Source organism: Lepidothrix coronata, unplaced genomic scaffold, assembly GCF_001604755.1.
Source record: "Lepidothrix coronata isolate B3197 unplaced genomic scaffold, Lepidothrix_coronata-1.0 Scaffold218, whole genome shotgun sequence".
NCBI lineage: Eukaryota > Metazoa > Chordata > Aves > Passeriformes > Pipridae > Lepidothrix > Lepidothrix coronata.
In genome coordinates, this window is record NW_016690398.1 from 385,125 (window position 1) to 455,843 (window position 70,719).

The window sequence follows — 70,719 nt, forward strand, 5'->3', positions numbered from 1 at the left end:
CAGGAAGTAGTCAAGAGAAGTTCCTCACTAATAGGTCTGAAGTAATTTTGGATATCTTTCAGGGAAAGAGATTGAGATTTTTCAGACAGGCTTTTCTCAAATTCAGCTCTTTTCTCCACTCCTCTATATTTTTATATGTTCCCAAACAAATCTGTAAAATTCCTTTGCACTGGAGCTAATTTTAGTTTGTAATGTAACAGTAAACACTTCCAAGACTAACAATTAGGACAGACAGTTGTGCTTTGGGAGAGAAGCCTGCACACGTTTTCCTGGTGAATAAGGGCAGCACAAAAGCTAGAAGTCAATAACTCCAATTAAATTAAAACCACAATTTGGGGATAATCCTGTAACTGACTGGAAAAACAGCTTCTGAGTCTGGCAGGCCTTGATAACATCACTATCAGAGATAGCAGTCCCCTGAAGACAAAAATGAATGTGGATATGGCTGTTAAAGTCCAGAGTTCATTTTAAGCTCATTTAAATTTCTTTATCTGCATTTCTTCAGATTTTATACGTAAATTCCAGAATGTTTGTTTTCTCTCCTCAAGTTAATTCTGCAGAGTAACAGCTTCCAAACTCCATTTAAAAGTTTCCACTTCACATCCTTAAATCACAAAGATATCCCAGATATAAACATCAATGGGAAGTACATTAGTTCATCACTCACTATCTTACAGTGCAACTGTAGATAGATAATGGAAACTATTATGAAGAGGAGATTTCTGGAAGGCCAGTTTTACAGCTGTGGGATATCAGACCCTGGCTTTTGTTCAGGTGCTGGAAAACCAAAGGCTGTGAAAAAAAAAAATGGATAAGTCTGACAAGACTGGAAAAATCAGGGGATGGAACAATTCAAAATTCACTGACTTATTTGCTCCTGCCTCTGCCATGGCCTCCAGTCTGGACAGCACAGTGCGAAATGCACCAGGAAAATGTAATCACTGGAGATTATTCTATGTATGAGAAGAAAAACAATGTCTGTAGTCAGCGTTCCCAAGCTCAACAATTTCCTCTAACTCATAAAATACGGAATGCAACTGCTGCCTTTTGAAACTGTAAAAGGGGGAAGCCCATTTCCCTCACAGCGAGGACACAGAATTCCCCAGCCCTCAACTGCACGGAAAAACCGCCAGGCTCCTGTGTTCTTACACCTCCATGGTGTTCCCCCAGGAGCTGGATTTTTTCCTGCCATTCCCACCTCACTGCAGCACAACCCCCCGGCTTTGATGTGCTGTTGTTCGTGCTACAAAACTCATCCCCCTCCGAGAGGCAGCCTGAATTGTTGTTTTTTGTTTGCATTTCACCCGGTGCTTCAGAGGGATCTGCAGCATCAACAAAACACACAAAAGCAAAATACCCACAGAATCCCTGTTTTAATGCAAATAAAGCGTGCTGTTAGATCAGTATCCAAAGGCTCAAATATCCAAATAATCCTTGGAGTATCCAGATTATCATTAGCACTCAATCATTATTATTGTTCTTTTTTGTTCCTCGGGAGCACAGGGGTTTCCAGTTGCAAATTTCTCATAAGGTGGATCATCTGCCCGTTGTTTTGGGATCCTACTTTCAGTGTTTACTCTTGTTTTTATAGCAGCTGTCACATTAAGAACAACAGAGCATGTAATGGCATGAGGAGGGTTTTTTTCTGGGGATTGCAGCAAAAGGCTGATCAAATTTCAGTGTTTCTTAAAAGTTTCTCTGCCTTGACAGGCAAGTAATGGCTCCAGCACAAGATACATTGAGGTTCAGCTGTGGTGACTGTATGGCAGCGACATAAAGCAATGTATGGCAATTCCAAGTGCATCCTATGTGTCACACATAAGTGAATTCGTAGATCTGTGGCAAATACAGCTCCATTACTTCCTAGTCCTGCTAAAACATCTGTGCATTTTAGTGCATCTGCTCACCTGCATTAATTATTTACAAAGGATAATGTGTTGGAGCCACTATAATGACAAGATTGTTTAAGTCAGGAAGCACCAGGAACAAGACACCCAAAGTCACAGTGTAGCCTCCTTAGTCATCTCCACCAGTATCCACATTTCTCACCTCAGCATGGTATGTTATTTAAATTATTCTATGGAGCCACACAGAATTATTTCTGGTGTTTCATCCCCACTCCTACTATGAATGCTGAGAGATTTAGAAAAATTTATCCTTTATATGCATTCATGAAGTAGAAATCAATCATCACCTCCTGTTCCACACTCGAAATTTAGGGCACCACAACACAAATGTCAAAGCTCTGTTAATTTTGAGTGCCTAGTTTGGGATACCTTGTTTGATTTTTTTCCCCCAGCACTTTCTATATCAAAACACAACCCTCCTTGACCTCACCTCAAATTTAGACATCAACAAACAGAGTTCAACTGATTACTCAAACTGGGCACTCAGACATAGGCCAGCTATAAAAATCCTGACTTCCCCTCATGTCACAAACTGTGACCTCAGGCAGGGATAAATTCATTTTTTCCCAGGAGCATTCACCTCTTCAAGCCCAACCTTTTTATTCCTTCAGTTCCTGATCACTAATAAATGGCACTGAGAATTAAAACAATCTTTGTATGCATTAGTAAGCTTCAGCCACTGGACAGAAAGGTCATTCTTGGCTAAACATCTGCAGCTGGAATGCACTTTGTAGCTGGTGAGGTAAAAACACATGCCTTGCCAGAACATTCCTTAGCTTCTGGCAACCAAGGGAATGGGCTGTGATGTGTGTGGGACAACCTTCACTGTACCTTTCCATCACTTTGGATCCCTGATCCACTGATTGGTAGGATTAAAATATATATGTATAAGTAAATAAAAGACCTGCTGCCTGATCCATCCAACTGCTGTGCTCCTGCATCCTTCTGGAAAACCTCAAACCTGTTCAATGGTCACTTTTGTTAGAAACTGGTATCCCTAGTTACAAAATAATTGTGGCATCAAGTTTAGTAAAACTGACAGTGAAAAACAGGAAAGAAAGTGCGAAAGAATTACACTATGAGGAGGAAAACGGGCAAAGGAGTTAAAAAAAGAAACCCCAAACGTAGTTCTGTGATGTCCAAATTACGGAGGACTGGCTTCCCACATCTTGTGTTGACAGTGAGAACCCGTGTCCCTGAAAAATGGGGTGTTTCCACCATCTCTCCCCTGATCAGCTTCTCAGTTACCCAGGTGAATCTGAGTCCATGTAGCCTTTCCTTCTGTGAGGGATCTCACAGGGTTGTACTTTATATATTGCTCCTCTCATTTCTCAACACTTAGAGGAACTTCATTTTTGCTCAACATTTCTACGGCCCAGTCGGATCTGACTGAAGTTGACCAATGCCTTGGCCAACGGCTCATCCTCTCATCACAGACTGAGGGTTTGATTGCACAAGCCTCATTTGCTCGGGAAATGAAGCTAAAGGTGATAAATAGGTGTGTATAAATTCCTGCCTTGAATTCCCTTTGCAGCCTCAAAGCAGGCTCCGAAAGCACTTATCCCCCATCTTTTCTGATTATATCAGTAACATACCCAGAGATTAGTCAAAGCAACATTCCTCTCCTAGCAACTAATTTAAGGCTTTTGAATATATTGGAGTCTCTTTTAGGTCCAAACCTTTCTATTTTGGGAGTTCCAATTCAAATTTGCCTAATAGCTTTGCATAATTGTCATTTGCTCCCAATAAATTCCTCATTTTAGCTTTAATTGGTTTGCTCATGAAGAATCACAATTTACACAAGGTGAAGAGGAGATATATCACTAGCTAATAATGGGTATAAGTAATATTTGATTAAATAGAGTGAGATACTAATTTGCTTTTTTTCCTCAGCATTTTTTAATGATGTTGTCAAATTCTAAAAGCAGATAAAGTATATTTACACCATAATGAATTTAATGCATTTGGAATAGGTATTAAAAACTACATGAGTTCAGTGTCCTCTTAAATTTACATTTTAACATTTTTTAACATTTTTTAACATTTTTAAATGTTAGCCAATTGTTCTCCAGTGCAAACTAATCAAAACTAAAGTCATAGGCTGATTTTATGGAAGGTGATGTAAGCAACAAGTGCAAACACAAGAAATTAAATCATTGAAGAGCTGCAATACTGAAGTATAAATCACCTTCAATGATTTCAAAGTCTCAGTCTCAAAATAAAGAATTGTCTCATTTTACTCAGCTGAGCTCAGCCTGAGGTGCCTGGTAGAGGAAAAAGCCCAGGGTAGCTCTGAAGGAGTCTGGGAGAGAGAAGGGACCTGGAGTTTGGGGGATGCTAAGAAACCTTCTGGGAACACTTTGTGAAAGAAACACTCATGGTTTGGAACAAAAGATTTTAAATGTAACTTTGAGTATCTTAGGAAGCTTTGTAAAGGCAAGGAAAAAAATTATGATTTTTTTTTTTTCCAACTATCACTATTTCAAAGCCATTACAGTTCCTTCCTGGGTGTCTAATGCAACATTTTGAAAACATTGGTCCTCAGATGGAGAGAAAGGCATTCTGATAAATTAAAATATAACAAACAGATATTTGAAATACACTTAGTTAAACCATACCACCTTGTGGTACTGACTGCTATTAATTACTGGTGTATGTAGAATATTTGTAGAATATTTGAATAAGAATTTTTTTAAGCTTCTTTGATGTAGTTTTTACTTTAAGGCCAGAATAATGCCTACGAAAAACATAGATTAATTAGTTAGATATTTTTAGAAAAAATAACTTTAGAGTATATCTTTGATTTTTTTTTTTTTTTTAATTAACTAACTCAAGCTAGTTTAGCTTGAGTCTTGGTTGGGTTTTGTTTTTCCTGTAATAAAATAGACTGGGAGAGAGAACTGTGTTTAGCCTAATTCTGAAGTTATGCCAATGTCTCACCTTTTTACACACCCCAGTGGGATTTGGGAGCACTGTTACCACAGACACACTCTGTGCCTTAATTAAGTGGCCTGGGCTGGGCTCTGGGAGAGGGAAAGGCCAAGAGCAGTGAAGGCCATGACACAGCACCCAAAACAAACTGAGGCAAACGACCTATGAAAAAATAAGTTATTATGGTGAGTAGGTTTAGGCTGACTGTTGGGGGAAACATTCTTCCCCATGAGAGTGATGAGGCCCTGGTACAGGTTGCCCAGAGCAGCTGTGGCTGCCCCATCCCTGGAAGTGTCCAAGGCCAGGTTGGACGGGGCTTGGAGCAACCTGGGCTAGTGGAAGGTGTCCCTGCCCATGGCAGGGGGTGGGAATGAGATGAGTTTTAACATCCCTTCCAACGCAGGCCATTCTGTGATTTTATGAAGGCTGTGCCTCAGGTGCTTGGCTATAAGAACAGGCTCTTTGGGGCTTTGCCTTCCCCTCACCTCTCAGCCCCAGACAGTGCTGGCTGTGCCACACAGACCATGAGCTGTGTGTCACCTCTGCTGTCACACAACTGCTGTCACACCCCCCCGTGTCACACATACCCCATGTCACACCCCTCGTGTCATACACACCCCTATTCATCCCCCTCCCCTCACACAGGGGGATGAGGCCCCCCCTTACTTGTTCTGGAGGATGAGGAGACGAAGATGTGAGGATGTGGGGGTATGGGGATGTGGGGGTGAGGGGATGTGGGGATGTGAGGTGTGGGGAAGTGAGGATGATGTGAGGATGTGGGGATATGGGGATGTGGGGGTGAGGGGATGTGGGGATGATGTGGGGATGATGTGAGGATGATGTGGGGGTGAGAGGATGTGGGGATGCGAGGATGATGTGAGGATGTGGGGATTTGGACATGTAGGGATGTGGAGATCTGGGGATATGAGGACGTGGAGATCTGGGGATGTGAGGTGTGAGGATGTGAGATGTGGGGATGTGAGGATGTAGGGAGGTGAGGACGTGGGGATGCGGGGATATGAGGACGCGTGGATGCAGGGGCGGGCGGGGAAGCATCGCCCCGCTCCGGACGGACGCTGCGGGCACCCAATGCGCTCCGGCGCCGCCGCCCCGGAGGGAGGGCAGAGCCCCGCGCTCGGACCCAATGAGGCCGCGCCCGGAGCGGGACTTCCTTCGGGGATCCCGCGGCAGGAGCCGCGGCGGGGCGGGGGACACGTAAGTGCGGGGCCAGGGAGGTGCCTTTGTTCCCGCATCCCGCGGTTCCAGCGCCGCCCCCGCCCGGGCCGCGGGGACCGGGGCAGGGACACGGGGCATCCCCAGCATGAGCCCCGCCGGCCCCGCTCCTGCCCGCGCCCGGGAACTCGCCCGGGGCACCGCGGCGGTGCCCAGGGGCTGAGGCTGCTCGGCCGGCCCCGCCTCCCTCCCTCCGTCCCTCCTTCCTCCCCTTCCTCCTCCTCCTCCTCCCGGGGCCTCCGATGCCGCCGCCTCCCGCCCGCTGCTGAGCCGTGACGGGCGGGGGCCCCGGGACCCCGCCGGGGACATGGGCAACGGGATGTGCTCCCGGAAACAGAAGCGGATTTTCCAGAGCCTGCTGCTCCTGACCGTGGTGTTCGGGTTCCTCTACGGGGCGATGCTCTACTACGAGCTGCAGGGCCAGCTCAGGAAGGCTGAGGCCACGGCGCTCAAGTACCAGCAGCATCAGGAGTCCCTCTCGGCTCAGCTACAAGGTACTTGCTCGGCAGGAGCCTCTGCTGCCCTTCCCCGGGGCTTGCAGAGCACCCTCCTCCTCCTCCTTCTCCGGGAGGTCTGGGCTCCAGCTGTCCAACCTCTCCCAAAGTTTTGCTCCCAATGTGTTTCTTCCCCTTCTCTTCCTCCGCCCTGTGGGGTTGTGATATCTCACCGTGGGTGGGATCCTAACCCTGCTGAGGTTTTGCCGTGGATTCCTAGACAACTCTCATTCCCCCTCACTCCCACACATTTTATAGTGACTCTTATTCCCAAAGGACTGCACATCCCTTTGCAATTCTTAGCATGAATGGAAGAAGCAGGTGGACTGCTTGCTGGCCGTCTAGCAGTGCAGACCATGTCCAGTGTGGGACTTTTGAGTGCTTCTGTGTTGTCATTGAAATGTTAATTTTATGCTGAACATTCAGCTGCAGTTCCTGGGCAGCATAAACTTAAATAAATTCAGGAGGGAGGAGAGGAGTGTTCTAATAAAGCATTTTTGAAAGGGTAATTTAAAAGTGAAGTTCAAATAAGTTATTTGGATAAGGCTAATCTATTACTTGTGGTATAACTTCGAATTTCTTGGCTTAAAGCTGCCACATAAATACAAGTCCTTGTGTATCTTGTTTTAAGGATGCACCAAATATGTGTGTCCTGTACTTGAAGGAAAAAGATGCCTGTGTCTGACATCAGTGTGTCCAGAAATCAGAAGCAAAGCAGCAAATATATACATGGAACATCAGTGGTCTGGGAAGTGCAAGACCTCAGCACCTCTCGAGTTGTCAAGTGCAAGGTTATTGGGTCAGCACAAAGCCCAGAGCCAACTTTCAAAAGAGTTTCATTTCTCAAGAAGGGTATAAAACAAGGATCAGAGGGATCTGCTGTAGCAGCTGTAACAGCACATAACTCCAGGGTGATCCTCAGCCATCCTTTCCCTGTGGAAGCACACATAAAAGCATGCCTGGAAGCACACAGTTTGTATGCAGAGAGCACAGAGCAGGGCTTATGCTCTTAGACTCTTACAGGGATTTGTTACTCCAGTATGTTTAGTCACGATCTGAGACCATCATTACTTAGTATTTCAATTTCAGGCCGTTTTCCAAGTAATACCATGGAAATATCTGCCAGAAACCTTCATTTTAGTCGCAAAAAAGGTGTAAATGTTTGGCTGGGAGATGGGTATGTGGCAGATGGCTAAAGGGCTACTTTTGCTAGGCTGTATATTTGCCAACAGAATTTGCAGAGGACACAGGAACATCTTGTTCTCGAGCTAAAATTTGACAGGTTGGCTTTTTCTGTTGCTTTGGCTTTACCAAAAGTTTGTTATGTGCAACAAACTTTATCCTGACACAGAGGAGAGATTCTCTGTATCTGATATATTAGGTCTGGACTGTTAAGTTTTAACTTTCCGTGTTTGAAACATTATTTTCAGTAGCCACCACCTACCCAAGTATGTTCATGGAAGCAGCAGGCAATTGGTAGTTGACAAATGTGGTGACAGAGCTGTGCCTTATGTAATTCTCTTGCTTGTTTCAATGTATCAATGGGAAATGTAAAATATTGACCAGAATCTGATAACATTAATAGATTTCACAATCAGTGCAATAAATTCACATGGTTCTGGGATCCAGGCCAGTCTATCAAGCCTAATAAGCAGGAGATTTTATCTATGCCAAGTATGGTAGCAGTAAACCTTGTTTAAAAAAAGTAATTACTAGCAATTAAGTCACAGAATGGAGGGAAAAATATAATGTAACAATAAAATAGTTCTTTAAATTTTCCTGTGTTATGAAGGTAGCTGTTATACCTGAGAGAGGGTGAGGCTGAGAGCCCAGAGAAAAACTAAATGCAGCAGCAACCATTGTACTGCCTAATGTCCCACTAAAGTAAAGGGAAGGTATCTGCCTGTGGACTTCAGAGGATTTGGGAAATAAACTTTTCTTCCCTTTCTTAGTGACTCTTTCTGAAGTGGCCTACCCTGTATAATCACCTGGGTTTCTGCAGTAGGAGTTGGTTAGTGAGGAGAACATGGGGAATTCAGAGCCTGTGCCTGAGCCCAGCTCACCCAGAGAGACACAAGCACGGTGTGAACTGGTGGTGTCCGACACCAATCCCGTTTCTGAACCTCTCCTGTTTAACTCTTTCATGTGGAACAACAGGAAGGAATTTTCTTTAAACCGAGAGTTCGAAGCAGCGTAAAATGTTGACAGAAAATCCTGTTTACAGGTGCAGTACGTGACTGCACTTTGAACTTTTGAATTTAAATGACCCGGACTTTAAATTAACAGCGTTCCGGTTGCCAAATAGAAAAGACCTCTAAGAATATCTGAGCTACATCTGTTCTTCGAGTTTATTATTTTATGGGAACAATAAAATAAAGTAGCGCATTAATAATGATACAACTTTTATTTTCCATGCAGCATAATCTATAGATTCTGGACTAGAGGTGATTTTGGGGCCTGAAGTGTGATGGAAACACTTGGAAATCTTTTAAACAGGAACCAGTTAAAGGGCAAAGTCACTGACGTAGCACTGCCAAGAGGGCAGGAGGTTGCTGTACCAACAGGGGTTGATTTCTTGGTGTTCACTGCCCTTCTGGGTGATTAAATCAGACTTTAAACTCATTACAAGCCGAGAAGAGAAACATATCTTGGACTTCCACATCCTGAAGAACTAATTCATCAGGAAGCTTTTATTGTTTTAAATATAAACTAACAAAATAAACTTCTTAAAGTGTGTTTTTGAGGCTTCTGGCATGCTGGCTGTGCTCCTGGAAGTCTGACTGCATTGAAATGCTTGGGTGACAGTGAAATATCACCTGTTATCTGAGGGTTTGTAGGGTTTTGTTGTGACTGCTGGTGCCTGCAAAGGCAGTTGCTTTCCTGGTTGTTCACAGAGGAGCACTGTCAGGGCTTGTGGGTGAAACTTGAGTCTGTGAAATGCCTGAGGATCACGGGCAGCTCCTGAGTTTATGTGCACGGTGGGAGTTTGGGATGTGAGTGCCTTTGGTCTGCCCACAATCTCAATCAGGATCCTCAGCTGTAGCTCAGAGTGCAGCTCCCTTTACTTCCTCTTGTCACCTCTACTGTTTTTCCTGGGTTTTTAGGGTTTTTTCATCCATGTAGGTAATAAGAACCTTCTTTTTGGTACTTGCCAGTTCTTCATGCCCGAATGAGCTGTGCTTTCTGTTTTTGCTGGAAAAGCCAGTTGACTTAGATGTTTATCTTTTTCATTGCCTTGTTTTGCTCAAACACAGCACGTGAAACAGGCTCAATACATGGGAAAACAGCTCTCATCTACCAAGGCAGAATGTACAGGTCACTGAGAAATGGTGCAGGAAGAGGTCTCAAAATCTTTTAACACATGAAGAGAGCTGCACATGGCTGCTGTTGTGGGGAGTTCTGCCTTCTCTGGTGTGCACAGCCTCAGCTACTCAGCTGAGAAGTGTTTGTGCCCCTTGGAATAAGAGCAGGGTGTGATGGGAAGGATGGCAGACTTGGGGAACACAATAAGAATAACTGGTGTGGAGAAGCTGGGGTTTTAAACTCACCCCCATTAGAAGCTCATGTTGTAGAAGGTTTTGTAGAAGAGTATCAAACTTTGGCATTTCTGCTGGGCATGGAGAAAGTAGGGCTGCTTTTGCAACCCTCAGATGGAGTACCAGGGCAAAATTTAGAGATGGGGCAAAATTTAGAGATGTCACAAAATTTTTTGACTGCTAAGAAAATCTAAAGTCATTGTGATCTGTAAGGTCTTTCATAGAGAAGCTGATCTTCCCACTAAGATGATTATTTTTAAATCTCATTCTCTGAGCATTATATGTTTGAAATGTGAAGATAATCTTGCTTAGTATTTCTTCAATTGATAAAACCAAAACTTGATGCTCTTTGCCTCCTACCAAGATGTGTCAAACTAAGTCTTGAGCTATTGGCTTTATAGAAACAGGCTTCAGCTGCTAGAACAGAAACACACAGATGGCTGTGGGTGAACCTCATTGTATCTGTGACTGCTGCAAGATTGAATGTATCTACAAATGTCTTTTTAGCCCTTGCAGCTTCTGTCTTCTCATCCTCCTGGTGTTAAGTACTGTTTTAATCTGTTTAATCTGTTTTAATCCCTAATCCTTATAACAACCTACATTTAGTGCTTTGTACTATCTTAATTTTCCTGCTCTTTCTCTGAGAGTCTGAATGTATCTGACAGCTTTGAGCAGTCCCTGTGCAGCCTCAGACTGGGCTGTAATTCTGGGAGCCAGCCGAGCAGGGACTCTGAACTTGAGAATATTCAAGGTGTGGATTTCCTCAAAGCTTTCTTATCCAGTGCTAGAAAGCACTAGCTGAAAAGATAATATAGATTCCTCTGTGCCCGTTGTGCCATTTGTCCCAAACCAGGACCCCTGTTGGAGGTGACCTGCCAGAAGCTGATCAGATCCAGAGCAGCTCTGTGTATGTAGACTTGCATAATGTATCCCAGTGCTAGATCATAGTTCTGTGTCACTTTAGTGGTTAATATTTATTATGTCTGCATGCAAACTACAGAGATGCCAAAGCTGCTCTCAGTGAAGCACAGAGAGATGGGGATGTACTTCACTCTCACACCCTTCTTTGATAATACACTATTTAAACTTGTACCTTAAGCTGGCAGAGCTAGGAAGAACTAACTTTTGATGGCTTATTTTTCACATGCATCATACAAGCAGAGCTACATCTCCACAGCTCCTGTGTGGTTGGTTGTTCTCCACAATAACAGCCTGAATTCCTGTCATTCCTGGGAGTTTCAGGTTGCATGTAATGCTACAGTGCTTATTTTATTGTGTTTTGCTGCTATCTGAGATCTGGGAGATCCATGGCAGCACTGTAATAGCAGAGGTTGGTTCTGTGTCTGCTGTTGGCACACAAATGTACTTCAACACCAGGTGCAGGGCTGCATGAAGTGGCAGATACATCATCCCAAATTCTGCTACCTGGCTTCCTGAAATGGGACATTTTGTTTTGTAACCTCCTCTAAGAATCTGCCTTCTCTACTTCCATTCACGTTTTCAATGGGTATTTAATGTTCTAAATACTTAAAACACATGAAACATTTGAAACTGTGTGAAATTTTAGTATTGAAGAGCTGTATGCTGTCATGTATATTCATACATGCATCTGTACATGTAAAATGTATCTTTAGAAAGATATGTCTGTTTGGAAGCTCAACCTGAAGATTTTGGGTTATTTAGAATTACCAAGATTGCTTCATAACCTGAATACAGAAAAGGTGCTTGAGTTCTGTTCCATTCAGTTAACTCTGGGAAGTTTGTTTCCAGGTCCATAGTGAGTAAGATTCCCAGCAGCAGAATTCCATGACTGGACAGATAAATTGAGCAAGTGCCCATGTTTGTATTTGTTTTTCATTACTGCAATCTGTGCCTGGGTGGCTTTAAATCACTTTCCTGGTGGACATGATACTTCCAGGATAAATTTCTCTCAGCACCAGAGTGTTCCATCTGCACCCAGGTTGGAACCTGGGCTGAAGATCACAGAGCACAGTCAGAGGGAATACTGAGCAGTGTGAGGTAACAGGGTGGGTTTGTTCCCTGGGTTTTGATGTTCCCTCTCCCCAGTTTAACACTGAGCCTGGTAGCCACCAGCCTGATGCAAGACAGAGCCTATATCCCAAAACTCTTTGTTACTGATCATGATTTAAGCCCCTTAAAGCCTGTTAGTGGTGGATCTGTGTGGATTTATGGACACTTCAGAGCTGGGAGAGGAGGAGAGAGGCAGGATGGGTGGATGCTTTGGTGAGTTTGCATTCTGGCTTCTTTGTCAGTCATCTCCTATCACATATTCCTGGCTGATTGAATTCCTAAGTCTTAAAGACAGCGTTCCAAGCACGTTGTCTCATTGGCCTGGTTGTTTTCCTGGCAGAATTCAGGCTTGTCAGCCTTTGTGTCTGGGTGGGGCGAATTATTAGTAAGGTTTCCACCCTCTCTGAGAGTTGAGTACCCATTATAGCATCTCTGATGTAGTGGTGAGGGTATTGCCAGCAATTTGTGGCTAATAGAGTTCACTTTGCTCATTTTGGAATAGGAACCTTGCTTAGAAAAAGTAATTTAATCTGTCCTGCTGAAAGTCAGGTGCTGCTTTGAGGTTGGATAGTAATGAAAGTGAAATAATTCAGATTACTGAAAAAATGGGCTATACAGAACAAGTAATTAGAGCAGAATCTTTTGTTGAATGATTTTTTTTTCCTGGGATTTTTAGGGCACAGGAGCATGAATTGCTAGTCATGTTGGAGCCTGAGGTGAGCAGTTGAGGAATTCAACCTGTTTGGATGGTATTCCTTGTTTAAAGAAGGGTCTTCTGAGCTGGATGCAGTTCTGATCTTTTTCTGGTGATGTAGCTTAACCCAAACTTCTTGAGATTTGCTAATAGGTATCATAATTAAGAAATAAAAGAAACTGCAATTTCTCCACCTCCTCCTCTACATTTCCTCTCTCCCCCCAAGGTATCTGAAATTAGCCCACTATCTTATTTTCCTGAGGTGACTCAGATCCCAGAGTTCGGCAGTCATTTCCAGGGTTTAATTACAGAGATGATGAGAGAAGTATGGCCTTTGTGAGCTCCCAGAGGGCAGAGTAGGGAGCTTGCTTCTATCCACACCACCATGCTCAGCAAAGCCATTTCCAGTCAAAATTATGAATCTTTATCTCAAACTCTTTGATTCTGGGTGCAGTTTGTGCATATATAGATTGGTTTTTTTTCTTCAAGGTCTATTTTTGACTGTGTAGATAGAATCACCAGACCTGCATAAAATTGAAAAAAGGGTCTAAAACAATTTTTGAGAGAAAGAACAGCCCCTTATTTCCTGGAGCTGAGGGTTGAGCAGACCCAACAAACAGAGATGATGTGAGAAGAAAACTCTTGTCTCTGCAGCTCTGCTGAATCTTTGTGTGTTCTTCTGCTAATGAAAGTCCAAAACCACTACACAGGTTTTGTTTGAACTATTTGCATTTATCACCACTTGAAAAAAATAGCATGGATAGGTGTGTAGGAAACAGCATGTGCAGGGTGGGATGCTGATCCCTCCTGTGGTACCAAAGGTTGGAAGAAATCTTTTGTGGAGTGCACAGGAAATCTTTTCTAGAAAACATGATCTCCTTCCTAATGAAAATCGGGTCTGAAGCCTATCTGTGAGGGATTAAATATTTAATCTCATTTAATACCCCTTCTCAAATTTATTTATAGCAGCAGCTATTACAGTTTACTGTTCGAACATGATAAATCCTTCCCTCTATCCCAACATATCTTAAATCTGTTGTTTCCTAGAGGTGTTATTGACTTCTAAGAATGAGGCAGGCTGGAGGAAAAGAATTCTATGAAATGGAGATTTTACTCCAGTTCAGAAATTAATTTTCATGTCATCCTTATAATTGCATGTCACCCTTATAAATGAATAGAGGCCACAACAATTTCTTAGAAATACAAGTGTGTGTTTCTGGGGTGAACTGAATTGATGTGCCAGATTCCCTCAGCATTCCCTCGTTTCCAGAACTGCAGTCAAAGCAAAACTCGACCTAGTTGCTGGAACCTGTAGTTAGAACAGAACTTCTGACTGCTGGAGTACTGACTAAGTTAGAGAATTTTAACTGACAGCTCATTTTCGGCGCAGGATCTCTGAAAGCTGATGTTTCACTTCGTCCTTGTGCAACTGAGATCAGTGGTTGGTCTGTGGCAAACACTGCAAATCCCCTGGATATCAAGATCCAGATATTAAATGCAAACTTTTCTCCTAAAATTATTAGTACTCTGAGCAAACACAGATGACTAGGGAATTAAGTCAAAGCAGTGGTTATTTTTAAGCACAACTTCCAATGCATGGGTTAGTTTTCCAGGAGGAATTTGCAGTGACTGGCTGTAATTAGGCAAAACCATTACTTGATCATGTGAGTAAATTGAAAAGTGTAGGAGTTTGTTTTAAAGTGAAGGTAATTCTCATACTCCATCCAGTGCCAGTTGTGGTTTGCAGTGAGCACAATGAGAACATTCCATCTGCCTGGATGCAAAAGTGTTCCATAATTAAACCTCACACACAATCAGTTTTGCATTGTCTTGGCTTCTATTTCTGTCCTTTTTGTATAAATTCAAACCAGAAAGCTTCAAGGGCATAAATTATTAAATAGCTTCAATGTTTTGTTCAATGTATTGTAATTATTTGGACTTGGAGCAACCTGGTCTAGGGGAAGGAGTCCCTGCCCATGGCAGGGCATTGGAGCTGGATGGGCTTTAAGGTCCCTTCCAACCCAAACCATTCTGGGATTCTGTGATAAAGATGTGGGTTTTTGTAATGTTGTTTTCTTGCACTATAGTTTTCCTAGTCTTTATTGTGGGAATACTTCCACTATTCCTTAGATGTGTGCAGTGTCACTGGAATAACCATTTATTGCTGAACTCTCAGTTGAGAGTCTCTGGAATGGATGTAGCACATCCTGTGACCAGTATGGCTTGTACTGTGCTGGGGAATCCTGATGCTTGACCAGGAGCTGCCCAGAGCCTGATAATCTATGTCTGATAAGATTATCAGTAGTGAAATAGGGGATCTCTTTGTTTGAAGCCAGATTCACTGACTTAATCAAATACTTAGGAAGCTTAGGAAGCAGGTCTTGCTGTATTAATAACATCTTCTCCCAGCATGAGACATTAGTGTCAGAGGAGTAATGAAATACCTTCTGAGATCAGAATTTCAATTACTGTCATTGGACTGGGGAATTTATCCTACATCCCATATTGAAGGGATTGTTCCTTGGCTCATGGAAGTGCTTCACTCTCAGCAGAAAAGCTGGATTCACATTTTAAATGGTTCTATTTGCAGTTACAAGAATTGGGAATTAACTATTTTTACAGCAAATCTATGTCCTACAGGCCTTTGTAGTGTTACTAGAAAAGTGCCAAGGTGATTTTACCCCACACTGCTGGTTCAGTTCAACTCTGCCACAGTCTGAGAGAAAATAACACTGGCTGTTGCCAAGACTACTGAAATCTGCTGGTTTTAAATGAAAGGTATTACTGTAAGCTTAGAGAAAGATTGCAGAATTGTGTAAGAAACAATCTCATTGAAAATTTCTTAAATCATATGTATTTAAATCCCAGTGTAATCTGAATTTCCAGTATATAAGACAGTGGGAGCTGGGGTATTTTAGACTCCAAGATCATGCTTCTGGCAGACCAAACAACCAAAGTAAGACAGTCACAAAATTGCTGATAATGGAAACAAGGAAATATTTTCTCTTAAATATACATAAATATATGCTTGGTAATAGTTTTACTGCTTAGAGGTGCAGAGCAATGATAAGAGAAATAACCAGGAGTGTTAAATAATCTTGCTTTCATCACCTCCCTCAACTCCTGTGTCGCAATTAACGTTCAGCACTGGTCAAAGTGGTGTAATCTGAGAACCTACAGGTCATCCCACACCCCCCCTTCTCCTTCACTTCCTTTTCTGTATAAGGAAAGCCTTAAATCAAGGACTTGATTTAATTGGGATCAATTCAAGGACTGTTCAGTGTTTCCTTGTTGAAGGTGAAAGGTGTTTTATCAAGCTGTGATGTTACAGTTCACATTCTGGGCTCTGTGGGTTTATGTGGTTCTTTGTTCATTTGTACAGGTTACATTCTGTAGGTAATTTCAAGAATTAAACTGATACCTGCAGTTATTCCAGCTTTGGAATTGTGCATAGTAGCCATTAGATGACAACAGTTTCCCCCTTTTTTATCACTCTATTAATATAACGTAGAAATAACCTTCAGTAATTTGTGTAAAGATCAGTACAAAATTAAAAGCTTACCCTTGGAAAAGTTATTTGTGCAGTTTCCCCCCCAGCTGGAAAACCTCATATAAAAAACCTGCTTTTCAATGTATTTATTTCTTTCAGCTTCTTGCTCAGCCATCTTCTATCCAGGCTGGCAGTGAAGAAGGGGAACACCCTGCTGTAGTAACAAGCCCTTTGTAGTTTGGACTCTTAAAGTTCCTAACTGGTGGAAATAATTTATGTTTATGGGAGATAAACTACGTACTTACGAAATCTGACTTGCAACCTACCCCACAAAAGAGCAAGAGAGAAAACATGGAAGCTGTGCCTTCCTAATAATGATTCTTAATCAAAATCTTAATTACATTGCACATTATGGACTTTTATTGGAGAGAAATCTGCTGAACCAGCCAGTCAAAGAAGCAGAAGGTCAGAGGTGTTGGAGGAAGGAGGAAGTTGGTTTTAGCCCTTTTTTTGAGACTTCTCCAGCATTGTCCCAGTATTTCAAAGGTTAGCACACAGAAGGGTGAGGATGCATTACCTGGGAGGGCTGGAGAGACTTGGCAAGTTCAGGGTGAAGGCAGGAAAGGCAGAGCTCAGCAGAGATTCAGCTGGATGTGAGAGGTCCCTAAACCCCAAACTACTGCTTTCTCCTTCTCCTTTCCTCTTGCCTTGTTCTGGGTTTGTTGTGCAGGGTTTCCCAACACACTTGTTAAAGCCCCAGGAGGAGCTGTGGAAGGTGCACTTGCAGACAGAGAAGTGGGATGGAAAATGTTACCTCCGAATCCATTTGTGGTTTAGCCTGTTTGCCAAAAAGCCTGTTTCCACCTCTGGTTGCATGGGAGGAGAAACCCATTATGGCTTTTCATTGCTCTCCTGAGCTGCTGTGCTACAACCACTGTTCCTTTTGCACTATAATTCAGCATTTACTACCTCCAGGACCTAAATAAAACCATTACTGTACTGCTGCCTTTTTTTCCCTCTTTCTCCAGGCCTGCTTGCTGGTGACTTTGTGAATATTCATTACATGCTTGTTTTCTTGCCGAGGATGTTGATACATTGGTTCATCTTGACTGATGCCCTTGACTTTAGAAGATAAATAGCAAAGTGGAGATAGGTGGCAGGGATTGATTAGCAATCCAGCTCCTGAGCCAACACGTAAACACTCCTAGATAAGCCTGCAGAATGCACCTTGGTGGAATTAAGAACAGGTTTTAGGGTGCAAGAGGAGCCTTCTGAAGCTGCCAAGATACAAATCTTTACTTGATGCCTCCTGCAGAAGGCTTATGTTCACCAGTGGTTTATTCTCATAAAATGAGTTTCCTAGTTTTGATAGAAAAATATCACTTCTTGTATTAATACAAATTAATAACTATTTGAAATAGTGCAAGTTGTACTTACAGCAGTGAAAGATGCTTGCATTAAACTGAGCCTAAACAGATATAATTGTACATTTTCAGGAGTTTTAATTGATATCTTTGGTGCAAACTTGGCTATTTCAGATAATGATCCTTCAGCCTAGTGAGTGCTGAGGAAAGGGTAAATAGGGACTGATGTGCCCCATCCTCTGTGAGACATATTCCAAACTCCCTGTCCAAAGCACAGGCAGAATGAAATTCTGCTGTACTGGCAGTGAAATGGGGGGACTTAGTGCCAGGAGATATCGATGTCCTGAATACACACAGATACAAGGAACAAACAAGCTCATCAACATAAAACCCATCTTGGGATGTACACAAAGGACCTGTGGGCAGCTTGGACAGTCTTTAAGAGTCATAAATTGCTGGTAGGCAGTGCCAAAGGGATACTGTATGCCCAGATTTTGGAAGAATTTAGGAATTAGGTTCCCCATGCCTCAGCCTTAGCAGCCTGTGCAGTGCTGCCCCTCCCTCAGCCCTCTGCCCTTGTGCATCCCTTCCCTCCTTGTGACAGTTCCTTTGCTGCCAGGAATTACTCTGGCAGTGAAGTTGTCCTGCCTTATTTCCTTGTCTCTCTGCAAACAAGGCAGGAGAGGATGGAAGCATGGAAAAATATCCCTGCATACCCAAGAAGGGAAGAGGATTTGGCAGCTTTCGTGTAGCTCCACCACAGCTGACTGTCTCCACAGACAAAACACTTACCTGGTTATCACAGCCATGTTTGTGCACTCAGAGAACCCAGAATTCAGGTTCAATAAAACAATGCAAAAAGGAAAAAAAATACTGTCCCAGATGACACAAACAGCCCTTTATCCTATGACCTCATTCCACTTGTATTTTCCTGGTGTGTTCTGTGCCAATGCTCCCTGGGGTGTGTTGGGGGTGGGTGGTGGGGTTTGTACATGTTACTTTTTCAATTAATTGCGTACAAAATTTCTCTTTTCAGTTGTATATGAGCACAGGTCAAGATTAGAAAAGTCATTACAAAAGGAAAGGCTGGAACATAAGAAAGCAAAAGAAGGTAAAAACGTGCTTTTGTTCAACTTGATTATTTGCAGAAAGTAACTTCAAATGCTCTTTGTTCAGTTTTAAATGAGTCGAGTAACACATTAGCAGGACCCCCTTGGCAGAGCTGGGCTGGTCTTTTTAGTGGTTCTTTCTTATTTATTTATTTTTTTTTATCAGATATTTTTAAAAGCAATCATCTTTTTAGTACTGTTTACAGATCCCTGCAACATGACACAATATACACAGGGGATATATTTATATCCATGTACATAACCCTAACATGTATGTGGAGTGTGGGCATGTGGAAATCCTGTTCTGGCATGCCAAACATTCAAAACTTGTACCAAAAACATGGGATCTCTTCCTGCCTTCCATCATTGGGAAATTAGACTCTGAATCGGTACTTTTTCGCGTGCTTAAGGATAAACACACGCTCACATATATATTCCTGATTAAAACTGAGTTCCAGGGAAGTGTGTGAGGGGGAAATGTTGGCACAAATTGTATTTCTTACACTCTGCCCTCTATGGAAGTTCAGCTGGATTCAGTCCTCTGAGTTTTCTCACTCTTTTGTTGTTTTAAATTCACCACAGTTTTCAGAGTAAAGCCTCTGTTCCTCCTAAAACTGAGGGCTTGGGTGCTGAATTAAAACTGCTACTTTAGCACAGATGAAAAGGAGTAAGAAACGATTCTCACCGTGAGGTTCTCGGTGGGTTTCTGGTGCCATCTAGTGTAGAACGGTCCTGCTGCTACCCGAGGGTGAGGCAGCGTTTTCAAACCCTAAAAAGAGGATCGAGGAACCAAGGAGAGAACGTTTTCTCATCTCCAAGAATACACAATTTATAAATGTCATTTTCCTTTTGAATGATGCTCATGGGCCCATCCAGAGTCTTGAGCTTCTACCCCTCTATGTCACACCAAGATGTGAAACTTTTAAATGAAAACATTTTGTGAAACTGTGATACCCTTTAACAAAAATAAATTCAGCATTTTGTTAAATTCTTCTTTTTTTAAGACCTTTTTAAGAAAATTGTATCTGCACAGGTATTCAGCTCTTAACAGAATTTATGCATGCAACAGTCAAGTTATTTAAGCACAGATTCTTATCTTCCTGTTCTTTTTTTCATCAGTACTCTCCCTTTTTATGTTGCAGATTTTCTTGTTTATAAACTAGAAGCACAGGAAACACTAAATAAAGGAAGGGTAAGTCATCTTTCCTAGTACAAGTTTTTAATAGCTGAGAAAGGAAATGCTCTGCAATTATAACTGTTCAAAGAAAGAGGTCCTGGAAAATACTAATTGAAAGAGCTCTCACTTATCTCAGTCTACTCTGCATGCATAAGTGCTCTCCAACTCCTAATTATTGGAGGTGTAGTAGGAGATACTAATATCTCTCCAGAAAATTAATTTAGAAAATATCCTCCTATTTATATGATGGTAGTTTAAACATAATGTTCTTATATTTAAGGGGAAAGGGGAACGAGAAGGTGTTAGAAATCTTTTTGTAGCTTAGTCCACAGGGAAAAGCACAGTGACAGCTTTCTAACACGTGGTCTTTGAACTGGAAAGCATAAAAACATCAAGAAACTTTGTTTTATACACCAAGTGCCAGAAGGAAAACTGTATCTGGCAGAGGACCCAGAGACCTGTAGGGAACTCTTTATAAAGCGAGTAAATTAGGATTTTATGGCTATTTCATGTTGAAACTGGGGAGCAGTTTGTGAGCTGAGTAATGTGACTTAAAATGTGTTGTTGCTGCAGTAAGTGCAGAGTGTATGTGCCTGCTCTGCTCCAGAGCAAGGGGGAGGGTGAATTTGTTTCCTGGGGAGTTACATCCCTTATCTTGTGACTCCTAAATAACTGACTGAATGGAATTTAGAGGAATGTCAGTGTGGTTCTGTTTGACACCGGTGTTTGTGTTTTACAGCAAGACTCCAACAGCAGATACAGTGCTCTGAGTGTCCAACACCAGATGCTGAAGGTGGGTAACTGGGGCAGGAGGACACCAGTGTCCTGTCAAACTGGTTATGCTGGGGGGATACAGCCCTGCTGGGTTCTGGTTCATTCCAGAATGTCAGGACATGGATGGTGCCTTCCTCACTCAACAGTACCCTTAAAAGATGATTTACTGCAGTTTTTCCCAGTCAGACTTTCCAGGGGGGGTAATTTAATCTTATCAAATGCAATTATTGTAGGGAATGCTGACTTATCAGCCCTCACATAGTTTGGCATGTGAGGATTTTCTTAGACACATTGAGCAGCTCCCAGAGAGACAGTGCAATGTGGGCTGAGGTGACAGAGCCCTGGAACAGGACACTGCTCATCACAGAGATCATTCTGTGTTTGAGAGGAGCTTCAATGTGCATGCTTTGAATAATAACCTCCCTGTGATGAATGCTTCCCATTCATCTGTGCTTATTAAACAAATTGCCAAAGACAATATTAGCCAGATATGCAGATACAGAACTGCTCCACTGTCCCAACTTGGTATTTGCAGAGTCAACATGAAGAACTGAAGAAGCAGCACGCTGACCTTGAGGAAGATCACAGAAAACAAGGAGAAGAGTTTAGCAGGACATTCAGTGTTCACAAGGAGAGATACTTGCAGCTGCAGCAGGAGAAAGAGCAGGAGATCTCCAAGCTGAAGGGTAAATCTCACCTGCGTCTGGCTGTCCCATTAAATTGTGTGTTTGCCATTGTGTTTTGTGTGGGGTGAGAGAGGCGTTTTCTCTGTTCTCTCTCACAGGTCATTCAAGCATCTTCTGCCTCCTGCTAAGTTACATTTTACTGATGATTGTCTGTGGCCTCTCTCTGAAATCTATTCATGTGTGCTTTGTGTTTGTATCTGGGTTAGAGAAATAGTAAGAAACTCAGCACTTAAAAACCTGTCAAGTGTCAGAGGCTGTTTAGCCAGACTTTCATTTTTAGTGCTAAGACTTGTATAAACCTGGAAGAATAGTTTTACCTCTTTATTGTTTTTTGTAATTGAAATGGAATCTAAGAATATTTGCCAATTCTATCAGAAATTTAATTGTGCCTCTTCATGAAGTGACTTTATATACATTTTAGACCTCATTTTCCCCTCTGTGTATCAGCTCCTCTGAAACACCTGCATACCTGGATGATGAAGTCATGTTTTACTCTTGGCATCTAGTTTCCTGTTAAATAGATTCCTGGCAGTTTTCAGGCTTCTTCAATCCTCATTACACAATTCCATGGAACAAAAGGATGGGGCTGTCCCCACCAGGGCCCTCAGCCATGCTCTGCCATGTGTCACTGATTCAGGAGTTAGTTTTGGAGCTGTCTGCAGCTTTGTCTGCAGAGGCTTTTGCAGGATTTTGTGTTTATTAGCTCTGCCTTGACAGCACAGTCACACAGTGAGCTGGGCTGAGCTGGGTTGCAGCCTAACAGCCTGGAGTGTGCGAACAACAACCTGCCTATATCTGCTCACGATATTCCACATCAGTATCATGTAAAAAGTGGGAATACAAGCCCCTCTCCCTGGTCCCAGAAGCTTTTTAAGCATTCTGGCCCATCTTGTCATCCCTTCCAAAGGAGTAGCCTGGTCCTACCACAGAAAATTCTCACTCACCAGATGCCATGTGGGGAGAGAGAGGAGGGTTTCTTCCTCTCTGCCTTTCAAAGATTCAGGTTTCCATATGGAATTTTGCCATCTGCAGCGCCCGGCGGGAACAGTGGTGCAGAGTTCCAGATGCAGCCTGAGTGCACTGATATAAAATTTAATCCAATGTTACAATTTTCTGCTTGAAAATGTAAAGCTTTTCATAGGGCTGGGGAGAGATGTAACAAAACCAAACCATACAATTATTCTGTTTAATTTTTACTGTAACAATTGTGTGGGATTTTGTGTAGATTGTGTTACACTCTCAATTTTGGTGCTTAGCCTGGTATTATAAATCTGAGCAGGTTTAAATTCTGTAGTAATATTCTGTGTGTCATTTCTTTTCAACAGAATCCCTGTATAACTTACGAGAGGAGAACAGACAGTTGAGAAAAGCTCACCAAGACATTCACACCCAGCTGCAGGATGTCAAGGTAGGCTTTGCTCCGAGGAGAACTTTCAACAGTAGGAAAAAAATTTCCCAAGTTTTCAGAAGCCAGAATTAGGCTGTGCTGAAAACTTGTAGTTTCTGTTGTGTGGCCAAAAGGAGAGGAATATGGCTGAACTGGATTTCTTGTCTTTGGCCACCTGCACTTAAGGTAAATTGCTCATTTAAAAAAAAACAAACCAGGGGAAAAAAAAAACAAAAAACCTGAAAAACAAACAAATGAAAAAACCCACAACAATGAAGTGTTTAGTATAGAAATTACAATTGGGAATTTGATTTTGCAAGTTAAGAACTGAGTTTTGGCAAAACTCAATGCCTGATGTTTTCCAGCTCTATTCCTTTAAAACATTCATCCTCATCTCCCTCAACTTTTAATTTTATTCTAGCTACACAAATCCTGGCCTCCAAATTCCCTTCCCTGGTGTGCTCGCTTCCTCTGTCTGTTTAATATGCATTCCATGTTAAATAAATAAGTGCTGTCATTCCAGCTCAGGATTTTCCTTTCAAAATAAATTGAATTCTCTTCCTAGTTCAAAACCCCTCAGCCTCCCTAATTTACCTTTATGAACTTTATGTGAAACATGTAATGTTCTTCTTTTTGTGTAGCAACAGCATAAGAACTTGCTGTCCCAGCACAACCAGCTTGTGGTGACACTGGAAGACCACAAGAGTGCACTAGCTGCTGCTCAGGTCAGAAGGAAAGCAGCTTCTCCTGGCTCTCAGCTTCCTCAGACTCTCTTTTTCCTGGTTCACTGCAGTGTGGTGCATGTGGCCTTTGGCATGCTGGGATTTCACTGGCACTGTGCTGCACTCAGAGGGAAGTGCATGAGTTCAAGGGTGGCTCTTAAGAAGCTGCAACAATTCACAGGGCTGTCAGAAAACAAAAAAAGATCTATTACTACAGGCCCAAGAGTGCATGTGTTACTTATAACCAGAGTATCTCTGCTTCCATGGCAGCTGTCAATAACTTCCTTCCTCTGCCTTCTCTGATAAAACTCCTGTTAGTTGAACATCCCACTCTCTGATGTTCACATTTATCACTTAAAAAGACCTGGCTGCTGGTATAAAATCTCTTTTTGTGTGTGACTGGAATGTCTACAAGGTTTCCATAGAATCCCAGAATGGTTTGGGTTGGAAGGGACCTTAAAGATCATCTCGTTCCACCCCCTGCCATGGGCAGGGACACCTTCCACTAGCCCAGGTTGCTCCAAGCCCCATCCAACCTGGCCTTGGACACTTCCAGGGGTGGGGCAGCCACAGCTTCTCTGGGCAATGGGCATCAGTGCAGCAGCAAAGTCTATATGGAGGAATAAATATATATTTACATTCTAAACTCTGGGTGGAACAGAAATTAATTCAGAAAAAAAAGCAGCAGCATTATGTTTCTTTACTGTCATTTTCAAGGGAACTATCCATGAAGCACAAACTGTTGCAGGCTCAGTCAGCTGTGCCAGTACAAGCTGTGTGGACCACAGGGAATCTGAAAGCAGGAGTAATGCTGGAGCAGAGGAAGACTGTTGGTCAATGATCAGAGGGAAAGGCAGTTAGGCAGTGTGAATTTACTTTTATTCCTGATTGATTTTCTTCATTTAAGCATTTTCCTGGTCCACAAAATCATTATCAGCATTAAAAGCATTGGATCTTCTTTTTTTTTTTTTTCCAGCTCTCCTTGTTGTGCATGTCAATACCTGTAGGTATTCAAAAAATAGGGAAAGATCAGAAAATTCCCTCTTCGATAAGTATCTGAGGAATCTTAATCTCCAGTACTAAAACATGCTGACAGCTAATTTTAAGTTCTTCTCCCACTGGCCACGTTTGCTACTTGGTACATGTTTGCTAACAACTGAAGTTCCACAGGGGCAGAGGCAGGGGCTGATTTAAGGTTCACCAAATCCAAAGGGAAGCTCCATATACTTCTCCTGGCTTTGATTCAGCCCTTTAATTATAAAACCTGTGTCACACAAAGCCTTTCTGTCTGCAGTCAGGATGTGGCATTTGTCCTGTGGAGAACCTTTCCTTCAAGGGAAGGGTCTTGCCCACGCTTTCAGAACAGAGGGTGTTTTGCACCATTGCAAACCAGCTGCAGAAAGTTCCCAAGGGATTATTTCACAGCTCCAGAAGTGATTCCTCCATTCCTACGTGTGTTCTAGACATTGAATACCAGCAGTCAACACTGCACTAAAGAATTTGTGACCTGAATCTTTAAAGCATTGTAGTCTTTGTGCTTTTCCACAGCCAGACTGATTAATTATTTATTTTAATAAACCCTGTTTTCTACCTTTTAAGCTGTGGCCTTGAATCAGAATGTTCAGTTTAGTGACTCAGCAGTTGAACAAAGTGCTTGAATTCAGATCTGGATGTGCACTGTTTAAATATAATAGAAACCTGGAATGGTGTGGGTTGGAAGGGATCTTAACACTCATCTCATTCCATCCCCCTGCCATAGGACACCTTCCACTATCCCAGGTTGCTCCAAGCCCCGTCCAACCTGTCCTTGGGCACTTCCAGGATGGGACAACCACAGCTTTTCTGGGCAGCCTGTGCCAGGGCCTCCCCACCCTCACAGGGAACAATTAACTCTTAATATCTAATCTAACCCCTCCCTCCTTCAGCTTAAGGCCATTCACCTTTGTCCTGTCCCTCCATGCCCTTGTGAAAGGTCCCTCTCCAGCCTTCCTGTAATCCCCCTTTAGGCACTGGAAGGGGCTCTCAGGTCTCTCTGGAGCCTTCTCCTCTCCAGGTGAACATTCCCAGCTCTCCCAGCCTGTCTCCAGAGCAGAGGAGCTCCAGCCCTTGGAGCATCTCCGTGGCTTCCTCTGGACTCATTCCAACACATCCCAGCATGTTCATCTCTCTGCATGGTCAGCAAGTGGGGAAAAAAGAATCAAAGACCTGTGTTTTAGTATTACATTCAGTAAATATTTATTTTTCCTCTAAAATTTCTGTTTGACCTCTTCAGCAGTTAATCAGGAAGCAGGAGTATCCCTCTGGAATGACAAGAATGACTGTGCACTCTGCTTTGCTTTTAGGCCTGTCTGTTTTAACAGAGGCTTTTTGGAGATGCTTTGAGGTGTGTCTGCCTTCAGAGCTGGGCTGTGCTGCCCCATGTCAGCCTGTAGCACTTGTGGGTGTTGTTTTGTGTGAGTGTTGTGCTCCAAGGCTTCCTGCCTGTGCTGCTCCAGCAGTGCTGTGATACCACAGAGCACACACAGTGACACCCAGGGGGAACCACACAGTTTTTAACCTGAATTTGATAAAGGATTATTAAATGAACCTCTAGTTTCAAACTGGTAGCAAACACCCCCCCACACCTCCACAGGAGCAGCAGAGAAACCCTCTGGTGGGGCACCACCTTTTGTATGTGCTGGGCAGCTTTTATACATCCTACCCATCCCAAAAAAATCTACTTACATTGATAACCTTTCTTGTACATCTGCTGCAGAGCCAGGGACTGGTGCCCCAACCCATCTGGATTTTCTTTAAAGCCTTTTGAAAGTATCCTGATCTTGCACAAAGTTAAACAGCAAATCGAATTACAACATTTTACCGTTGCATTTCAGGAAGACTTTAGAAATTTAAATTTTCTTTCCTTCTTCTCTTTTTTTTCCCTTGCTTTTCACCGGTGGTGTGCTATGACTTTCTTTGCCTCACTTCTGTATGTTGGCTGTTGTCTCATGGAACACCTGTCTAAGTGTGGCAGATTTGGCATTTTCATGACATGTATATACTTTAAAACCACTGCTTCTGGAAGAGCTGCACTTCTTTCTACCAGCAAAGGAGAAGTGGTGCTCTCCATTTCCTTTGCTTTAGGCTGCCAGGAAAACTGCATCATCCCCTTCTGACACTTCTGCTTGGCATGAATAAACCAGATCTTCCTCTTTGTCCCACAGAGGTGTTTCTAATACACTTTGTATGCATGTGCACTTTGGCTGAAAAGACCCTGATAAATCAGTGTTATCTAATATGTGGAGATAAAACCTGTGTCAAAATTCCTGTCCCTTCTCTTCCCTGGAATATCAAGTCTTTCCACCACGTGTCCTGCCAGCAGGTTTACACTGAGGCAACTACTTTTTACTGAGAAATTAGTTTGGACACACTATAATTAACGTGTTGACTTTAGTCCCAGGTGGAGGAATACAAACAGCTGAAGGACACCCTCAAAAAAATACCGAGTTTCCGACAGCCTGAGAAGCTGGAAGGAGGAAATGAGCAGCCTGAGGTGCGAGGACTGTCCCCCCACAGCGACCCCCCGGAGCACCAGGGACCTGTGACCCAGGAGCACCAGGAGGTAGGAAGTGCTGACTGGCTTCATACACCACAGAAATGGTTCTTATTCAGCAAAACCTGTGCTGAAAGTCTGTTAGAAGTGTGGTTTTATTTCTCAGATCTTGAGTAAAGCAGTGAGGAACAGTTTGATCTTATAGATAAAAATATATTCATGGTGACCTTTTCTCATGTGACTGTAAGGCAGTTTTAAGTGTATTTGTGTCAGCTGTTTTAAGGAGTTGTTAAAAATCTTAACCTCCTGAATAGGTGGTCTCTAAAATTTTAGATACCTCATGTGTTACAGAAAAGCTTGAACAAGTTCTGAAGAAATTGTGTTTTATATAGTTCCAGTGGCACATTAAGGTCAGGGTCTTTAAAACTGGCACACTGTCCAGTGTTCAAGAAGAAAACATGAAGTCTGGGTGTTACAAAATCAGTTGTGTTTTTGTTTTACAAGAACTCTCAGCTGGCAGAACCCACAGGAAATAAAAATCATGGAATCATTCAGGTTGGAAAAGAACTTTAAGATCATTGAGTCCAACCATTAACCCAACGCTGCCAAGGCCACCACTAAAATGTGTCTGTAAAATACAAAATTGTAAGAGTTTTTGTTCCACTTCAGATAAAATGAGGCTTAACCTGCTCAGTGATGTAACTGTACAACACCTTGTGTAGCTGTGCAGAGCCACAAATCACTAGTGACACTGTTTGGCAGGAGGAGTAGCTTGTTCCAAACCTTGGCCCTCCTGACAGCAGGTTCAGTGCTCCAGGCTGGGATAAAGGATCTATGTCTGTCCTTGGCTCTCTCAAAACTAAAAAAACCCCATAATATCTTGTACACACATAATCCTGTGTGTGTTTTGCAGAATGAGAAGCCAAAAGAGAGAGGAGAAATAAATACCCAGGAACAAGCAGACAGGGCTGAGCCCTTCCATCTCCAGGGAAGGGCTAATGAGGGCCAGCATCCCAAAGAGCTGAATATTCAGGAGCAACAAGAGGCTGGAGAAGATGTCGAGCAACGTGCTGATCAAGTTGAAGAAGAACGCAAAAAGGAACTTCAGGAGGAAGAAATGGAGCAGGCAGGCCAGCCTGAGCACTTAGGGGAGGAACAGGATCAAATCCCAGAAGAGCATGAATGGAAAAAGCAGGAGCAGAAAGAAGAAGAAACCAACATGTTGGGTGATCACCTCCAGTCAGAGGTATGGAGCTCCTCTAATTGATCAGATTTGCTGCTTAAATGAGGCTGCTCTTATCATTGCTTGTCCTGCATTGCACTCACCTATTCCTGGGTAAAACCAGTGTTGTGTTTATAGAAAGTTTGGGATTCAGAGCACTCACTGCTTTTTAGATAAAATTACTGTCGCATTCATAGAAAATTTGGGATTCAAAGCACTTGGATGCATAGGATTCAGGCTCAGCTTGAGCACACTTGTACTGCAGTGCTGGCCAAATCTTAATGAACATTAATTCTGCTGATAAAAAGCAACGGATGGATAAAAAAGAGCAGCAGACTGAATCTTGTCTCCTGCTTTAAATCAGAGGCCTGTGGCAGCTGCTGAAGCACACAGCAGGTGAGAATGGGGCTTATCTTCAGCCCTGTGATGGAGAGATGTCCTGCTTTGCTAATGTGATGCATCTCATCAAATTGAGGTGTGTTTCCTTGTCAGATAAACCTGCCTTCTGCAAACACTTTGCCATCTAAATGCTCATCATCATTTGACAGGAAATTTTAACTGCCAGGTGAACATGACTGGAATAGCCAAGGGAAATCAATGCTCAGCAACAGCCAGTCGTGCTCTGTGCAGCCCTAAATAAAACCAGCAAATCCTGGATTTGCATTCTAGATCGGATCTCCAGTGGAAAATGTATTTTACTGGCCTCGCCTTAGGCTTTGTTAACACTCTCTCTGCTGGCAGATTAATTGTGTAACTCTGGGGTGATGAGAAGCTGTTGCTGAAGAGGTGCAGTGGGTCAGAACAGCAGCAATGGGTTAAGCTGTGAAACTGGAGTTATTTTAAGTTATTGCTGAGTGTAAAAAATGTGCAGTGTCTCACTCAAGGCTAAAAGCAACCCCCACTGAGATTACCAGTGAAATCAATGGAAACATTTGCTGTCTTGTCAGCCATCAAAACCTCCTTAGACTGGTAATATATTGGGGGGGTTTATATTATTGATATGTGAGAAAAGGAAGGGTTGGCATCCCTCAACACGTGATCTTCTCTTGTTCCACAAACACCTCAACACTTCCAGTCTATGTTAAAAAAAAAAATAATTTAAACTTTAAGCAAAGACGGGAAAACTTAAAATAATCTTGCTGTAATTTTGCTGCACAGTTTTCCCTCTGGACAGGTTTCTTCCTGTTTGTTCCTGATCACTGAAACGATGATTAATCTGTGGCTAACACATTTCTTGGACAGATAACACCAACAAAAGCTGTACCAAAGAGACAAAAACCAGCTTATGAGCAACAGCTGGAGCAGCAGCATCTTGGAGCCCAGAGAGCAGAGGAGGCCAACCAGCTCCGGCAGCACCAGGAGTCTCTGCACCAGCAAAGGCTGCGGGGGCAGATCCTGAGGCAGCAACAGCTCCAGGAGAAAGAGCTCCAGCTCCACAAACAGGCAGAACAAGGGGAAAAACTCTACAAAACCCAGCTCAGGTTAAATTCTTCTATGTGAATTTGTCATGGTCTGTGCTCGAGGTTTTGTGGTGTGAGCCCTGTTCTGCTCCCTTGTCCCTGAGAGCAGTTTCCCAGGGGGTCCTGTTGACTATTTCCTTGAAGAGCTGGAATTTTGCTTTCCTAAAATTCAGGGTCTTGACTTTGCTCTTTGCCTGACCCATAGCCATGAGCACTGCGAACTCCAGACAGAGATACAAGCACAAAGTTGGTGTAGCAGGACAGGAAAGTCTTTGTTCTATCAGATGTATTTCAGGGAAGGTGATGGGAGAAAATATCTGGTAATAGAAAGTGAAATTGGAATCCATTCTGGCAGCTGCTGAGAGAGGCAGAGGTGCAGGTGGAGGGTTTGTTTATTAAAGCAGAAACACACTTTTTGAAACTGAAATGATGTTTGGCATTTAATGTTCTCAGCCAACAGGCTCATTATGATAACATGGACCAGGATATTGTACAAGGGGAAGAAGAGCAAGGGATTCAGGAAGAGGAAGGAGGTAAGCGAAGATTCCTGTCCCGGCCATGCTCACAGGTTCCCTGTGTACTGCCTTGCATGGGAGACTTTAATATTCATTTCATATGCAGTTTGGATTCAAGTGAAACATAAACTTGCAACTTAAAACCAGAAGCTCAAATAACCCTGACTGAACTGACTGAGTGGAATAGAGGAATTACTAAAGATCATATTCACATTCCTGAATGAAAAAGTGTCCTTTTCATTGTGCTCCTAGGATAGGGCTTTGTGGATCTTGGTTACATTCCTGGCTCTGTCTATGGGTTTGTTTGATCTCTTTAAATTATATAGAATCATGGAGTGGTTTGGGTAGGAAGGGACTAAGTGGAAACTGCTCTAATACAATAATAACCTAAGAAATTTTTCAGCTTATGAACATGACAACCAGCACCAGGATGAAGGTGAAGACGATGATCAAAATAATGCAAATGAACAGCAAGAAGCAGAACATCAAGCAGAAAATCAGCAGGCTGATGAATCAGTGAGTATGAATTAAGATGCTGCAGACTGCAATCGTTACTGAAGTGAGAACCCACAGGTCTCATCTGACATAATTGTGTGTTACAGAAATAAGATGAAGAGAGGTCTGCTAGGAAGACAGGTTTGACAGTTTAAAACAACATCTACAATCTATTTAGAGCTGTCCTTATTGATTTGGGAAGAAATCAAAAAGAAGCTTCCTTGTTGGAAGCAAATTGCTTATTTCCACATTCCTTTGATCTGTGCTTTAGGTGGAATAAAGGATTTGGACTTAGCTGGGACTTGAACAGGTAAATTTGGCCTCAGAAAAATAACATGAGTGGTCAGTCAAAAAGAGCTGAGATGGTATTTTTGATGCTGTGGTTAGTTAAGAGGGTAAGAGCCAACTCAAGAGCCACTGAAACCAGCTGGAGTCAGTACAGAACTGTGAGGCCTTGAAGGAGGATGTAGGTGAGCACTGAACTGACTGCACAGAGACCTGGGTGCAGCAGAGTCAGTCCTGTGCCTTCTCCCAAACTCCTTCTCACCTGCTGCTGTGGAACATCAAGAGTATTTTCTTTACTCCCCTTCAGCAAATTAAAGTGTATAGTAAATAATTCCAGAGGACCTTTAACTTGTTAGCTATAAAGTTGCAGAACTGCTCTTACTGAATGATAAGCAGAAAGAAAATGCTCCTTTTCTGGATGGCAAAGATGAAAGGTGAGTGTTGTTTTGTTTTATTACAGACATAGACAAGGTCAATAGTGCAGGGCAGTCTGGTACTGAAGGATCACATCAGCTCTCTGGAGCCAGGAGCATTTAAACCCTTATCTTTGTTCACCTGGCCTTATCAGGCACTGTCAGTTGTCAGATAGTCAATAAACAAAAGTTGTTCAACTGCCTCTGTGAAACAGGTCATGAGATTCAGTCTGGTTTTTAGCAGACAGACACCTGTACTTCTGCTCTGTCTCTGCCCAGTGCTGAGGTGCTTTTACCCAGTGAACCCTGATCCTGTAGAGATTCCAGCTGGTGTCAGTGGGGATGGAGTTGGTTCTAGCACAGCTCATGCCAGTGTAGCTTTCAAGGGAAAGGGAGTTTGACCATGAGCTAAAAATGTGCGTTTAACATTCACTTCTGAAAATTGCAGAAGGCAGCCATGGAAGATGTGAATCCTGCTGACGACCCCAATAATCAGGGAGAAGATGAATTTGAGGAAGCTGAGCAAGAGCGAGAAGAAAACCTACCAGATGAAAATGAAAAGCACAAGGAAGCCAGTCAGAAACAAGGACATCCAGGAATGGAAGAGCACTTGGTGGTCAGTAAAGGGAAAGGAGGAACCCACAGGGCCTCTTCAGGAGGTCAAATGCTGCACATTTCAACCCCGTTAAAGCTGTAAACTCCTCCAGAGAGAGACAATCTGTATTGTTATGGCTTTGGTCTTTAGTGGTGTGAATATTCCACTGTCTTCCTGCTTAGTATGGAAGGTCTTGCTGTATTCTGTGAAGTAGTTTTTCTTATAATCATCCTGCTATTTTTCAGTTGAGGGCAGTTTTGAATCACATAACCAGGCTCTCACTGCTGCTAATGAAGGAACTCAGACTTCTTATGCCATTGTTGTTATTTTAGCTTTACATGGAGTTTTAGTTCAAGAACAAGAAGCTTTAATCTTCAGTCTTCTAAAGTTAATAGACATGCACTAGAACCGAATTGTTCTGTGATCTTTGTGCAGATGGCAGGAAACCCCGACCAGCAGGAAGATAATGTGGATGAACAATACCAGGATGAGGGAGAAGAGGAGGTAAGAACACAGACCTCAAGCATATGTGGACTTAGGTAGCAGAGCACATCTCCATTAACATTCAGCCTTGGTATCCTTTATAACTGCAGCATGAACCCAAGTCACTTTGTCTGACTTCAACAAACCTGGAAAGCTTTTGCCATTACTCTGCTGTCCCCTTCTGGATACATTCAGGGTTTCTCATGCAATCCATCAGTCTTACATGCCACACAGTGTTAATTGGGCAATAATTGAAAAGATTAAGCCAATCACAACACAAGAAAAAATTCCTGGAAACCTCAAGGTCACAGAAAACCTCATTAATGTCTAATCACACACTGCCGTTCTGGGCAAACTGCTTCCTTGGCCACTCACTCACTCTTTAGCTCTGACTTTGATTTATTGGTGCTCCTCCTGAGCAATCCAAGCTATTTGCAGGCAGGAGCCACCCTGCAGGCCCTCAACAGCTACCTGATTCATTCCTGCTCTCTGCTTCACACATAATGCTGTACAAAAAGCAGTGAATCAGCTGCTCCTTACTCCCTCCTGGGGAGCACTTTGTCTGGATTAGCTGGGATGCACTCAGCATTCACCAGTTCAGAATACTGTTCCTGACATCAAACCAGCTCATTAGGAACTGGGAATGATTGGCTTCTGGCATCTCCTTTTTGGCTAACAGGAAGCAATTCAGTACATGGGCTATGCCCAGTGTGCTTACTGAAGTAGTAAAGTGTGAGCAGGGATTGAGTGAGCAATCCAGAGAGACATAAGATGCTGTAAGGGGGATTAATTTCTTTAGTAGATTCACTCAAATATTACACATTGCTCCTGAAATCTTTCCCTCAAAGTGATCCTGATGTGAGGGGTGCATCTTACCCAGCTTGCAGGACACTGTTTGGAGCAGATAACAGGATCCTCCAAAAGAAAATCAGGTTTACTGCAAAAAGCATTCCTCTTTCATATTTGCACCTAATGTGGAAAGTGGGACATGGAATTGAGGGAGAGTGCTGACAGAAGAGAAACAAGTGAGAGATCCAAGAGCTGATCATCTGGGAAACAGATTCAGCATGACTTGCTCTCTCCGAGGATAGCATTGGAAGAGATTGTTCTTTGCTCCCAATCCCCCACTTGCTCCTTTGTGGTTTTCCAGGAGCAGCTGGCAGAAGGATCCCTCAAATTCTGGGAGAGCATGGCCAAAGTTACCATTAAATACCTGCATTGCATGCCAAAACTGAAATAGTTCTGGGAGTCCACAGTGGGGTGGGAGTGTCAGTAATGACTCTTTTGGTGTATCATGACACAACACTCCTACTATGAAAGACAAGCAGAAAATAATATCTCTGTAAAGTTAAAGCATGGGATGGAAGGCTAAATGTGTGAGGTGATGATGAGAGGGTCTGTGAGAATTGTAGTTGAAAGTTAGATGCTCTCAGAGGGAGTGAGTTTGCTGATTGTTGGATGTTTATGGGTTTTTTATCCTCCTTTAACCTCTCCATGCCCTCTCCTCCCTCCTTTAAAATCTCCATTCTGCAAAAGCAGTGCTGTGAAAATGTGCACAGTTATGCCACAGGCCACTTTCTAAAAGGAAATTAAACCATGGAGAACATCTCTGTGCTTTGTAGGTCCAGGAAGATTTGACTGAAGAGAAAAAACGAGAACTGGAACACAACGCTGAGGAGCCATATGGTGAAAACGAGGAAAATGTAAGTCCTGGGCAAACCCACAGGTTTGGGGACATGATCAAACCCTGAACACAACTGTGAGCACGTCACAGGGATCTTACATAATTGCTGCAGCTTGCTTTAATCATAGACCTGAAATTTTTATGCCATCCCAACTTCATTTTGCTCATCCTTCCACCTCCACAGCAGTTCTTGCTGCCTGGAGGCCTTGGAAAATCTTCTCCTGTTCCTGTCCATCAGCTCTCACAGCTCCAGCTGACAGTTATTTCACTGCCCTAAAATAAACTATAAGGGAACTGGCACTGAGTATCTGTGTGTAATTTTTCCTGTTCTTTTTTTTCCCCCCAATCAGGCAGATGAAAAGAATAACAGAGGGACAGACCAAGAGCAAGAAATGCAAGAAGAGAACAACCAGAAAGAAGTTCATGAAGACAATTATGAGGAGGAAGAAGAGGAGGAGGAGGAGGAAGGCAGAGCTGTTGCAGCAAAATCTCGTAGACGAGGGGAGATGTAGTCCCTGCATTTTTCTTTTTCAGGACACAAATTCCTGTTGTGGTTTGGTTTATTTTTTTTTTTTTAAAGAACTTTTTTTTAGGATATTTAATTTCCAAAAAAAAAAAAAAAAGCTTGTGTTTTACACTTTTTACTTTTCTATTAGGTGCCCATATGTTTATATGAATACGGTATTTTGATACTCTAGATTAGGATTTCTTTTCTATTCCAGCTGTACATAAACAGACATCCTCGAGGTTTAATTTTCTCTAATTCTGGGCATGGTTTATAGAGGCCATTTTGGATACATTTTCACCTTGTCCAGGTCTGACAGGGTTGTTTGGTGTAATTTCAGACACATTCAACACTGAAGGAATATTTCTAGTGCCTAAATCCAGTTGACTTTAGTCACTCCAGCTCATTGTCTTCCGTGGCAGGATTTATCCTGACTAAGGGCTGGTTATTCCTTGTAACCTCACGAGGACAAGCACAGGCTGAGCTGTTTGCAGGACCAGGCCTTTTCTAGGTGCAGAACAGTTATAAAATATGCAAGCTCTACAAAGCCTTCAGAATGCAGCCAGGTTAACAGCTGTTAATTTTGGCAGCTGTTTATATACACTTCAATTATGCATTTATTTTAATGAGCATACCCAGGTACCTCAATTACACGCACTGCCTGGCAGCTCATGCAGATGGGGGTGTGCTGGAGGAGCTGGGAACCCATTTAGACTTGAAGCTCCATTATGCCAAATCACAACACTACAGCTGTCACAGGGATGAAGATTTACAGCAGCAACAATTTCGTTGTCCTTGTTAATATATGAAATATTTGACCGGAGAACTATGATTGTGTTGTCTCAGTGCCCCGTTTTCTGGAGCCTGCAGAGAGTAACTGAGCTGACATGATTGGTGCAAGATGTTGAACTAAGGCCTTTTTACCTTCTTTTACTTATTTATTTTTTGAAGTCTGTGCTGGGAGGATTTCTGTGTGCCCTGGTGTGAGAATCAGACTCGAGACAAACCCCACAGAAGTTGTTTTGCCCAGCAAACACCTCCAGCACTGCATGTGGAAACCTGAGGGTGGGGGGGACAACACAAAAACTGTGCCTTGGTGTAGGCTATGAACATAATCACAGTGCATGAATCTATACAATATTTGTATTGGTACAGACACTAGTTATTTAATATATGTTAAAGGAGAATGGGAATCTGGATTTCCCAGGCTGTGCCCCATTGCTGGAAATGAGGCCCAGGGGAGCTCCCCAAAGTGTGTGTTAATATATAAAACGAAGGATTGGGGGTTTTCCCCTTTTTTAATAATGATACATAGCAATGTTTTTAGTTTTAACTTTTTATATGAATGTAATTTAATTCATTTTTCTACTAACTCAATTATATTAAGTTTTATAGTTGGTTTCCATTCTTTGCAATTTTCCTAAATGTCCCCAACCCAGTGCTTACGTTTCACAGGAAGATTTTTGTCAACAAGTATTTTGGGTTTTCTAGTTACCATAAATAAGATTTACCTTATGTATAAAAAAGTTTACATGAGACTGTAAAATGTATAATATGTACATAATCTTCAGAATACAATTATTTTGGTAAATTGGCCTGTATTTTTAATGTCACGGTTGCAGTATTTAATTATTTGAGGCATAATAAAACTTGACTGCAGTCAATAAACTAGGACATAGTTACTGATCTTGCACAAGTGTGAGGTTTTGTGTTAGTTTTCCTAACAGTGTGTTTGTATTCCATTTTAATAGAGCAAGTAGGGACAGGCAGGGAAAGAGCTGGAGCTCTTCAGGGGAGTGGTATTTTCAGGGGAGTGGAGCCTTTATATTAATGGATACAGCAGTACCCATGGAGATGTGAAAAACAGACTGTCTGCAGTGCAGAGAAAGCCACTCCAAAGCCACCTGCAGGTACAAACTATCCCCCAGCACAGCATCTTCCCAATAAGCTGCTTCTTACTCCTTTCCAATTGCTTCAGCAGTTTGCTGGCTGTGGGTGAAATTAAAGAGCTGCTCACAGGTCCCAGTGTCCCAGGGCACAAAGCAGGTTTATTAAGCAGCTTTGGTGATATTCTGTTGGATATCATCCACTTGGGTAACAGGTGGCTCCAGCAAGAGAGACAAAACCCTGCCCAGGACGAGAATAAGGGCTCCCCCTGTGCTGGACCAGCCCGTGTTCCCCACAGATGGATGGTCACTTCAGCAAGCACAATAAGTGCACATCAGATGTGAACAGGCCAAGAAAGTCTTCACAATAACCTGTTCTGTGCTTGATCAAGGGCCTGTTCACTGCAGACAAGAGTTACTTGATTGAAGATCAACTTCATGAGTGAGACATGAGGCTCAAAACCTGTGTGGCACCTCCACAGCACACCTTGGCCACCACTCCATCAGTTCTGGGGCTTTCCCACACTCCCCAGCCAGCTTTGCTCCCTGCCAGCAGCTCAGAGCTCAGAGATGCAGGACTCAAACCCCAATTCCAATATTTTTGCAAAGTCTCTTGGGGGACCTTGCACAGCTGCCTGCTCTGGGCTCCCCCTGGAGTCATTCCGACCCCTGTGCCTGACAAGGGTCACTTAGTGCCAGACCCACTGGGCCCATTGGGTGCTTGAGCTGGTGATGAGAAGGGGGACCCACGTGTCAGGTCCTCATTGCCCAAGGATCCCTGGAATTCAGGGAATGCCAAATGCTTTGCTAAATCAAGAAATTAATGAGCTTATGTGACCTAAAAATAAATTGGAGATGTCCCACAGCTCCAGCCCTGGCACACAGAATGAACAGCAGAGGGAAATGCTCTGTCTCAGTTTTCCAGCTCATAGAGTGTGACTCCCAGCATGACACTGTGGTTTAGGACTAATGAGAGTCACACACCAATGGAGTGAAAGTTGGAATTCAAAGGGAAAAGTTACATCACTCTGGGATTTGGCAGCCCAAGACAGCCATGGGCACACCATGACCAGGGCTGACATCCACTCATCAAAATATTGGAGACAGTTCAGGAAACAGGGTGAGACCAATGGGAAAACTCAGCTTATGGAAAGAAAGTTCATGCTCCAGACAGCTCAGGAAAGACTTGGCTGAGAACTCACAGAGGCAGCCACCCAGTGAGACAGAAGCCCTCAGCCTCCCAGTAAACACAAAACAAAACCCCACAATAAAACTCAGGCCAGAAATACACCATGTTTAGTAATTAAGTTAATTACTCACTGCAGCAATTTATTTAAAGGCTGTGATGAATTTGTGATCACGACACATCTTTGACAAGTCTTTCTAATTCAAACCCAGCTAGGGCATTGTGATAGAGTCCTGCCTATGGTAGATTGAAAGGTCAGTCAGGAGGATGATAAGAGGCATAAATACACAACACAATGACATTCAATGAATAAAACCCAATGGAATTAATTCTGCAGGTCAGGAAATGCTCCAGCGGATCAGATCCAGTGCTGTGGCTCCACAGCTCACCTCAGTTAAAATGCTGTTCCTTGCTGTGTTATCTTTAACAGCGAACAGCAAACTGGCTGTGGTTCAGAGCACAGCCCACAGATACACTTGGCACTGAGAACAAATTAGGTCCTGACAAGTTTTATCCACTTTTGCCGCAGGTTTTCCCTGCGAAGGAGCCGCAGGGCACTCCCTGCTCAAAACGACCTTCACTCGGCTGTTCAAGTCTGAGCACGTAAAACATGTTTACAGAGCACACGGAGCTTCTTCCTCTGCTACAGCCAGAAATAAATGTTTATTGTTACATTACCCAGAATATTTGCAGGGTGAGGGGAACGAGAAGCCCAAAGCTGTGCATCCAGAGCAAGATAAAGAGCTGTCTTCAGTACAGCTGACACATCATCAGCCCTCAAACAGGTTTCCCTTTCACAGTTCTTACTGGTTCAAACGCAGAATTATTCATGATTTTCTCGGCATCATCACATTTAAAGGGAATAAAGAACAAAATGATTTTGTCATATCTACTAATAAACTCTTTTTAAAATGTTTTCTTTGAATTTCAGTGTATTAAAGGTATTTATCAGCTCTGTTACAGTCAGAGACTCAGCTGATGAGCCTGGCAACAGCTTCACGTTGCTCACATGCTGGAATGCACCAAGGAAAGTTCAAGGTGCATTGACATCAATAACCTCTGATTGCTTGAAACACAATCATTGCCCTATAATAAACTTTTCATTCTCAAAGCTGCTTCTACCTGCAGATCACGAGTCATTTTATGAAAGTGTTTAGACCCTGTCTTAGGGAGAGGCACCGAGGGAAGGCAGCACAGGGGATTTTAACAAGGTTTTTGAGAGGAAGCCTGGGAACAGAGACCAGATTGGGCCTGAGTTTAGCCCTAGAGTCCTGCTGAGCCTTCTGATCACAGTCATCAATATATAAAACTCTATCTTCTGCATGTTTTCAACCACACAGCGGATGGTTTCATCAGTTCAAAAAATATTTTGCAGCAGAATTTTGCCCTGGGGCTGATCTCTCACTGTTTTAGTTTCCATCCCTCGTGTGTACAAGCTCCTGACCTTCCCTTGCCTCACCTCTGAGGTCACCCGGCGCCTGTGTGTTTCCTCAGCTCCAGATCTACATTTCCACTGCACAAATTAATGCTCTGCCAAAGTTTCAGAGGTGGCAAAACTATCAGGATGTTTTTTCTTCATCGTAAGTGCTGCATCTGTCAGCCACATACGTGACCACAGGGGCACAAAATGCCTTGGACACACTCCTGGTGCCCTGGAAGCTGCAGTAACAGCCCCTTCAGGGAATGCCCATCACGGAGCTAACAGGCTGGAAAAGCTGTCACAGAGTTGCCTTTAGTGCACATATGAGCTTAACTATGAATTGAAGCAGATAAAAAAAGGTGAGCTTTAATGAAAGGTTAAACCTCACAGGGAATTTTATCCATGACCTTATGTCAAGGGAACAAAAAAAATAAGAAAGAAAGCTCTAGGTGACATTTTGGAAAAGACAGAATCCTTAATTAACGACCAAATGCTATTGTTAGAAGAAAATAGTCAGAGTTCTGTAAAAATGAGATTATGAAATTAAATCACAGACCTTGTGAATCCCACTGGTGTCAAAGAGAATGGAAAGAGCTGTGGTTTGTCCCTAACCTGTAGAAAGCTTGATCTTTCCCAGCAGGAGCTGCAAAGTACCTCTGTAAAGTAGTAATTGTGGTGAAAAGCCCAGGTCAACCCTGTGTAAGATACTCCTGGTTGCAGGACCCCGAGCTGCTTGTGCACAGCAGATATTCCAATGGAATATTAGCAGCCCTCCCATGTTACAAGGATTTACAGGAATATTCTGGTCATTTGCTGTGACAGGTGAGAAACACAACAGCTCCTGTGCATGAAGCTGAGAGGGCTTAACATACATATATATGTATTATAATGGGTACAAATTGAAAAATGGTAAATTTAGGTTAGATATGGAAGGAATTCTTCCCTGTGAGGGTGGGGAGGCCCTGGCNGCCTCCATAAAGTGGCATTTTTCCTTCTAAAGGTGCTGCCTTGGGATAATTTTGCCCAGAGCCAAAGCAGCTGCCACCAGGTCACATTCCAGGGAACCCTGCAGAAGTTCCCTGCCTGTTTCTTTGGACACACAAACCCCATCTGGTGTGAGCAGTGGGGTTTGTAACCTCCTCACTGCCTCAGAAAGCCCCAGATTTCATCCCAGTGAATGCAGGCAAGGAAAACACAGAGAAACAAGGAAACAAGACTTCAGAACTCCAGGAAGGCTTTGGTTTGTTTGGTTCCTTCTGGGTAGGGAGGTAAAGGACATTCCCATTTGTATCACCAAGCCCATATTCAATAATTCTTCAAGGCAAGACATACATTTAACTGTCAGAGACAGAAAATGGTAAACCTGGAGTGAATTTCCCCCATTCCTCACAATATTTGGGCCCATCTGGGTTTCATCTCCTGCAAAGCATCACCACAAATGGATTGCTGCATCATTCCTTTTTATACAAACCATTCATAACGTTCTCCAAAAATGACAGATTGCTCCCTTCCTCGCTCTCACCAACAGGCAGCAAGCACACTGACAGCCAAAGTAATGCAATACCTAATAAGAGGATTAAGTAGAGAGGAATTCTAGTTAATATTGTATTAGCAATGGCTGATACCTTCCCTGCCCATTCTAACTCCCTCACAGGATACAATGTCCACGCTTGTAAGGGAAGCTTATTGACATCTGATCAGTCAATAAATCTGTTCTTGTTTTTTAATGACCCCAAGAGCTGGTTCCACACGCTCACATCATCTTACCAACAATTTACCCTCATAAATTAATAACTGCCTTTAGGGCCTTTTAAACCCTAGAACCTGTTTTAGCTCCTTTTCAGTAATTTTCATCTAATTGCAAGTCAAGTCTTGGGGCAGAGCAGGATTAAACCTCACCAGCCCCAACAGAGCTTCGAGGAACCAATAACAGAGAGGCAGAGACATGAGGCTCCTCCTGTGCACAACCAATCCAACACCTACAAACAGCAGGAAAAACCTTCTCAAAGAATCTGTGAGTCAGGACATCAGATTTTTGTCCAAGGTGATTAGAGGGACGGAGCATCTCTGCTGTGAGGAAGGACTGGGAAAATTGGGATTGCTCAACCTGGAGAAGCAAAGTCTTGGTGTGACCTAATTGTGTCCTTCCAGTAGCTGAAGGAGTAACAAGAAAGATGGAGAGAGACTATTTACAAGAGCCTGGAGTGACAGGACAGGGGGGAATGGATCCAAACTAAAAAAGGGTAGGGATAGATGGGATATTAGGAAAAATTCTTCCCTGTGAGGGTGGGGAGGCCCTGGCACAGGTTGCCCAGAGAAGCTGTGGATGCCCCATCCCTGGAAGTGTCCAAGGCCAGGTTGGACGGGGCTTGGAGCAACCTGGGCTAGTGGAAGGTGTCCCTGCCCTTGGCAGGGGGGTGGAATGAAATGAGATTTAAGGTCCCTTCCAACCCTAGGATAAGTAAATTCAGCACCAGCCATCGTGCTGGAAAACCACCAGGAATCAGAGGATGTGGAAGGGAGCAGGGAATGTGAGCAGGAGTGGAAGAACTGGAGATATAACCACAGTTACTGTGCAAGAAGAGGAATGAAGGACATGAACCCCAAGACAGCAGATTTCACTGGCTCCAGTGTCCACGGAGCACTTTGTGTTACCTTGAAATGACACAGGTTTTGTCCCTGCCCATGTTAGGGGAGTGGAATGAGATGAACTTTCAGGTCCCTTCCTACCCAAACCATCCTAGGATTCTATGGATAGGAATACATAGATGTACAGAAATATAGATTATTACATCAAGAAATAGTTTGTGCAGAATTGTATCGACTGAAGCTTGGGCAAGACTCTCGTAGATGAGCTCAGTTCTGAATTTCCACAACCTCCTGCAACCCAAGTTAGTCCTTTAGGAATACCTGCATCCCACTGGGCTCTCCCACCGAGGAGCAGTAACTTTATGTGGCACAGAAGAGCCAACTGCACCCCTTGGGCTTCCACATAAGATGTGGAAATAGTTCCCCTCCTTGTTTTACTGCCATGCCAGATGGTCGTGTCAGTGGATCGATCTGCTTGTAAAATTAGGGGATGTGGTGCAACAATGAAAAGTGTTGAGATGTTTCCCATCTCAAGATCAATATTTTGATGAGTTTTAAAATAAATTTGTCGAAAATGATGCTGTGACTGAAGAAAATCTTTGTAGAAGTGTTATATTTCACAGTGACAAATCTGCAAAGCCGCAAACCGCGTTATTCCTGAAAAGACATTGAGATTTATTCCGGAGAAAGCATCTTGGGAATTAGAATACTGGACAAGCTGATACCTATCCTTCTTCAGTTTCAAAATAGAGAGGCTATTCATTGGCTTTTCTCATTGGTGTTTTTGTACAGAGGTTCAGAACCCCAGCCAGGAGACATATCCAAAGCCCAAAAAAATGAAGAGTTCCTGGGGGTTATTTGGGGGTTCTGTTACAAAGCAAAGGGACCCGGTGCAAGTATGAGGAAAGAATATGCCACAGCTTCCAGCCTGCTTCCATTTCCATATTGATTTGGACTGTACTGTAATTAGCAGCTCACAGGTTATTGTACGTGGTGGTTCCACACTGTCAGACATTCCCTCCGGGCTTGTCCTCGCAGCAAACACCATTAAATTTGCAATTTACCTCAGTGCCTGCTGCATTCCCCATCCAAACCTTCCTGTCACATTGCTTCAGCTGCACAGAGTTACCTAAATGCAACACAGGGCACAGTTCTGTCCTTCCTTACCCTGTTTTATTTATTCCATTTAGGTTTCCTGCCTTTAACAGTTGTTCTGGATTTCCACTTCACGTGAATCCTCCCAGATGGCACTGATACCTCAGGTCTTCTCCTTACATGCTAAACTGCTTTATTGAGCCTCTTGGATTTAAACCTTTTACAGAAAATGTCACCATTAAATTAACCTAAACTCCAAACTCGAGCTGCAGGTGTGTAACCCACCTTGTTAGAGCAGCATCTGCATTACAGGAATTACAATCGGTGTCATGAGGGGCAAAGAGAGGAAGGAAGGGGGCACTTCCATCTTGTTGGATAGCAAAGGTTTCCCATCTCAAACTATCAAATGTAGCAGTGTGGAAAAAGAAGAGGAGATTATTTGACATTCCCCTGTGTCTCAGGAAACTGCGAAAGATTCATGAATATTTCAAAGAGCCCTGGCTTTTCAGAAAGGTGCCTTAAATCTCTTTGGTGTGCAACAGCTGTGCTGTTTTTCATACCAGGTACAGCACCACAGATGCATAGATTAGGCTCCACCATGAATTTACTCTGTTTTAAGCATCAGGGGAAAAAATAAAATAAAAATAACTTTTTTTCTTCTTTTTCCTATGGGACAGTCCCGGACCCTGCTCAGTTGGTTCGTGTGAACACAGAGCTATTTTCACACCCTGCTAATTCTTTTGGAAATCAATATTTTCTAAGCCAGATGCGGTCATACAGGACTTTTTCATCCTGCACTGGCTCTTCCTCTGTTCCCAGGCAGCTGCACTTTCTGTACTGTCTCCTGTAGAAAGCAGCATTCAGCTCAGGTGAAAGTACAGAAGCAGCTTCCAGTTTTCACAAGTTTTGTTTCCTCGCCTCCATAAAGTGGCATTTTTCCTTCTAAAGGTGCTGCCTTGGGATAATTTTGCCCAGAGCCAAAGCAGCTGCCACCAGGTCACATTCCAGGGAACCCTGCAGAAGTTCCCTGCCTGTTTCTTTGGACACACAAACCCCATCTGGTGTGAGCAGTGGGGTTTGTAACCTCCTCACTGCCTCAGAAAGCCCCAGATTTCATCCCAGTGAATGCAGGCAAGGAAAACACAGAGAAACAAGGAAACAAGACTTCAGAACTCCAGGAAGGCTTTGGTTTGTTTGGTTCCTTCTGGGTAGGGAGGTAAAGGACATTCCCATTTGTATCACCAAGCCCATATTCAATAATTCTTCAAGGCAAGACATACATTTAACTGTCAGAGACAGAAAATGGTAAACCTGGAGTGAATTTCCCCCATTCCTCACAATATTTGGGCCCATCTGGGTTTCATCTCCTGCAAAGCATCACCACAAATGGATTGCTGCATCATTCCTTTTTATACAAACCATTCATAACGTTCTCCAAAAATGACAGATTGCTCCCTTCCTCGCTCTCACCAACAGGCAGCAAGCACACTGACAGCCAAAGTAATGCAATACCTAATAAGAGGATTAAGTAGAGAGGAATTCTAGTTAATATTGTATTAGCAATGGCTGATACCTTCCCTGCCCATTCTAACTCCCTCACAGGATACAATGTCCACGCTTGTAAGGGAAGCTTATTGACATCTGATCAGTCAATAAATCTGTTCTTGTTTTTTAATGACCCCAAGAGCTGGTTCCACACGCTCACATCATCTTACCAACAATTTACCCTCATAAATTAATAACTGCCTTTAGGGCCTTTTAAACCCTAGAACCTGTTTTAGCTCCTTTTCAGTAATTTTCATCTAATTGCAAGTCAAGTCTTGGGGCAGAGCAGGATTAAACCTCACCAGCCCCAACAGAGCTTCGAGGAACCAATAACAGAGAGGCAGAGACATGAGGCTCCTCCTGTGCACAACCAATCCAACACCTACAAACAGCAGGAAAAACCTTCTCAAAGAATCTGTGAGTCAGGACATCAGATTTTTGTCCAAGGTGATTAGAGGGACGGAGCATCTCTGCTGTGAGGAAGGACTGGGAAAATTGGGATTGCTCAACCTGGAGAAGCAAAGTCTTGGTGTGACCTAATTGTGTCCTTCCAGTAGCTGAAGGAGTAACAAGAAAGATGGAGAGAGACTATTTACAAGAGCCTGGAGTGACAGGACAGGGGGGAATGGATCCAAACTAAAAAAGGGTAGGGATAGATGGGATATTAGGAAAAATTCTTCCCTGTGAGGGTGGGGAGGCCCTGGCACAGGTTGCCCAGAGAAGCTGTGGCTGCCCCATTCCTGGAAGTGTCCAAGGCATGTGAACTCAAACCCACTTACTCCAAATCATAGAATGGCCTGGGTTGGAAGAGACCTTAAAGATCATGTCATTCCCACCCCCCTGCCATGGGAAAGAACATCTTCCCATTTTCAGCCTTCACACTCCCAGGTTACTCAGAGCTCCATCCAACCTGGCCTTACACACTGTGTAAACAGGGAGGGTGGCACTTTGTTATCATACAAAGACCTGATCAATAGGAATGTATTAAAGATTCATACACTAGTGTATTAAAGCATCCATGCCATGATAATGTCTCCCATTTAAATACTATAAAAAGCTCAGTGGGCTCTTCACTGAGCCATTAAGTGAGTGATAGCCAAATTGGAAATGTCCAAGAGAAAAGGAGCAGAATTACACTCTGCTATGAAACACCAGGCAGCTCCCATAAAAATCAATGGGACTGCACAGCAGTAAATTGCTGGGGAGATGAGCTTTATTTCATGGCTCATAAGTGAGCATGAATCTCTAACAACCTGTCAGCCCTGACAGCTGTGCCTCTGCAAAGAACTGCCTTCTCCAGGACGACCTCTGTCCCCTGGACCTGCCCCTCTCCCATCACACCCACGGGCTGGGGAATCAGCAGGGGCTGGGATATCCCCACGTGGTGCTTGATATACTGGGAGGTGGCAGGAAGCCTCTCAGGACTTATCCCACCAAAACCTGCCGAGATGCTGGAGAGACTGACTGAGCTGTGCAAACACCTCCTGAGACTGTGGGCTTTACTTTTGTGTGTTCTGCTCTCTCTGCCTGAGGATCTTCTGCTTCAAGCAGACAAGTTACTCACTAATAATGTTATCACTGCACTTTAAAGGAGGCACTGAGAGAGAAAGCAGCCTGCCTGAAAACTAACAGAGAAATCTCTGACAAGGCTACAAATGGAAACGGGAGCAGGGCTCCCACAGGCCTTGAAATTCTGTCTTGATCCAGGGCCTAAGCAGAGCGGGAAGCTGCAGTGTTGCTACTTGGGTTTATGGTAGGAAAATTGGTAAGGCATGGCAGTCATCAAATCAGATTGGCAGCAACTGTGGTGCCACAAAATACACGACAAGAGGAGAAGATAGAGATGTCAGACGTGGACTGTGGTGACTGTGTTGCGCTTGCTGAACTGGGAGGGCTGAATTTGGGGGAAATGCAGGTTAATATGCAGGATGTCCTGCAAACAGGAGCAGCTTTGCTACTCCCTTAGCTCCATGGAAGAACCTCTACCTCTCCTTGTATGCCAGAAACACTGCAAGGGCCAATAAATTATCTCTTTTTGAAAAGATTCCCATCCAAATAACTTGTTTTGATGCTGGCTGGTCACTTGGGAGCACAGTGCCAGCTCAAGAGTCAACAAGAGCCAACAAGGGATCTACACAAATCAGTACTTTGTGGCCTTATCTAGAGATAAAGGTCTATGGGAACAATAGATAAAAATCAAATAGATTACATAAGTCCCTGAGGTTGTGGAAGAAAAAAACAGACCCAGATTTAACCACTGCTCCCTACTTTTTATCTGACAGTGAAAAGCACGAACTCCTAAAACTCTGAGATGACAAACCAGCCTGAAAACAGAATGTATTTTCCCTCAAGCCAAGTTCTTCACCTTATCCTCTCCCCAGACTCTGCACTTGCCTTCAGCTCCCCCTTCAAGCTGCCAACCTCCTCACACAACCCACGCCAGGCAGGCACTTCCAGCTCTCTCTGCCTAATCTTTCAACTATTTTCTTTTTCCATAGTGTTTTTTTTTTCCCCTTGATGATTTCCTATTATCCTCCTAAAGGCTTTTGAATCTGTTTTCCCAGCTCATCCAGCACAATACATTAGCAGGAATTAAATTAGCTGTCAAAGGGCTAATAGACTTGTTCCTTCAGGGGCTAAATTAGTAATATCCAACTTTATCTGGAAGGGGGAAGGTTTAAAAATTCTTCCAACAGGTTTTGGTCCTCATTAGATACACTGGAGCCTATTTACAGCAGCCACTCAAGAGAGCATAAGAATCAGCTGCTCAGCACAGATGGCCTTGAACTAAAGGTCAGAGAAAAGAGCATAAAAATGTGGAAATACTTTAAAACTATTCCTGCAGACGGTGGTTGCTGGCTGGAGTTACCCTTCTGGATATGTTTCACTGCCTTTGAAATGCTTTCTCAGTGTTACTGAATGCAATTTCATTTTACAAGTGGTTTTTTTTGCTGTTTGGCTTTGCTGTGTGTTTTAAGTGGGATTTCTGGTATCTCTCAAGAAAGGAAAAAAAAATATTTGCTTCATTGTGAAAGGATTAGGAAGTATGGACAGCTGAATTAGCTGAGATGTTGTGCAATATTAAAGCAGCCTATATTCAATGTCATACAATAAAAACTTAATAACAAAAGCTCTCAAAAACAGACTATGAGACTATTTTTCCTTGTATATCCTGATCCCCACTGGCAGGTGAGTGGATGAAAAAGCTATACTGGACACTATTCCACCTAGGAAAAATGCTGGAAAAACACCTGTTGTGTAAAGCCCCTTTCTGTTTATCCACTGATATCTGAGCAAATCTGAGTCTCTAATTACTGTGACATTTCTGCCTAAATGCTGCTCTCAAATCCCAGCCTGGTGCTGCACTTTGGACAGTTATTACCAACACTCTCATTAATACAGAGGTTATATGGAGACAGATCCCTGGAATAACTGATACTGATCCTCAAACATTTGTGAGACCCATGAGTTTGTGGTGCAATCTGGGCAAAGGAGCCCTTTGGGTGCAGGATCTTACCTGGGCGAGGCTGGTCCAGGTGACCTCCAGAAGGGTCTGTTCCAGCCCAAACTATCCCATAAGGTCATGTCCATCAGGATCTCTCTATCCAAGCATCAAAACTGAGCTGCCTGTCCTGACCACCACAATGTATTCCAGCAATAAGACACACCTGGGAGGCAGGAGATCAGCCCCAGCTGCCCTGGGCAATGAAAAGTGATGCTTCATCACAGCATGAGTGCAAACAAGCAGCAACAGGGGCTCTTTGTTAGCACTCCCCAAAAGCAAGGAGTGAAAATACTGATAGGGCTTGATTTGGAGTGGAAATTAGTGGGGTGGAATTTAAATTTCACAACTTTTTAGGAAAAAAATGGTTAAACAATGCACAACATCAACAGCCTGTGACAGACATGTAGGGTGCTCTGAGAGTGCTCATCTCTAGTGTTGGTTGGGAGCCAAATCTCTGCACAGAAACAGCATATTGTGAGTCGAAAAGGAACCTTTAAAATGAACGCCTAGTTGATTTTAAGAAGCACCATAACAAGGGGATTTTATCCTTTTGGAAATATTACGAAACAGAATTCTTTGAGGCCTCCAGGAAGTGCTGAAGAATAATTTGCACAGCCCAAAAAATTAGCACAAAGATGAAAAAAGGCACTTTAAAGCAAACCCTAAAGCCAGCTCCCTCAGGTGGGCTCTTTCAGGCATGTTGGGTACGACTTACAGAAAAACTCACCAGCCAAGAGACTCACAATGGCTTAAGGAAGAAAGAGCAGCTGACTATTATTGTCAAAAAGTTCAGTGTTTCTCTGTGAAATCTCCATTTCTTTTGGCTGCAGTTCATTCCACTGAATAAAAACGTTTTCCTTTTTCTAATTCATTTGAACTTTTGGCACTTACACTGCAGTTCATTGGCCAGCTTTTGGTGGCTGCACTGCTCTCTGCAGTTCTTATTGTTGGGTAGTTCAGGTCATATTATTTCACACGAGCCAATATTAATGGCTGTGACTGTTCCCAGTGCTCACACAGACATCTATCAAGTAGACAAGCCCCTAATTCTGTGAATATCTCCTCTCCCAATCAATGGGCTTTGTTAAAACAGGATTATACAGTGAAATGAATAGAAGGAGATTGTATAGTGAGCAGCTAAAATTAGTACTAAGGGAGTTGCAGAGCCCCGTGGGTCAGGAATGAGCCATGGCCCAGCTGGTGACAGCAAACTTGCCCTTCACCTGCCTCTAGGAAAGGACAAGAGCTGAGCATATCTGGGAAACTATTCATCTTCTCTGAAACTTGCACCTTGGCTCTGCTGCAAAGAGCACACCACCATACAGCCCTACGGCAAATTAAAGGATGTGTTTCCAAGCAAATTAGGAAAACAATTTGTTTCCAAGAAAGAGATGAATTACAACTTAATTAAAACAACATAAGGAGGCTGGAGAAGGAAGGATGAATTCAGATCAGTCCTAAGGGAGCTCCACAGTCCTTGTAGCACGCTGAAAGACGACACCCAGGTGTCATACAGCAGCAGCACAAGAATTTCCATCAGTCATTCCCGGGGGGCACAGCTCTTCTCAGGTAGATGGTTTCACAAATATATACCTTTTTACCACAGCACACAGAAATCACTCACTGCAAAGTCAGCTTGTACTTAGAAACAAGAAGGGACAGAGACTGAATGGGAACACAGCAGCAGTCAGGTCCTGGGAGATGGGAAGTGGCAGCAGAGGGAACAGGACGCGCCCCCAGCATGGCATGGAAGGCACCCCCGACCCCCAGCCCAGCAGCCAAGGGGGTGTCTGAGCACACTGTCCGTGCTGGAGGCAGGCAGTGCTCTTGGGAAGTGGATAAAGGCAAGGAGAGTGTTACCCTTCAGCAGTGTACAGTCTTTCGAAGAACTTGTTTACCAACTGCTTTTCAATAGCAAAGAGCCCTCAGTAATTAACAACCCAGTTTTATGGCCGACAAAAAAAAAAGAGTAAGAATCGGCTTTCCTTGTTCTGCACTTCCCTGTGAGGGTGAGGAAGCCCTGACACAGGTTGCCCAGAGATGCCCCATCCCTGTAGGTGTTCAAGGCCAGGTTGGATGGGGCTTGGAGCAACCTGGGCTAGGGGAAGGTGTCCCTGCCCATGGCAGGGGGTGGAACTGGATCACCTTTCAGGTCCTTTCGAACCAAAACCATTCTGTGGTTCTGTGATCTCCTTTAAATCTCATTGCAGCAAAATGACTCAAACATCACCAGGACATTCTTGCTGTTGGATGCACTTTAAATAAAATCAGCAAGGCTCCCCAGATATTACCTCATATTTCCCTGGGATCCCAAAACCAGAGCATTAAAATAATGAAATAAAAAATTATGAGAGCAGAACCAGCTTCCTGATGGGAAAGAATAAATCACTGTCTGTGCCTTTCTCTTGTGACTGACCCAGGGCTCAGGTCTAAATAGCAAAGCCTCTGAGCGTGTTCCCAGGAGAGACTCAACCAGCTCCTAATTACATGTGGTAGAAGTGGGTGGTAACTTTACTAGGAGCTGGTAACTGAGCTGTCTGCCCACGGGACTGGAGCAATTTCCATCTCAGTCTCACTTTCTAATGCTGGATTCTGGGAAGAGAGCCTAGTCCTCGAGTGCTTTTTGTTGAGATTTCAGCACTGCTGATTTGAATGCTCCCTAGGGTCTGATACTCTGGGAAAAGCCTGTTTTCCTGTCCCATTTCCAGTCACACAGCCCGACAGCAGCCAGTGTCCAGCTGCTGTTGGGCTTGGACAGGTCAGTAAGGCTGGGTCAGTAAAGGTGCTCCCACAGGCTTTGTTTCCTCTCTGCTTTAGCTCCCTAAATATTCCCAAGAACATGGTGTTTTCCCACATACCTCCTCAGTTGAAAAGAATATACTGAATCCTTTGTGTTCACCCTTCCACTCCTAAACCCAACAGTGTTTTTCTTTAATGTAGATTACTGTGTTATATTATATCTGGAGGTAGAGCACCAGCCCCACTCCTCAGAAAGCTTTCCTGTTTTCTCTTCTCACCCTGCCATTCCTCTGGCCCACTCTGCTGAGCTGTACAGCATAACACGTCCTGCTCTGCCCCTTCCAAAACTCTGCTTGCCTCTGTGTCTGACTGAAGCACACAATTCCTCTCTGGATCTGTAAAAGCTCGTTGCTGCGTGTTGCTGAGCTGTCCCTCTCAGTTCTGTGCTATGTTTGTGAAGGGGTTTGTCTCAGTGTGCTCTGTTCCCAGTGCTGGGGTGGATTGCACTAATTGGGTCTAGTTTTCAAACCCTGTGAGCACATAAATACTGCTCTGCTTCCACGAATTTCAAGGATATTTCCTGAGGGTGACCATCCATCCAGCTGATGCCTCTTTGCAGTGCTCCTTTGCCTTTTCCTGTCACAGCTGTGGAAAATACTCTGAGCCAGACACTATCACACATTCAAAACCTTGTGATTCAGTTCATGCAATATTTTGATCACCTGTTTTGAGTGCCAGGCTGTGGCAGAGGTAAGGGCAGTCCTAAGGGAGAGCCTGGAAGCTTTCCAGGCTGGTGATTTCTGTTGCCTGGATCCAGTGCAGATGTTGTACAGAGTTGCTGTGACCTTTCTGCTGCTGAGCTGTGGCCCTGCAGAGCCCTCCAGGGCTGAGCAGCCCTTCCTCCCCCCTGTGCAGCTGAACCAAACTGCCCCTGCAGCCAAGGCACAGCAGAGAATTTATTGACTGCCTCTGGAATTAGGCAATTCTCTTAATTGTCTTCATTTTCCAGGACTCTGTCATTCTTTCCCTGCACCACTGGTGGCACAGCTATTTCTGTGCCAGCATGAGCTGCTTGGGAAAAAAAAAAAAAAAAGCTAAAAATTGAACAGCAAATCAATCCAAGACAAGGACAGATACCTCTGAAACATAATTGCATTCAGATATCCTGGGGAGCCCTTACAAGTCCCTTTCCAGCTTCCACAGCTCTTTTCCCTCTTGTGGCTTTGCTCTGAGGAACCTCTATTAAGCAACAAGACATTGCTAAACAGTGCCAGCAGTGAGTAAAGATTTCTTTTTTTTCCATGATTTCCCTCCCCAGTGCTCTCCAGCCACACCAAACTCCAAAGCAAGAACTTTTTGCATTACTTTTTTTTATTTCTAAGGGTCAAAATGGTGAGGGTGGCTCTGCTTTTCTCACCTACAAAGCACCTTAAAGAGCACGAGGACATTGGTGGGTTGTTTTATTTAGTTGTGGGGTTTTTTTTTCCTTTTCTTTGCAGCCTGGATGTTCATCCCTGTGCCATTTCCCACAATGAACTCGGAGTCTGAACTTGGATATGTTTTAAGTAAATGAAGTGGGTGTCAGTAATTGTAAGTTGTTGTCTACACAGAGCTCCTAGACAAGAAAGTCACCCAATAGTTTTAATACATTGAACTCATGACACTCAGTGTACACATTATGTGTTATTTACATATCCATATCCATACTTGCTTGAAGTATGTGGTATCACAAATGCATTCAAAACTGTTATATTTCTGCTTCAATATCTCTTTGGTTAGAAAAAAAAATTAGTAACTTCCATAAGGAGGATTTATTGCCTCTTTTCAGCGAGGTGGTTGAGGCACAGTTGTGATCCCCCAAAAATACAGTGCTAGAGTATAGTACACATTTTGTAAAAAAACCTGATATCTGGGGGTGAACAGTCCTCTGGCAGTTTTGGGATCCCATCCAGCATTTTCAGATTTGGCAAACTGGAGAATACACTTAAAAGAGAGACAAAAGAAAAATAGAAATTGAGATAAATAAACTTGGGAAATGTTGAGAACAAAATAGACACTGATAAAAAACAAACAGTGGATTCAAACACATCTAAAATGAATTTGTGTTGTTGGAAATCTTGATTTGCCATTTGTTGCAAAATTTACCTGATAAAAAGCTAATTAGAAATTCTCAGGTTTCACTCTGTTGCACAAGTTTTATATCCTCGGACTGAGTGAAGCACTTCAAGTATCTGTCTGCCAACACTGGCAGTGAAAGTAGTACCAGAATTTAATACCAAATAATACCAGTATTTTATTGCCTTAAAACTGGCAGGAGTGGGAGAAGAAACACAATTAGTAATTATTAAAAAGTGCTTTTCTGCTTTTGTTCTCCTGGACCCTTTGATATGCAAATAAAATATGAAATCCATCATTTAAAATTTATGTTTTGCTGATATCTGCCTTCCTACCTTTAAAAAGCATAAGCATCACCATCCCACTGCCAAGGGGATGCCTGGAAGACTAAAGGAAAACCAAACTGGAAACCCAGAAAGGTTTTCACTAAACACTTTCTTTTAAACTTCTCCTGTCTTTTATTCCCCTTCCAGGATGAGGTGGGAAGAGATGTATCCCATCCTAGACATGCTGTAAGGTTTATCTTTAATATATCAACAGTGCCTTCTGCAGATGGCTGACATGACTGTGTGTAGTGAGGAAAAACTCTCAACCACACACATTTCTGGAAAGTGAAGCTTAAAATAAGTTATCTTCTCCTAAATTCTTTATCTTTGTATTTAAATTTCCATTGCCAGTGCCTGAGGGAGCTCTGTTAAGTCTGTGTTGCAACACGACCTACACTGAGTGGGGTGTTCAAGGCAGAGCATCTTCCCCAGCGCTGCCAGGAACGGGAGAGACTCCAGAAAAAATCAAATGAAGGGAACTCAATTTTCTCTTGCTTTTGCTCTCATCTTTCAAGGCATCCTCCTGATTCCATCTCTGACATGTAATGCAATTTTAGACTCCTTGCAGAACACACGAGGGATGCAATGAGACTGAAGAGAGTTTGAGTAATAGGTAGTTTCTATTAATAAAAGGAAATCTAATTTGTCTGCCCTACTCACTGTCTCTAAACTTGATCCATGGACTTAGTTCAGTTTCAGAACTGCCAGTCATGTGATTAGAAAGCCTCCTAGGCAGCTTCTGAATATTTTGGGGCTTTTATCAGATACTGGCTCACCAGCCCATGGTCCTGGAGCAATTTGGATAGTTGAAACTAGAGGAAAATAAAAAAGATTCTTCTAGAAAGCTTGTTGTATTTGAGATCCTATTCCTTTTAAGCTGTCTCACAAACATTTCTTTGTGTTTATCAACTTTTGTTAGCTGTTAGACTTACAGTTGTCTGTATTTTTCTTGGAACTCACAGGGATTCCTCTTGAGAATGAGGGATTCGAGCGGAGTGTGTCTGAAATCTGATATTCCACTTAGTGTCATAATGTTATTTTCAGCCAGAGATAAGTGCTGAATCTGAGGGATCTTTGGCAGCTGTTTGAAGGATCTAAAGTGGTTTTTATTGACATTTAATTCTCTGCATCTGTAAAGTATAAATTGTATGCCATCACTATCACATCTGTGACAGAACATACCTGTAAGCCAACACAGGGGGGGATTTTATACACTAGTTTTACATTTGTGCCATTTTTGCCTACCCATGGACATCAAGATCAGATCCCTACTCTTTAAACTCTCAGTTTGCTTTATATTGCACAGTGGATGCATCACTATTCCAGTTCTCAGTATCACAACTCTCCATACACTCACACATAGAGCAGCAGATGGATTGTAAAATACAGTTGTCATGGTCATGCTTGGCCTCAGCTTGGCTTCTGTTCCACCATCTCTTCATGGAGATTCCTTCAGTGTGCAACAGCTTTCTTTTTTTGGCACAAATCTCCCTGGACTTCACAAGACTCATTAATTATTCCCCAGGAGTGAAGGGGTCATCATCTGATCTCCTCACTGAGTATTTTCAGCTTGGGATGACATGAACTCAGAGCTACAATATCCTGATAGATTTTCAATACAACACTCCCCCCCAAAAAGCATATTTGGTGGTTCTCAAGAATCTGCTCCAGCTATTACCTAAGTAAGTAATAATTTTGATCTCTATGATATTGCATAAAAATAGAAATAGGACATTTTGTCTACCTTGGCAACCTTATGGCACTGAGGTCTGTCAAAGAATTGTCCACCAACCAAAGCTTTTCCACCCGAATTAATCTTCGGAGAATCCTCTTGAAGTTTTCCGCCTGGTAAACATCACCCAAGTCCTGGAATGAAAGGTTCAGCTCCTGGGAAGGGAAAAATAAGATAAATCACTCATTTTTTCTTTTTTTTTTTTTTCTTGCTTTCTAATAACTATTCATCAAATATTTTTATTGCCAGAATTAGTTAAAAGGTTTTATCTATTTTATGATGCTGCTCTTATAACAATTGGTGGTGCCAGTTGCCAAATTCACCTCAGAGCTGTAGTGAAGGACTCCATAATTCTTTGGAAGTAATGAAAGAAATTATCTTTTAAGCATGAATTTTAATGTCCCACTCTTTGAGTGAGGAGGCCAGTGTGTGCACTGGGTGGGGAAAGCAGGACTAAGTGGTTGTGGCTTATTGGTTTGGCTTCTAAACTCATCTGAAACAAAAGTGTTGTCTATCAGCCAGATATTAATGTTGATAGAATCACCATGGAATGGTGGGGGTTGGAAGGGTCATGCAGTTCCAACCCCTGCTGTGGGCAGAGACACCTTCCACTAGATCAGGTTGCTCAAATCAAACCCTGTCACAACACAGAATTTTTTATCTTTTGGATCACAACCTAAATAACATTATATTCCAGTCCTTCTTCCCTTGTAAATCCCTTCTGGTTTACAGTGTCAAGGTGCCAACCTGAGCTTTAAACCTGCTCACTGCAGGGAGCAGCCAACATGTTATTATTTGGCTTGTTTACAACCAGAGTACAAAATGGTAATGAGAAAGATTTACAGCACAGTTTTCCCAGTTCTCTTGCAGCCTCTTCTCCCATTTCTCTGTGTCAGTTACTTGTTTTCTTTTTTTCAAAGTATGTTCTTCTCTTCTGAAAAACAGCTCTTCTTCTGGGGGCCCTGGTCAGAGAAAAAGATTTATAACAGTGGATGTGATATGGAACTGGCACTTAGTTACCTGCTGAAAGATTATATATGTGGCTGGGAAGAGATCTGTAATGAAGAAATATATATAATATTACAGGTGTGTAGGTTTCCAGGCTTCTAAAATATAAATTAATGTGAAGATATTTCTACCATTTCCTGGCCCATAATTCAACAAGCAATCTGAGGTCCAGGTGATTCGGTATGTGGTTGCTAAATGACAGTTCTTCTACAGGTCAGAATAAAATAAAGCTATTTTTAAACGGATGTTCAAAAGGACCTGAGCTCTAAAATCCTGTTTCTACAAGTTCCTTCACATGCTCTGAGTTAGCCTTTAGTTGTTCTGAGAAAGGAAGGTGTTTGCAACTTCCACTGACAACAAGGGGGTCAATGACTGTACCCAAAACCTCATTTGTATTAAGAAGGACACACACTGAACACTTAAATTCTTAAGGTTTACTGAAATGTCTAGAGCTATGGACATCTTCAAACTCCTAACTAAAGCAAGGACAGGGTGGAAATTTTCCACTGTTTAGTCCCAAACTTGCAAATACTGGATTTTGAAATCCATCTTTCATTCTTGAGTGTGTTTGTAGATCGTAATGGAGCCAATTCAGCCTTAAAACAAAATATATGTGCCACTGTTTGCAGGACTGGATTTCCCTCTTGGTTTCTTGTTTGGCATATGGCTACTGCATTCTGAGCAACATTTAAATGTTAATGAACTTTTGAGAGAAGTAATCAACACCATATTAATACTAAATATTTTCAATTTACTGTTCTATTTGAAATTAAAAATGATAATTTTTTAGTGATTAAAAAAAGCGCACATCTGTACAACATGGGATAAAATCCTGCCCCTTTTCAAGAGAATGGCAAACTCCATGATTTCAGGTCATAACATTTAGGCATGTAGGTTTTGAGCAAATAGAGTTAAGGCTTAAATGTGAATGTGTCTTTTTGATCTTCACCTTCTCTCACTCGGGGACAGCGGAGCTGATTTCCTCGAACATCGTGTTCCTCTATGTCACACCAGCCAAGGTACTTGAAGGAGTCAGAAGGAAGCTTAAAAAAAAAAAAGCAAAATAAAGACATAAAAGAATCAGTAAAAGTTCTTCAGTTCCTGACACTGTATTTTGTCGTATTTCTGGCCTTATTGCAGCAGAAATCCCTCCAGTCAGAGCCAAGCCCAGAAGCTGGTAAATGCTGTGAGAATTCACAGTTCAGTATAGTTTGCCACAGATCATTCTGGTTTACTTCTAAAAATTGGCTCAAATATTGGAGAAGCCTTTCCAGGGCTTATTATCCCCTTGCCCATCACCTCCAGTGTGGTGCACAGTGCTCAGAGGCCAAGTCAAACCCCTTTCCCCAGCTGACAGCACAGCACAGAATCTTACTTATAATCTGCCCCAGCTTCGGAAGATAAGAGGAGGTGACAGGATCAGCCCCAAAGCTGAGGAAGAGATTTCTGCCTTAGCTCTTCTTTGCCATGTCTCTCTTTTATAAACCAGTACTCAGGCTGGTAAAGCCAAACACTTACTGGGGAAGGCAGCCCAGAGTCACAGCTCGGCCTGATGATTCCTCTGCCTTGTGATAAACCCGGTGGGATTGGGTGTGTGTCCCTCAGGATGGAGCAGCAGGATGGATAGGATTTACTGAACTTTTCATTGCTTGTAGTCAGACCTGAGGAACTGAGAGAGATGTTAAACCAGCATTGATTCTGTTCAGAGAAGAGCAAATTGTTTTATAATTACAGAGAACACCGAGTAACGCGGGGTAGGACTTGGCACAAGGCAACAGCCACATGGTCCTGAGGTCAAACCATAGACAGTCCCCTCATCTCTCACCTGAGCAGTGTGTACACACATGGAGGGTTTCAGAGATGAGTCCAAACATCAGAATGAGAAATTTACTGACAGTTTGATAGAAAAATTCAGGAGAAAATGAAGGACTGAACTGGTTCAGCAGCGTGATGTGTCCTCTTCTACCCTGTACAGCCCTGCTTTGATGGATCCAGGCTGGATGAAAAGATACCTCAATTATTTATTTTAATCCCTTGTATATGTATTTTAATTTGTTATTTTACTAATATTATACCAGTATATTTATTTTAATCTCTTGAATACATTTTAGGGGAATCTCAAGGATCCAGAGAAAAGCTGAACTTAGTCCAATAGAGTCTTCAAACCATAGAATCAGTAAGGTTGGAAAAGACCTCCAAGATCATCAAGCCTAACTTTTGACCTGAAGTGATGTGTTTTTGTGCTTTGCTACTCCATTGCCTCAGAACATTTCCAAAAGCCCATTTTATATACCCTAAATGATGCAATTCCTCCAACTGTGCTTCAGAGGGACTGAAGAATTTGCAGACTGGCAGCTTTTACCATGGAATCCTTGAAAAAAAAATGATTTAATTGAGTAAGTGTGTGCACACAGCACTGTAATTTGACTTTCACTGTACAGGCTGGGTAAGCTCTTGCCAGAAAGTATCAGCTGTCAGTGAGTATTGTTAGAACAACTCTAGTCAGGAATGGAGATAAAAATGCAGCTTTGAAATGGTTTGGGGAGCAAGGCAAAGAAAGTTTCCTACTGAGTGTAACAGACTAAATAGAACATCAGTTAAAAGGTGCAATTACAGGTTATTGAAGAGACATGTGCTGTTGACCTTACTATGATTTTTTCCCCAGTATTCCATCTTTGCTGGCTTTGGCCCAAAAGTGCTCCCAGGCTCTGACACACAGATCTCCTCCTCCCTTCATGCTTTATGGTGGTTTTTGATGGGATCAAACCAGCCCCAATAAACCATAGGTGACTTCAGGGAAGCTGAGTGAGCTCAGCATTTGGGAAATCAAACAGCTATTTACTGGTTTTCGAAGTCACCTCGAGGCCATTTTCATGTGTGTGTGTCCCAGAACAGCAGGTATTCCCACGCACAGCAGCCCTGTGAAAAGGGGATTTACGTTGGGTCAATATTAAAAAAAAAAACAACAGAAAATAAAAAAGTGCTGGGAATCCTTGTTTAGCCCTGTCTCGGTATTTGCTCTGCTTCTGCTTCCTTGTATGTTAAATGAGGTCATACCAAAGAAATATGGAGAAATTCTTTTATGTTTAAGAAAAAGGTCTGTTATTTTTCTCAGTTTAGAAGTGACTTTTTAGGATGTATTCAAATGACTATTTATAACTGCAAGACTTTTCAAAACCTACCTTCCTCTCAGCCAAATACCTCCTCCTCTGCTGAGACAGGAATATGCATTCCCAGTGCCTCGAAATGTGGGATAAAACATTTTAGCTGAACCATTTCACACAACACCTATTCTGATCTCCTGGCAGAAACCCACTCACAAAATTCTATATCGTGATAGAAAATAAAACCTAAAAGTCCAGAACCAATATGTGACAGATACGACTTCTCCAATCAGGTGGGGAGTGAGATTTCCATGGGAAAGAGTGACAGAAGGAAACATTTTTCATCTCAAAACTCACTGAGTTTAATAAGCACCAGCTGGACCTCAACATTCTGTCAGAGGAGATTTTTCTGGAGGAGCAAGTGCCATCCTGCTTTTCTCTCCCTTGCTTTGTTTTCCAACCTATTTTGCTGCAAAATTGATGCAAAAGAAATGGCAATGAACGAGGCAGGATGCAATTCCAAGCAATTACAGATCACACAATACATGAAAGGAACGAAATTTCCTGCCTTGATTGTGAGGCCCTTCGGCTGGATATGAATCTCCAATGACACCTCTGGGAGCTGCACACTAGATTATGTCAAGCATTAAGGGAAAAAAAATTAGATTCATGATGTCTGTCCAGGCTGAGTCATTTCCTCTCACTTCGCCTGCAGTGAGAAATTGGTGGTTATCATAAATCATGGACCTAAATTCTTATGAGAGAAGAATTAATTTCACTAATGGAAGCCCTCTGTGGCAATAGCATTCCTCCAGTCTCTCTCTTTTTGGGGTGGGGAGCTGTATCTATGATGTATTTTAAGTAGAGATACTTGATTATATTTTAAGAATTCTACAAAAGAAGACTTGAAAGGAAACTTAAAATGATTATGGGGTAAAAAAATCCTGTGTGTGACCAACTTCTAATTTCTGAGGGTGGTTCTCAGTCTGGTTCCTACCACAGCTACCTTTGCCATTGATATCAAATCCAGGTACAAAATTTCAGAGTACACCAGTCAAAATCAAACATCTAAACCCTCCATCTGGTTCAAGTATGATTTCCCCCACCTGACTGGAGTTGCCAGGCTGGAAATCCAGGCTTAGAAAATTTTTTTTGTCTCTCTCTCCAGTCAGTGGAGATGAGTGGGAATGTCCAGATATTCACTTACTCAACCCAGCCTCGATGCTTTTTACTTTCAGCTGGAATGACTCACCATCCACAGGATCCCACAGGCTTCCCTGAGAGTAGGCACAACTTCAGGGCATCTGAAGTTTGATGAGGAGGATTCCACCCTAAGTGCCTACGGGATGTTTTGAAATAGAAGGACTCCTGATCCCTTCAAAAAAGCTCAGGGGAAACTTTCTGTTCCATGTAGCAGCACTGAAATATATAAACCACCCATTCCATCTAAATAATTAAACAAACAAGCAAAAATTTGTACTAAACAAGTCCTAAGCACCACCTTGAAGTCTGGAGCTGACTGGAGGTAAGTGAAAGTACTCACAACCAAGCCAATGTATTTCGTGTATTCTGCTCAGTGGAAGTCCCAGTGGGGAATTAAAGGGCTGAAATGTTTTGCAAACCGGCAGGAACGAGGACAGAACTGCTACTGCATTTTTCAAAACACGACTGATGAGATATGAGGCCATATCTTGGCAAATCATGCACTGCCACAGAGCTCCCCGATCAAAGTCCCACTTTATCAAGACGTCAGTGTCAGCTGTGGGACCATGAAATGCTTCTCCTCCCACTGACCACATTTTTACAGACTCCAAAATGCTCTAAGTTTCCTTAATGCAGTGCAAGTACATTTGAGCCCAGCTGACTTTATGGGTAGAATACATTAAAAGCCCCTGAAATACTTTGAAGAGCTGTAGCTGAGCTACTTCTGAAACTACAGCGGGGAAAGATATTCTGAGGGAAAAACTGAGTGAAAAATCCCTCCTGTGTATATTTTAGACACTCAGCTGCTAAGAAAGGACTGTCAGACAAAAGACTCCTTTCTCCTGATAAAATGACAGCCTCGATAAACAAACATCTGAGGCTCTACAGCACAGGTCCAGCTTTGTCTCACAGAAAATGGAAAGCTCAGTGGAAGAGGAGGAAAGATAAAGAAGGTTATAAGAGAACTCTTGCAGTTGGGATTTGAAAGGCTTTCAGTCCCAGTGTTTTCAGTAGTTTTGGGGTCTGGTCCAGCTTCCCACAGTCTTATTCCCAGCTGCTCTTCATGAATCAGCAGCCTTGAGCAGGCTTAGCTTTCACTGAGTGATGTCTACTTTCCCCATAGATCTGAAACGCTCTTGATAAAAGATCTGGGAAAAAGCAGCAGGGCTATTCATACTAACTCTTCACACATCCAGTGTCAGAATTCCTATGGTGCTCCCTACAGCTTCACATCCCACCAAACCACAGAGCATATCTGATGGAAAGGTCCCTGCTCCCATGTGGTTGATCTCAGTGAAGTCTGGTCAGGTTGGTACTTTACAGCAAAGTGCTCCAAGTTCTTTCAGCCCTGCTACAGTGGAAGTGAAAAACGTGGACCATTCTAAAGGAACCGAACCAAACGTGTTTTAAGATCATCTTTCAGAAAAAGCAAAATAAAACCAAACCTAAGAAACTAAGAAAAGGGTGATAAATCCTCCCAAAGCAAGGAGTTCTTGTCACTAGGTCAGAGCTGCTGATTTTGCAAAGGCTCCAAGAAGCTGGTTCTGGGTCTGCCCAAACCACTTGCACAAGTAGCTGTTTGCTCACAGGATACAAACACCCCATTATTTTTGTTGTCCCAGTCAGTGGCACAAGCCAAAGTCCATCCACATAAATGAACTGCAGGGTTAACTTACAAACACAAATCCTGGAGGTATTTAAAAGGCGTCAAACTCACAATTTGGGCTGTCCTTAGTTCCAAATGCACCCAATTTACTGCTCAGGAGCAGCTTTGCTTGTATGCAAACATTTATTATGAGAACTCTCTGAACTTAAATTAGTCGAGGATGTGGACACAGTGTTTCCATGCTCTATTACCTTTCAATTATTTTTATAGGAGTTTTATGAGACATTATGCAACATTTTGAAGCAGCTCTTTTGAGCATAATTTAGTGACAAACACACCTGTAAGTTATGGCTACAATGCACCCTTGCTGTTAGCTGTAGCATCAATTATCTTGCTTTATGCATCATAAAATCGCCCCCCACAAGACATAATTAACATAATTAGGTCCTATCACCATAATTATACATACCTAGAATATTAACTAACATTTTCTTCGTGGATACAAATTCCACATCTCAATCCATGTGCCTTTCACACATTTTCTGCAACAAATTAGGCATTTCTGACGGGACAGCTTTTGTCTTTCAGCAAAAGATGGCACCAAGAAAAAAAAAAAATCCCCCATTTGAATTCCTGTTTTTGCTGCACAACAACCTCCATTAGCAGTACAGGCTGGTACATTCTAAAAAGACACTCAATCCTGTAACACTATCTTTGTTGTCAAAGCATGTCAAGCGGTGCAATGACTACAGGACCGGCTCTCCTTTCACCCTCCTACCTTTCAGACATGTCTCGCTGGTGCACGAAATCCTCACATCTTGCATAAGGCTATTTGTCTACAGCCAAAGCTTATCTTCCCATCTCTGCCCCTGCATAGGGAGGGAGATCTCCAGCCTCTGGAGAGGGGTAACCTGCAAGGATCCTGGCCCGGGCTGGATGGATTCACTGTCTCCAAGGAAACGCTGTCACCTCGCAACGCAGTCACGTTAGGAGCTATTGTTACCAATCTCTTAAGTACATCAAACAAATTCCTGGGCTGATGGAGCTGGTATCAATGAACTGTCTTTCCAGAAGGTGCCTAAAGATAGGTTGGTGATACCTGTAGCAAGATACGTGATCATCCGGGAGAATCTCTGGTCTGCTCACTCCGGCGGCTTCACTTTCCTGAATCGCTTTCACAGTTTTGCCCACTTGAAGTTAATATTCTCTTTGCCTAAAAGACTTCCTGCTTCATTAATGGCTTGTTAAATGCCTTATTAATTTATCAAAGAACTTTGGATGAAAAGAAACTACTTAAAGAGCCTCGTGTTTTATGTAACGTTCATGAAAGTTCTTCATGGGCACCTCTTCAATCTGTTGAGGGTTCTTGCCTTGTTTGAACCTGCTCAGCCATTTTAGAAACAACCTTCCAGGCTTCTTTCTTCGAGTTTGCAGCTGAGAACGAAAACAAGAGACTCTTCTCTTGGTGGGAACCAACAGGTCAGTTTTGTGTCTGTTTTTATGTTGTATTTTTCTTAAAACATCGAAGATGTAGGTTCTGAGAGCCAGTCCGGTGAAGCTATTCCCTTGAAAACATGTTTGGTGTGATGTTTGTTTGGCTCACCCAGACAAAGTGCAGATGCTGGCAGGGTGCCACTGATGGAACTGCAGCCCAGTGTTGTTCTGGGCACTGGTTAGCTCCTGCTGAAGTTTACAGATGGCTTTTAAACTCCAGCAGCTGTTACGGGAACCAGGTTTCGGTGTAAGGTTATAATGGAGCACTCAATCACGCCCTATTGATCGGCATCTCCCACACCACGGGCACAGCTCCTGCCTCACTTGAGCTCCTGGGCTCAGCACTGAAAGAAGAGGGATAAATAAGTTAAAATCAATGTGGAAAAAAGTACACAATCCGCTCTGCCCGGGGATATTCATCTGGAAATACCATATAGTCAAACCCTCGGTGGTTCTGACTTCCTGCTTTTCAATTTCTTCACAAAAGAATTATTCCTTATTCTCCCTTTCCCTCATAATTCCCTTTCCTTTTCTTGGTTGTTACAAAGGCTGATCAATAAAAGATTTTTCTGTGCAGAAAGGCGTGTGCTTTCCCCAACAGTGACTGGAGGCTCCAAAACATTCCCTCAGAAATTCTGCTGGCAAACTTCGCTGCGCCAGTAAAGTAGAGGAGAATAATGGTTATTAGAAACTTTCAGCTCCTGTGCAAAGGTATTTTGTGGTTCCAAATGTTGAATTGACAGATGGTTATATGAAATTTAACAAAGTAGTCATTCCACACAGGTTTCATTAAAATTTTATGTGGTAAGAGCTGAGTTTATTACAGGGTGGGCAGAGAATGGAGTATTAGGGATTCATCAGGTCACTTGAATGTATCCTTTCTCTGCCTGCTAAGAATAAAAAAATTAATATCTAAATCAAACAAGACTGTAATTTGGGGCCTTTCTACTTACCATTTTTCCTCTCTGTACAAAATGAAAGGTATTGGTCCTCATCAGGGCTTAATGGGCTTCAGATCTTCTGTGGCAAATGCAATCCTCATAAAGCCCATGAAAAATTATCTCTGTGCTATTGCAGAGAAATGACATATTTTACATGGTGGCGGCCTTTCCATTATAAACACTATTTTTCAGATCTTTACAACCTGCCCATAAAAATGTGCTTCTGACAAGAAATGCAGCAGCATGCCCCAACTCTGCAAGAAGGACTTTTTTTCCCACTTTATCCAATTTTGACCAATAATTTTGCCTCTGAAATGGCTGAGCAGGCCAAATGCAGGGTGGGCATCAGTCTCAACCACGTGTCTCTCACATCTACATTTGATCAGATGCTGCCCTGGATGTCCTGCAGGTGCATGAAATATGTATGAACTGGCCAGAATAGGGCTCATCCTGAGGTCTGACTAATGACAGGAACAATTCCAATTATTCTGACTGCTGTAGGCCACAAGAGGCCCTGTTGTTCTGGGCACCACAGAATGCCAGGAAAACAGAGTTTGCTCCAGAGAGTTTGTGCTTTAATTGAACAGAGCAGACAGACAAAGAGTAGGAAGAAAGGAAATAATATTATCCTGCCTCCTTTTATACAGAAATAACTGAAATGCTCAGACCATGAAACGCTGGCACTGTGGCAATAGCCAGCAAAAATTCTGTTCCTGTGACCAGGGTCAGCATTCCCACAGCATTCACAGAGCCTGGCTTGGTTAAGATCAGACTAGATGAACAGTCTGGCTTTAAAGTCTGCATTTGAACAGCTGACTTTCTCTGAGCTGACATTTCGTTAATCATCATTAAGGAACACTTAAAAATCACTTCTGGATGATAACATTTTACTGAATTGGAGATGCAGCAGCTTGTAAAGATTAGTTTGTTGGTGCAATTTCGTGTTCTTTACGTAAAATACTTAATTTACTTAGGTGATATCAAGCCATTAAGTAAAATCAGATCTAAAAGTTTAATAACATTTTAGCAGCAGCAGAAAGTGAATTTCTCTGTTGATCTTACCTGCTTTGACCATATCCAGGAATCCGTGGTACTGGAGTTGGATCAACCAGTTAGAGAGAGAATTTCTTTGACTATTTCTTTAGTATGATCTGCATGGGCAGTCACAGGAAGCACTGGAAAAGGAACACACTATTAAATGCACAGATGCTCATCTGTGCCTGGGCAGAGAAGCAGGCACAACTTGCACCAACCAACTGGACATTTTGCTGAGTTATCCAGGCAACACATTTCTTTCTGTCCTGCCCGTTCAGGATTCCACTCAACTATTCGACTCCCTCTGGCAGGACTTGGAGAGCATTCCCAGGGAAAAGCCAAGTACAACAGGACAAAGCCTTGGAGGGAAGGAGAGCAGAGTTAGTGAAACTTTTCATCAGGGTCACCAGACAAAAAGGAATCAACAACAAGGCGCATAAATTATTGAAGTGAAAACTATATATGTCTGGTTTTGTAAGGTGTTACAAACCCAGGGATTCCAAGAGGGTTGGAGGGGCTGTAACCAAGCAACAAGTACTGAAATTTGGTTCTCTCTTCTGGAAAAACAGCAGGCTTGCAAGTCATAGTGACAGTGTCTGGCACTAAAAACTGAGCCTGTCCTTGATTTTGTAGTCTTTGGATCAAGCCATAAGAAGAGATGTTTATGGAACGGGGAATGGAATTTTTATTTGGTTTAGGAGACTTATTTCAGTATCAAATCAGAATTTTCTAACCAAATGTAGGTTAATAATTTCTGGATGAGTTGGATTTTATCTGACACTACAGAAAGATCACTTACAAGTAACGTTTTAAGATTTTTTTTTAAAGTTTCTTTTCAAAAAAATATTGGCCTTAACTTTCCTTTTCTTGCATTTGGCAACTTGAAAGAGAAAACCTAATCATACCCCAAGTGCAGTGGGTGGCAGGCAGCACCCCTGTGGATTGACAAGCAATAATGATTTCTCCCATTCTATACCTCACTGAGATTTATTTTCCCTTTTACCTTAGAACATGGCTTGTTATATTGAATGAATTTATTGCATCCTAATGCACAGATGCACATGAGGTCATGCTTAACCTTGTACCCTCACAAGTAATGCCACTGAATTCAGCTGGAGCAGAATCCAACCTGTATGTGCACATGGAAGAATCCCAAAGGTACCTGCCAGGTATCTGCCAGACTTCTCACAAGAGATTGAACTGAGTGTTCCTTCACCCAAGTCATGCTTTAGAACTCACTGAAAGTGATGGACAAAGTCCCCTCCATTTTAATGAGTTTGCTGTCAGTCTCCACTTGTCCAGGTGCCATTTCTGTCTAAGCCCCAAAATTTAAAACACTTCATCCAAAGCTGCCAAAACAAACAAGATCAGGCATTTGATGGAGAACTCTGGTATGAGGTCAGCCTCATTTCCTCCATCCACATCCTTATTATGAATCTCATGTTTCATCTTAATTGTTAGCAATTCCCAATGGAATACAACATTCATTAAGTACTTCCTAATTTATCAAACATAGGTTTCATCAGGTAATTTTAATCATATGAAAATCATTCTGAATTCATTTTGATGTACAATTTCCTGTTGAAACCTCGTGAGCCTCCTTTCCCCCTGTGTTGTTGGAAGCAACATCTCTGGTTATTCTCTTCTTTAACTTCCATCATTGCAGATGCCACAATATTTCCACAATTTTTTGCATTTATTTATGAAACTGCTGCCAACTGCTGAAGAGTTATGTCTCCTCTTTTTGTGGAGAATTGATGACCTGAATTACATTGGAAAAATTGTTTCACTTCATCCATCAAAACCCTCCCTTCCCGAAACTCAGATCTTGCAAATATGGGAATACTTGGGAGTCACCAGAGCACTTCTTTATTAAAGTGGCTTTACCAAGTTGTCATATGTCAGATAATTGAGAGAAATAAGCATAATCTCTTTAAGTATGGAACAGGAAAACTACTCCATTGCTGGGCCAAGGTGGTAAAAATGACCCAGCTCTAAATAAGCTAAGAAAGGAGGGAAAGAGCAGGAAAACACGGAAAAGCAATGCAGCTGAACAATAAACATAATTCAGTTGTTTAAAATTCAGAGATGCCTGTCCCCATTCCAATCAAAGAAGGAACTGAGAGCTCTGAATGTGTATTTACAGGCAGAACTCGTTCCTGACATCTCTGATTTTTTTACCCCTATTCTTTCCCCGGCTCTTATTGCCAAAAAAAATTAGGTTCGAATGAATGCCTTGTTATTCACTGTCTGCAAGGATAATAAAGATGTTCTCTGGCTGAAAGCAGAAAGCAAGGCCTCCTGTGATCATGGGGAAAAGAAGAGAGAAGCATTATGAGGAGAATCAACTGTTTTTATTAAAGGTGTTGTGTTCCTGCAGCTTTTGTCAGGAAATCCAAATAATTTGCTCCCACTTGCTTTCATTTGGAAAAAATAGCAGCCTTGTCTTACATAAAAAAAAGGAGAAAGAGCCTTGTTTCTCTCCAGTGCTTCTTTTATAGGAAGGAGACAGACACACTGTGGCTGTCCACAATTGCTGCCTGGAAAGTTAGGAACAGGCACAGCCTGCCAAGAGAAATTAAATGTAATGGAAATGTTTCTGCTCAAACTCAGAGACTGCATTTGCTGTATCACAGCCTGGGTGTTCTGAGGGCTGGAGGATGTTCTCCTTCCAGCAGTACTGGGGGCACTGAGGGATTCTTGGGACTGATTTCCCGTCGCTTTGTCCCTCAGCTGAGGGTTTGTACCTGCTGCTCAGCCTCACCAAGTGGGGATTTCTGAGCAACAGGTATTTTGTATTCACAAGGCCCAGTTACAAATATCTATTTTAAATCAGGTCTCCTGACCTCAGTAGAGGAAGGATTCTGGACTCACATATATTCAAAACACAAGAAGACCTCAAAGTATCTTCCAGTGGATTATTTGCCTTCCTCTTACTCTCCACAACACTGTCTTTCCACCCAAGTTCTGGCACTGCAGGACCCCAAAGGTGCTGGTGGGACTTCCCAGAGCCTGTGTTTGTAATTCCTGGTGTGGGCAGTGCTCCATCCATGTGTATTAGTCCTTCCTGCCACGGGATCCCTTCCAATCAGGGCCCAGGGAAGGTGATCCACTGGCTGCAAATGGAATCACTTCACCCAATGCCTCGCTCTGCTTTAGCTGCTTTCATCCAAAATCCCCTCTGAGAGACAAAGCTGGATTTCTCAGAGGATCATTCCCCACCTCACACTTTTGCTTTAACAGAGGGGAGGTGACAGAAGCAGCAGCTTTTCTTTCAGGAAAAAAAAAAAAAAGAGTGAAACCTGTACTATTGAGATCCATCCTGATCTTTGGGCTTCAAAGAGGCTCTAAGTCCAGTGCTGGCCTACAGGGGCTATAAAGGTGCTGTTAAACTGCTTTATGTCACTGTATTCTCCAGCCACAGACCTGTCAGGCCCCTGAATAAAAACATTAACTATGCCATCTTTCAGCTGCTCCCCTTTGCTGCCAGCTCCATGCTGTATTTCAGCAGCAGGGAAATGAGAATTTTCTTTTCTCCTTGCCTTGCACTGGGAGAAGAAGAAAGCCCTGTTTTCAGCAGCAAACGTGCTGATGTTGCTTCTTCAGGCAAACAAAACTTACTGAAAAGCAACAAGGTGTAACTCCCTTGATTGAGGCAGAATATTTCTGCTGATACCTGTTCTTTAATGTCTTCTTTCAAACCTCATATTTTTTGCAGCTGAGTTGTGGGAGATGAGCAGCTGAGCTTCAGTGGTGTTCCTCCTCATTTTGCATGCTGCCTTCGCTGTTTTGGAGAGCTGCTGAATACAAAATGAAGCTGCAAGTGTGTGTTTGCTCTACAGCCAGCAAGGCATGAAGCAGTTCTTTCTCCAGCTGTGGAGTACAGCCAGAATGTTGCTCACAGTGTCGCTGGAGATGTGACTCAGTGTGTGACATTTAGTATTCCATTGTGTGACACCAGATGATTAATGCTCACAGCAAAACACGAGCTGGTTTAAATAAACAAAATTAAATGTATTTCTATGATTATAGAAATCATGTGCTATATCTCTGAGGGAACATCAGCTGCTGCTCCCAAATGCTTCAGATCTGTTGGCTTGTTTTTAAATGCTGTGATTGTTCACTGGATTTTCCTACTGCATAAATCCATTGGCACTTGGGCCCAACAAGGCCAGTCAGGGATTTGGCCTGGGGTTTGGGACAAAGCAGGTTGCTGCACATCAGCCTCAATCTTGTTTCATGGTCAGCAATTTACAGCATCCTATTGTTCCAACTCAGCCTTAGAGAGACATCACGAGAATATAAAAGGGCAGGAGCTCAGCCCGGTGCCAAACCAGTGGGATTCTCCCAACCCTGTCACTGGGGCACCAGACCAACTGTCCCTGCTGGTCACTCACCAGGAGGGTTGTCCTTTCCACTCCAGCAGTGCTGTTTTCTGTGCAATGAGTCGCTTGGGATGCAGCCCAATGTGTGGAGCAGAGCCCAGTTCTGAGTCTGGTGTGTGTTCTGAGATTTAGAACAGGAATAAACACTGATTTTATACTTCTCTACCAACTGTGTTGGGGAAAAACGAACCTTAACTGCCATGTCTGAGCAGGTTCAGGTAGTGTTAGAGCAGCTGAAGGCACCAGCAGCATTATTGCCACGACACACAAAAGCACAACACTGGCACAGAGACCCCTTAGTTTATTAGATTGTCTTCAGGTGTGTGTGCTCAGTGTGAACACACCTGCAAAATTAATAATCCCCAAGCTTTATTAAAAAAAAAAAAGGCTTTGTACAGAAACTCTCCAAAAAATAAGCAGGGCTTTGGAGCACTGAAGGAGATGGAAATGTAAAACACCCTTCCCACTTGAGACCCTTTTCTCTGTGGAGTCATCAGGACGCATTTCCTGGAGAAACAGCAGAGACTTTGATCTGCCTTTTTCTTGAATGCTGCTCAGATTATCATGCTTACCATGAAGGGTGCAAAATGGGCTGCCAGCTGGTTAATGGCCCTTCTGAAAAACAGCCTTCTCTGTTGCTTTTTGGGAGTCACTTGTCATGGAACTATCATAACATAATCTCTGTGCTCTCGTCGTCCATGGGAGGGAGCATATTTTCAGCAGGTGTTATCAAGGCTAAGAGAGCCTGAATTAACTTCTCTTGAAGATACTTCTTAGTGCACTGCCAATAAATCTACTAGAGAGTTGTTCTATCTGCAAAATACATGCCAAGTGATACAGAGGCAGCAGATCAGGAATGAGTTCTGCCAGCTCCTCATGTGGGGGTCGTGGCTCCTCTTCAGGGCCCTCCTGGTGAGCTTTGCCACAGCCCCTCGTGTTAAACACTGATATCTTTGATTTCCCTGAGGTTCTCTGCCTTCATCTGTCTCCTTCTATTAACTTTGTGAATCCCCTGTGCAATGGTTGGAGGCAGAGGAATTTGCTGCCATTGGTTTCAAGAGGCTGGAATTCATCATTTAAC

General features: G+C 42.9%; 2 protein-coding genes and 1 long non-coding RNA gene across 7 annotated transcripts in view; 2 read left to right on the forward strand and 1 right to left on the reverse strand.

Moving 5' to 3' along the window:
- The first annotated feature begins 6,278 nt into the window (after positions 1-6,278).
- Positions 6,279-36,417, forward strand: GOLIM4 (golgi integral membrane protein 4). Of its 2 annotated transcripts, XM_017833606.1 has the most exons (16): positions 6,279-6,565; positions 18,717-18,791; positions 19,932-19,981; positions 20,706-20,759; positions 21,276-21,426; positions 22,752-22,834; positions 23,455-23,538; positions 26,969-27,136; positions 27,981-28,313; positions 29,532-29,770; positions 30,203-30,282; positions 30,668-30,780; positions 31,906-32,073; positions 32,488-32,556; positions 34,158-34,238; positions 34,570-36,417. In XM_017833606.1, the coding sequence occupies exons 1-16, from the start codon at positions 6,379-6,381 to the stop codon at positions 34,729-34,731; spliced, it is 2,097 nt and encodes a 698-aa protein (XP_017689095.1). In that variant the 5' UTR covers positions 6,279-6,378; the 3' UTR covers positions 34,732-36,417. The 2 variants fall into 2 exon arrangements, with proteins under 2 accessions (XP_017689095.1, XP_017689096.1); XM_017833607.1 differs by lacking the exon at positions 23,455-23,538 and having other exon boundaries at positions 6,280-6,565.
- Positions 36,418-52,059: 15,642 nt separating this feature from the next.
- On the reverse strand, positions 52,060-62,967 carry LOC108506513. 4 transcript variants are annotated; one of them, XM_017833595.1, is made up of 7 exons: positions 62,883-62,967; positions 57,389-57,531; positions 56,820-56,913; positions 55,706-55,824; positions 54,875-55,017; positions 54,063-54,260; positions 52,060-52,672 (listed from the first exon to the last, which is right to left on the reverse strand). In XM_017833595.1, exons 1-7 carry the CDS (start codon positions 62,902-62,904, stop codon positions 52,561-52,563), a joined length of 831 nt encoding a protein of 276 aa, XP_017689084.1. In that variant the 5' UTR covers positions 62,905-62,967; the 3' UTR covers positions 52,060-52,560. The 4 variants fall into 4 exon arrangements, with proteins under 4 accessions (XP_017689084.1, XP_017689085.1, XP_017689083.1 ...); XM_017833596.1 differs by lacking the exon at positions 62,883-62,967 and adding an exon at positions 62,562-62,651 and having other exon boundaries at positions 57,389-57,539; XM_017833594.1 differs by lacking the exon at positions 62,883-62,967 and adding an exon at positions 62,562-62,642.
- A 191-nt stretch (positions 62,968-63,158) lies between these two features.
- Positions 63,159-70,719, forward strand: part of LOC108506516 — a 9,998-nt gene continuing 2,437 nt past the window's right edge. The window contains exon 1 of the long non-coding RNA XR_001877790.1: positions 63,159-63,262. This is a non-coding gene — a long non-coding RNA (uncharacterized LOC108506516). The remainder of the gene's footprint in view (positions 63,263-70,719) is intronic.

Bases quoted from the DNA above. Each gene is read 5' to 3' on its own strand.
- GOLIM4 (XM_017833606.1), top strand. From the start codon at position 6,379: ATGGGCAACGGGATGTGCTCCCGGAAACAGAAGCGGATTTTCCAGAGC. The intron at 22,835-23,454 runs GTAGGCTTTGCT...CTTTTTGTGTAG, and splicing joins CCCAGCTGCAGGATGTCAAG to CAACAGCATAAGAACTTGCT. The intron at 27,137-27,980 runs GTAGGAAGTGCT...TGTGTTTTGCAG, and splicing joins TGACCCAGGAGCACCAGGAG to AATGAGAAGCCAAAAGAGAG.
- LOC108506513 (XM_017833594.1), bottom strand. From the start codon at position 62,607: ATGCAAGATGTGAGGATTTCGTGCACCAGCGAGACATGTCTGAAAG. The intron at 56,914-57,388 runs GTAAGTGTTTGG...TTTTTTTTTAAG, and splicing joins ACTCTGGGCTGCCTTCCCCA to CTTCCTTCTGACTCCTTCAA. The intron at 55,018-55,705 runs GTAAATCTTTCT...TTCCCTTCCCAG, and splicing joins AGAACTGGGAAAACTGTGCT to GAGCTGAACCTTTCATTCCA.